This window comes from Rhipicephalus microplus, chromosome 3 (genome assembly GCF_043290135.1).
Source record: "Rhipicephalus microplus isolate Deutch F79 chromosome 3, USDA_Rmic, whole genome shotgun sequence".
In the NCBI taxonomy this organism is placed as follows: domain Eukaryota; kingdom Metazoa; phylum Arthropoda; class Arachnida; order Ixodida; family Ixodidae; genus Rhipicephalus; species Rhipicephalus microplus.
This window is the reverse complement of record NC_134702.1, coordinates 165,078,960-165,151,048: the sequence shown is the minus strand read 5'-3', so window position 1 is coordinate 165,151,048 and position 72,089 is coordinate 165,078,960. Positions and strand designations below refer to the sequence as shown.

The window sequence follows — 72,089 nt, the reverse complement described above, 5'->3', positions numbered from 1 at the left end:
TGCTTTCATTTCGTAACCAGTGGGTGCAGCGATAAGTGACGATGTCATTTCAATTAAGTTATTATGCGAGGCCACGTTATGTGTATGTCAAGGTGACATCGCAAATTCCGTTGACCATGATTCCACAATGGCTTCATAAGGTGAATGCATCATGTTATGGTATTTTGCAGCTCTATTGTTGACGCCACTGGTGCTGAACTCTGACGCCAACTGTCAATTCTCATGTTTTTTGCCATACCAAATGAGCTTATTCTTAACAAGCAGCCTGGAGAACATGTGTAACAGCGACATGAATTTCGTAAAGGCAGGAAATCAACGTTGTGTCGCGTTTATTTAGTCTTTCAATAAAATATGTTTTGCAAATCAGGCGTTGTAGGTATCTCAGAGCCTTTTCACGATTTTTTTCTCCAGAAGAAATAGACAAGAAAGAGGCCATAGAAGTTCTTCATCAAGAATCAGGGCACAAAAATCCCGCAACAGCAACTCGATTAGATAAGTGCCGCCATCTACTGATCTCAACACTGAGCGGCGTTCGGAAAACTCGACTTTCTTTGTACAGGTAGCGCTCAATGTGCGGGAGGCGCTTGTTCGTTTCAACGTTTATAGATACTTCTATAAACGTTCCTTAGTTTATTATGTAATTACAGAGTGCAAGAGAAGGTGGACGATAACGAGAGTACCTTCGCAATTGAAAGGTTATCATTAAAATTTAGTTCACTTAGATCAACTGTGTGCAGTCACACGAACTGTGTGCATACACTCTATGCACTTAGACTGGCACGCTGACGCGCGGCCGTCACGCCAGACAGTCGTTTGGAGCCTGAGTAGAACTAAACGCCCTCCCAACGTCCGCTAGTGCGTAGTTTATCATAACAATGAATTGCCGCGCAGTCGATTGTACGAACAGATACACGTCGTGTCCTGCGAGAACGACGTTTTATTTTCTCGGCTTGATTGTTATGTGCAGTTTAATGTTCCAAAGCTACCGTTTGACTATGAGAGACGTCGTAGTGGAGGGCTCTGGACATTTCGCCAAATGGTGTTTTTTAACGTGCACCAAAATCTGAGCACTTGGACCTGCAGTATTTTCGCCTCCGTCAAAAATGCAGTTGCTGCAGCTAGGATTCGATGCCGCGACCTGTGGTTCAGCAGCCCAGTACCTTAGCCACTAGACCACAGCGTCGGGGCACAGTTTCTTGCATCGTTCCTGCTGTAATGGGCAGCATTGTAAGTAGATATCATGGCTGCGCGACGTAGCAAGTGTTTGGTTGCCACCACCTCGGCCGTCTCGAGTTCTGCCACTGCATGCTTGAATTGGTCTCAGACACCACCTGCGCATGTGCGCAGGTGGTGTCTGAGACCAATTCTCAACGCTCAATGATCTTGCGTGAGGTGCCAGCTTTCATAGAGCTCGTGAGAAAAGAAGTGTATGCAATGCGTTATAATTAAGCTTAAAGCTGAAGGAAAGTTTTAATTGACCCTATTACTTATTAACGCGCCGTCTGCCCTTCGCAATTTCGTGTAATGCAGTGCCAGGTCATCTAGCGCTTTCCTGGGCTGATAGGACCATCAGTTAAGGGCTGAACTGAGTTCCGTAGCATATTGCCGTAAACAAAACCAGCTGCCCAGCAGTGCTATGCGGACTCGGTAGGATCAAACTAAGACGTTGGTTAGTTGACCCTTATAAAAACCTGGTGCCACCCACTTTGGGCAATCCATATTAAAATTGGCGGTGCTTTATTATACAAATACATTTGTTAATAATATCAAAATGTTTAGGAGTAGATCGTTACCGCAATAACTAATTAGCTTAATTCACAAAAATACTAATGTTGTGGGAGAATAGGCTTTATTTAAATAACGTCAAAACCTCAGCATTAAATTCCCTTCGTCTCGCTTAGTAAATCGCATACGACATCGCAAACGCTCCTGCGCCTATAACCCATTGATGTAACCTCAAAGAAAGGACCACCGGGAGGGATGAATTGAATCTCATTCTTGGAAGTGGTTCATTCAGAAGTATTTTTTCTATTCATTAGTAAATAATCTCCACGTTAGGACGAAATCAAGAAGGGCGTAGGGTAGCCAAACTAATGGGCGAAAATTGAATCTTTGCGAATTCTGTACCAACGGATGTGCATGCCACTGTTTGTTTTGGCAAGCGACATAATGAACGCAAGAGACTGTAGTGAATGAGTGCGACGTGACTGCGGTCAAAGTGACCGTGCATTCATCGTCGCTGCTTTACAAGGTGGAGGGAAAGACGAAACGGGGCTGTGGCGTCCTTTCTGGCCGAAATCTTAGCGCGTTCTTGCCTCAAGCTTGTAGCATGAGTGCGAACGGCGAGGTAAAGACCGGTATCATGATAAGCGATGATGATGATGCCACGACAATTTCACTCGATCTTCAGGAAACAGGTGTTGCGACTTCTTTTGATTTTTTTAATGCTACAGACCTCATATGTGACTGGTGATAAGTGACAATTATGTTTGGGCTACGGTGCAGCGAGATAGAGTACCGGCACAATACTGCATGTTGAATAGCACAGGGGCCACCAGCTTATGGAGGCTTACGTCGCGCTTTGCGCGACTTTTTTTGAAGAGTTCTCGTGCTTAGCTAAAAAAAAACGAAAGGACATTAGGTACAATTAGCAAAAAGGAAACTGGGCGGGGCGAATGCCTGCATAGTAATCTAGACTAGATCTGCCAGCTTCTTAAAACATTCTAGTTTTAATAAAGCGAGCCACTTCGCGAGACTCAGTGACTGAAAATTGTCGTTCCACGAAGCCGCAGTAAAGGAGCACACCGCACGGCGACTCACTATAATTTCCACGGAAAGTCGCCATGGAGCCACCGATGTTTCTGGTTGATTGATTGATCGATTGATTGATTGATGTGTTGTTCTCGACGTTCCAAAACCACCATATTATTATGACAGACGCCGTAGTGGAAGACTACGGAAATTTCTACAACCAGCAGTTTTTTAACGTGCACCCAAATCTGAGCACATAGGCCTAAAGCCTTTTCGCCTTCATCAAAAATGTCACCGCCACAGCCGGGATTTGATACTGTGACCTGCGGGTCAGCAGTTGGGTACCTTAGCCACTAGGCCACTGCGGGGGGTCATTTATTTTTTCTCGGGTACCTTAGCCACTAGGCCACTGCGGGGGGCCATTTATTCTTTCTCAATGCTCTGAGTACTTTGACTGTACGCGGGTAGTGGGCGCGCACCAACATTATTCTAAATGTGAAAGTATGACAGCTTACCGCGACAGTTACGAAGTAAGCATCTTGCTTTACGCACTTCTGACCCACGCACTTAGCTTTCAGTACTGATTACGGGCTGCAAAGCGTTCGTTAAAGAGGATAAGTTGGCCGCTTTTCTGTCGCTTTTTATACTTATTTAAGGTGGCATTGTAAAAAATATCTCCCAACAATTTCTTGAAATCCTGCTTGATGCATCAACGCGACACCTTGTGCCACCAAATGAATGAAGTGCTGTTGTCTGCTAAGACTATCAACGTTGTTCACCCGCTGCACCACAAGTGGCAAAGCGTGCTGCTTTCAAGTTGCCGCCTATAGGTTCCAAGCAGAATGTATACAGGTGACTACAACTCTGAAAACGCCAAAAAGGAAAAAAAATGACCTTATTCTTCCGTTCAGGAATGTGTTAGTAACCTGCAGCAGGCTGGAACAACAATGTGTTCATAGGCAAATTTTGCAATTTAGCAGCGTGTTCCTCGAACTTTTATCGCGGGGATAGAGAGTCCAACCCCTTTTTATTTGTAGTGTGTGTGTGGGTGTATCTGCTGGTCTACAACACAGTAGGATGTTTGGTTTCTGGTGACTGATAGGGTCATTACCAATTTAGATGGAGGGCAAAGAAGAGTGGTAAGATTCATATTCAATAAATATCAACTCACAGACTTGCCTGGCTCTCGCATCAAATCAGCCACCCTGCTCCTAACAGATAAACGCCCTACGCTCACCCGGCAGGAACTGATAAATCGATTGATTCGTAACAAGTTACTCGTGAACATGTCTATGTAAATCTGTACCGCAGACACCAAAATAACGCTTTGTCTGTCAGCGGGACACACACGCACCAATGTTTCTCTTTCAAAACTATTATTTTCTATTTCACCTGCCGCAATCACCACAACGTTAAGTGGCTGCTGTCTCATCGAAGTCTATGTTCCTGTCAATTTGCAAAGTGCTAGTAGGCTCACTGTTCCATTAAAATGTGTTCTATTGTTCTGTGGAAGCTTCTGAAGTTTCCTCTCGTTCTGATAAGAAAACATGTCTTTCTCTTTCTGGGTCAATTTTATATTTCTCTGATTTTCTTGGGAGGTGATTGCAGCTCCCAGTCATGTGCTTAATTTATATTTGTGCTATAATTCGAACGATATATGTAGCAAAGGGCTATATTCTCGCGAAATTGCTGGAGTCTTCATTGATCATAATGGGCTATAATGCTGCTTGTTTTAAAAAAAAAACTATGTCCTCTATATTGCCACGTTCCATTTCCCAAGTTTTGTTATTGTCCCAAAACACTACACGACTCTAAGCGCAAACCGCGCCTGCAGTTTTTGAGAAGCTTCCAGACTGTAGTATATCATTTCGTTAAGATCACGCCCACTCTGCGAACAGTACAGATTATTCTGGAACCTACGCCACCGCCAGCGATAACGCTAGAACATTCGACGGCAATAGTATAAATGCCGACGCGCTTCGCCGCTTGTCAGTTGTTGATCGAAGGCCGACGCTCCGTTCGCCGCTATCAGTCCAAGACTGCTATCTGTGCAAGACTGCTGCTGTAATTGCACTTTCCGTTTACCGGGCACATGTTCACCCAAATAAACAGTTGAATCCCAACACGAAGTCTCCTGTCTTCGGCCACGTCACGACCCCGTGACATCTGGTGGAGGTGCTGGGTAGAACCGGCGTTGACATGGTCGCCGTGGTCGACGTCAACGTCTTGGTTTTCTGGGCCTTGTCCAGTAAAAGCCCGTACTTCGGTGGCAGACCTTGTTGCCTGCGGCTAACTCGCAGCTCGTTGTGGCGTCGGTGTCTTCACGGCGTGGGCTGGGTTCATGGCTTGACGGAGGCGTCCGGTACATGGAAGAAACAGCACCTCCAGCCTGTCGACCAACCACTACCCGACGACCCGGATGACGACTACTTCTTGGGAACGATAACTACCGATGACTTCGCTGAACTACAGCGGGCCGACCCGGAACTTAAGGCCCTAATAAAATACCTCGAAGGCAGGACCGCCGAAGTCCCGAAGGTATTCAAGCGCGCACTTGCGTCGTTCTTTCTACGAAGCGGTCTTCGACAAAAGAAAAACTTTTCACCACTTCGAGCTAAGTACCTTCTTGTGGTGCCTTCAGCTCCGCGACCAGAACTCCTACAGGCCCTGCACGATGATCCGACGGCAGGGCACCTCGGTGTTTCTCGCACGCTCGCGAGGATACAAGAAAGGTACTACTGGCCGCGTCTTACCACCGACGTCACTCGTTATGTGAGGTCATGCCGGGACTGTCAGCGACGCAAGACACCGCCGACAAGGCCAGCGAGACTTCTGCAGTCACTTAAACCACCTTGCCAACCTTTCCAGCAGATTGGTACGGACCTACTGGGGCCGTTCCCGACGTCGGCTTTCCGAAACAAGTGGATCGTGGTAGCTACCGACTACCTCACCCGCTACGCCGAGACAAAAGCCCTGCTAAAAGGCAGTGCATCCGAGGTAGCTAAGTTCTTCGTCGAAAATATTGTCCCCACGTCACGGCGCCCCGGAGGTCCTTATCACCGGCAGAGGAACGGCATTGACTGCCGCCTTGACTCAAGCGATCTTGGCATACACACAGACAAACCACCACCGGACGACAGCGTACCACCCACAGACCAACGGCTTCATCGAGCGGCTTAACAAGACGATCGCCGACATGCTGTCAATGTACGTCGATGTCGAACACAAGCCGTGGGATGCCATTCTTCCGTACGTGACCTTCGCATACAACACGGTGGTGCAGGAGACGACGCAGATGTCTCCATACAAATCGGTCTACGGAAGGAGCCTGGCAACGACGCTTGATGCCATGTTACCCAACGTCACCGACGAAGAAAACCTCGATGTGAGTACCTTCAACGCGCGCTAGCCCGATAACTCGCGCGTCTCCGTATTAAGAATCAACAGACGACCGGCAGCCGCCGTGACAATCTTCGACGACGCTTCGTGGAATACCAGCCCGGTGAACGCGTTTGGGTGTGGACGCCGATACGCCGACGTGGACTAAGTGAAAAGCTTCTGCGACGGTACTTCGGACCATACAGGGTGGTTCGAACCACCCTGTACGGTCCTGCTGCTGTAATTGGACTTTCCGCTGCTGCTGCTGTAATTGCTGCTGTAATTGGACTTTCCGTTTACCGGGCACAGGTTCGCCCAAATAAAACAATTAAATCCCAACACGAAGTATCCTGTCTTCGGCCACGTCACGACCCCGTGACAATATTAAACCTCTTGTTTTGGTTGTCGTACGATGTGTCGGGAAGGAATAGACTTGAAGCGTTACAGAGCAGTGTGAAATATCCAGTAATTAACCAAGAATAAATTTTAGCGATTTTAGCGTATTATTTTGTAGTTCTATTTACAGTAACTTCACTTGCAATCCTAACAAGTGAGATGATGAACAATCGCAAACACGTGATGTATGGCTTTCGAGTTCGTAGTATAGCATTCATGATCTCAAATCTTTCATGCCGCATGTATGGTCATTACAGCCATTCCTGCTACGCCTGCTGATGAACTTGAGCATGCTTTTCGGAAACTCTGCGGAAGAATCACTGGGGATTTTCTGTCAATACTTCTCACGAAAATTGTAAGTTAAAGCAATTGTTAAGGTTGGTGCACACCGGCGACTAGCAGTGGTCGCGCGACCATTTGCGACTTGTCGCAAAACAGTCGCGAAAGGTCACATACGGTCGCAAAGCGACTGCTTTGGTTTCTCGCTTCTTGACCGATTTTTAAGTCGCACGACAGCAGTCGCAAAGCTGCTAGAACCAATTGGGGATGCCCAGATTTTTTTTTTCATTGCGTGCCTCCTGACGCCAGATGCAAACGAGTGCGTTCGTCTGAGTCTGTTGCCCCATGGCGACCACGGAGTACTTGGCTTGGAGATAGCGGGGCGCAGCTGCTTGGGCAATTCACGTGGCGGCGATTCCAAGAAGCTAAACACCGTCAAAATAAAGATAAAATGAATAGTGCATTATCTTTCCCCCTTATTCAGAATCGTTTTTTTTTTGTCTTGAACTTGACTTGTCACGGCCTTCAATGGAGCGCGCTTGGAACGCGTTTGTGCTTATTGCCTTGGCACCGACTAAATACACCGTGTTCGAGGTGCGTTTGTGCTGCATTGTAGGCTGTGGCAAGTCAAGTACAAGGACCGTTTCTGAATGCGTACCACTCTCGGAAATACTCCTCGTCGTGTCAGCGCAGCTTGGGAGGTAGGCGACTTGCATGGCCGGCCTACTCTCGCGAGCGAAAGGATAGTCACACCTACCACCGGCTTTTTTTTCTTTTTTTTTGGAGGCTTCTGTGCCGCCAACGCTTACGCCATGGCCTAGCACACCAGCGCCATGACAATCTCTTGTTCTTCGCTTGAATCGAACTCCTTAACGGTGCTGGGAACGCTGTGCGAGAATGGATAAAAACAACAAATGCGGCGCATTCGGTTCACTCCGCTCACTCAGCTAGCGGCGATCAGCTGATCGGCGCCTGTCTCCATAGTTCTTGTTGATAATGAGATGCCGATAGAACTTTCCGGGTTTGGGACTTCCGGTCGCTCGCATGCACTTTCTGCCGGTGTGAAAATCAGTCACTTCTTGGTCGCCAGTCGCATATGGTCGCGCAACCGCTGCTAGTCACCGGTGTGCACCAGCCTTTAGTTGGGCGCATGTGCGTCACGCAGTGCATGGTGACTACTTCACAAATCCGAAACAGCCGACTGGAATTTCGGTAGTAGCGACGACATCATTACGTATAGGCGAATCCGCTAACCATTGAGCACTGATTGGTTCTCAATCCTTCTAAGTGCTTCTTGCGTTGACGCTCCTAATGTTTGGGACCTCATGAGGTGGTTTGATTTTAAATGAACCAGTAGCTTATATAGTAGCAAATGTGAAAATCAAGTTCAAAGATATTAGCAAAACATTGAGTGCAAGCAATGAAATAGCGCTTCACGAGTACAAACCGAATGGGCATGTGCATTTTTCGGGATGATGAGGGTGCGTGCGCGCCTACTGTGTGTACGTGTCGTAAATTTCAAACACCGCTATAGGGCACACAGGCTATTGTGCTGAGTGAGAGTCTTACTCGATAGGTGCAGGTGATCCGACACACCCAAGACAACCTGATAAACACGAAGACGTTCTTCATATCAGAGGAGGACAGACCGACATCATGATGATTCAGTTCAAGAAATAAAAAGACTAGAGCCAAGTTTATTCCACACGAGACAGAAGCCCAAGTCTTAATACTCAACGCCGTATCATGCGTCGGATGCAACGCACGGAGAACACGAGGCGTGGCGCCCGAAGCGTGGGTGAGGAAAGATGAAGATACAACACTCAATTCGCGCTAAACCGAGTTTTCGGTGATATATTCCTCGCAGGCAGTCGTTGTGAGGACCATAGCACCAGACAGCGTGGCGTAGAGTCCGTCGAGATCGCTTCCATGGTATGAACAAGCCTTGCCATGTACCTTGCTGGGTCAAGCTCAGTGTTGATTTGCTTACTGGCATCCTGGTAATGTTCAACCTGGGTAACGCTTGAATGAGCGCCCAAGGCTCAGAGAACTCAGCCCCGATGGCAATAGGGGCCCGCAGCTCACTACTTTATTCATGATGATAATGATGATGATACCTCAACTATGGCTCACACCCACTCTGGGAGATCACTAATAAGCATTTCTCCTCTTCTCCAAGTCGCTCAATCCGGGTTTTTAAGGGCGAAGCTCATAGAGCCGAAGGGTCTGTTTCTCCTATAGCTCGTACTTGACCACCTAGTTTGATGACTCCCTCAGCAGGTGCGGATGGACGGGTGGACAGACATACGGACAGATAGACGGAAAGTCAGGTGGACAGATTTACAGATGGTCGATGGCGCTATCATCACATTGGGCACACTATTAAACGTGTGTTCTACTTCATCTATTACACACGGATGCGAACGCACAGAGCACATTCCCATGGAAGCTGTGCGCATATACTTCTGGGTAGCACTCAGAATCACGTACAGGTGAGGGACACCCAGCCTGGAGACAATACTCCAGAAACTCCACCGCAGCAACTTTCGTAGCCTATCCATTGCTTCGATGCGCCACTTCGCAAGGCATTCAAGGCCCCCCAGTGTTCTCTGCTGTGGATATTTGTATCTCGACGTTTTTGATTGTGTGACGCCGTCTTCACGCATGCACAAATGTTTTTTTTTCTTTCTTTTAACTTTGTCTCGCTCATGTTTTCTCATTATAGTCTTTTAGTACAAGACAGCTATTTAGACACTCTTTTCAGGTTACCATTCCTGCGTTCTGTTATTTATTTGCTGCCCGACTTCCGTACCACCATAATTTGAACAGGTTTTGAAAGCCTATGTGATCGGATAATCACTACAGCCATCAAATAAAATCAGTTCGAGGACACGTTGTCTCTCAACGCTAATGGAGGTAGTGATATGCAAAGGGAGCAAACAGCTCCGCCGACAGGGCAATGACAGGTGAAGCGTGGTCTCACCGGTCGTATACCGCAGTTTCACGTCGGCCCCTCTTTGACGGTGCGTGGCATAAAATGCGGCGGCGACCAAGCAGAAATGAAGAAGTGGGAGAGCAGGCCCCGTCATCACGGCATCACGTTTCTGTCCTCCTCCCATTTGTTGCCGCTTGCACAACAAGGAAGGTCCTTGTTCAAATGCCTTCATCGTCCATCTGTCTGTCTCCGGAACAGCCGTGCCACACTTTGACGGGGACATCTTAGTGCCCGTCAATTCAGTGTGTCCCTGCATTTCACTCTGTACTGGCATGCGCTGTGAAAGTGGCGCTTAGAGGAAGCCAAGCGTGCACGAAAACTGCGTGCGATTGAAACTAGTTGGCATTAGGGGCTACTGTGTACGCCAGGCAAATAAACGCAGCAATAGTATTCATAAGATATTATAAAAAAGCAGTACAGAAACGGCGAATGTCTGCATGGATAATGCGCTCGGTCTCCAAGAACATGGGAGCTATTTTTTACTGTGTGTGAAAACTTTACGTGAGGAATACAGAAAAGGTTTTTGTAAGGTGGGGCAAAATGCGACAAAATGAAAAAATAGTTATGACACTATTATTTCACTTGTTCCCTATAAACGCAAATGCTAAAACTTTCGTTTGGGCACAATTTATGTGCTATGAAAATTTATTTATTTATTTATTTTCAAATACCGCAGCCCAATACAGGGCTATTGCAGGAGTGGGGTACATTTACAAGAACAAAATGCACTGATTACAAGGTTGACATAAAAAATGATTTATTATAACAGTGCGTCTACAAACTCCGACAACGATGATTCACGAATACTACCGGGTAAGTCATTCCACATTTCAATAACTCTAGGAAAAAAACTGTTCTTGAAAATGTTCGTGAGTGTAAAGAAAGGCTTTAAGTTGAGGCTGTGGTAACGTCTAGTTGTAAGAGTATCAGCATATGAGATGTAATCATCTGAAGATAGTCGACAAGATGAGTGAAGAAATGAATGCAATAACTTCAAAGAATCGGTATCACGTCTGGTGGATAGGAGAGGGAGTTTCAAGGAAGTCATTGCTAATGAAGGTGACAAGTTATGATCGTAGCGATGTCAAATGAAACGAACCGGCTTCCTTTGAACAGATTCAATTTTGTTGACGTCGCATGTTATATATGGGTTCCAGGCACACAAAGCATATTCTAGCATAGGGCGTATGAGCGTTTTATACAAAAGTAACTTGGTGCATTTCGGAGATTTAGATGACTTACGACGCAGGCAACCTAATTTTTTGAATGCTTTGGATGTGATGTAATCCATATGCCGCGACCAATGTAAGTAGAGTGGTGAGATAACCCCAAGGTATTTATACTCTTGTGCCCGAAGAATTATTGTGTTCTCGGAAGTGTAATCATGCAGCAACGGAGAACGGCTGTTAGTGAATGATACCACTACAGTTTTCTGAAAGTTAATGCGCATCTGCCAAAGCCTGCACCACGTGCAAAAGCTGGTGAAGGAATCCTGAAGTAAGGCATGATCGCTAGGAAAAGCAATTACCTGATATAAGACGCAGTCGTCGGCATAAAGACGGACCTGAGACTTCAAATTGTTCGGAAGGTCATTTATAAATATTAAAAAAAATAAAGGTGCTAGAACAGATCCCTGTGGAACACCCGAAGTTACATCGACAGTTGAGGACGAAGTGGAGTGGAATGACACATATTGAGATCGAGATTTAAGAAAGCTAGCTATCCAGTTGGTTAATCGTGGGTTGTTTAAAATAGCATCAATTTTACTTAGCAGCTTGTTGTGTATAACGGTGTCGAAGGCCTTGGAAAAGTCTATGAATAACGCGTCAATCTTATTGCCAATATCAATATTGCTGGATATGTCATGCGAAAATTCGACCAGTTGTGTTAGTGTGCTGAAACCATGACGAAAGCTATGTTGAATGTTCAAGAGTAGGTTATTTGACTCAAGATATTCCGTTATATGATTGTCAATGACATGCTCAAGCAGTTTACCGGAATTCGAAGTAAGTCATATCGGTCTGTAGTTGGACACGAGTTGCTTGTTACTAGACTTATGCATGGGCACGACTTTTTGGTTAGTTTCCAGGACTGGGGGACAGTGCTTGAAAATACGGATTTTCGAAAAATGATTGACAAATAACGTGAACACCACAGAGATTATCGTACGAGAAAGCTGTTTAGAATGTCGTCGCGACCAGTGCACTTTTTATGTCTAACTTAAGTAACATTTAAGGATACCGTTCTCGTTAATCAACACATCATCAATAGCGAGCTCAGGATTAGGGCTTCTGAATACTGGGAGAGAACTGTTGTCATGCGTTAATACAGATTGAAAGTAGACATTGAAAGCGTTAACTATTTCAAGTGGGTCTGACATAGCCTTATCGTCTAGCATAAACGATATGGTATCAGTTTTAGTTGGTGATATGGAAGTCTAAAATTTGCGTGGGTTGGATTCAAGTAATCTTGGAAGCTCAACTTGAAAATAAAAGTCTCTAGCTTTTTGGGATTTGGTACGTCGTAGCAGCACGGTATTATTAAATCGAACGTTACTGTCAGGATTTTGCGTCTTTTTTTTTTCGCGCCGCAAACGACGAACGCAACGTGATGTATGCAGTAGAGTGCGATTCATCCAAGGAACTTTTGGATTTATTTTTTTAGACTTAAGGGGGACAAAGTTATTAATGCACAGTTCAACAATTCGCTCAAGTTCTTCAACCAGTTTATCAACGTTTTCGTCTTCGCAAACACCATGCGCTTGAAAAGAATCAAAATTAAATGCAAGGGTGTCCGTTATTGACGCGTCATCAGCACGAGAAAAGTCAAGGAAATGAGTAATATTGGCCTGTACTTTAGTCATTGGAGAGGGGATTGATACGAACACAGCTTTGTGGTCAGAAATGCCATCGATTACTTCGTACTGAAAACCAGTTTCAATTTCAACTAGATGAGAACTTAACAAGACCAGATGAAGGACAGATGTGTTTCGGGTACGTCTTTGCACGATTTGAGTAAAACCAAGGGATAATGAAAGAGATAAAAGTTCCCTACAAATGGCCAGATCATGGCCAGTGCAACACAGAGTTCGCCAATAAATACCAATCAATCAATAAATATGGCCGCATTGCCACAGTTCGAAAGCTTACAAGCTGATTACAAAAGTAATAAATACTTTACTTGGTGTCTGATTACGCCCCCATCTCTGAGCCAGAACAAGATAGCATGAAAAAAATTATTACTTTTCGGTTGTTACAGCGGAACCTGTTGCGTTTATTCTAGTAAGCACTCAGGCAGTCTTCATGAGCCCTGTTGCTGCCCTCCACGCTTTAAATACAGAGAGAGCCCGGCGATCTTTTGTGCCAGAAGTCCTTCCAGGTCAAACACCGTCAGCATGTTGTCTTTTGTTGAAACTTGCACTTTAATGCAATGTTTAAAGATCAGAAGCTAGATATGTTTTGACGTGTCTTCGCCTCTTTTCACCATTTTGATGTATAACTGCAGAGGCTTTTCGTGGCTTTCAGCTTCATCAGCCACACCTTGGGAACTAATGAATTTCGGATTTTCTAGCACTTTTTCTGAAACCCTGGTCAGCAAAAAAATTATTGTAACTCGAATCAAGGACATGTTTATGATCGATTTGGCTTGGAAATTCTTCAATTCTTCATACATCTCTTGAGAGCATCCCTTTTCGGGAACGCGAAACCACTTCAATGTAGCGCGAATGGAGTGAGTCCTGTCTCAAGAGCAACCAGAGTAACTTAGAAGCATGGTGGTTTGGGCTAAGAAGACGACGAAGACGACGAAGTTGAGAGTGCAGCTAACCTTACCCTTGATCTTCTATTTTCCTTTGTTTCGTGTTATTTTCCGTCGTTTTCGCGAAGACATCTGCGGCATCAAGAAGATTTTACCCTTACCGGGCCCATTCTGAGAAGACGCGACCGAATGAAGGGTCCGATTCCGGGACTTCGGCCATGGCCCAGCCATGCAAGCGACCAGGACAGACGCCTGATCCATCTCACACGCCATCAAAACGATCGGACCAACGAGCAGGCGAATGTAACTGCGGTGACACCAATGAACCTACAACCGACGACGACGCATCCACAATAGTGGGACTCGACGAGAAGGTAGACGATTGGTCGGACATAGGGGATGACAACTTCAAGATGGTAAGCTACCGCAAAAGCAGAACTGTGGGTATTCCGGGGATTATATCACGTCAGTTCAGATTTGGGTGCACGTTAAAGAACCCCAGATGGTCGAAATTTCCGGAGCCCTCCACTACGGCGTCTCTCATAATCATATGGTGGTTTTGGGACGTTAAACCCCACAAATCAATCAATCAATCATTATATCACGTCAGAAAGCAAAAAAGACTTAAGACATGAGAACCCTATTGCTTTATATTCTGCGCTGACAACAGTCAATGACGCTGAGCCAATTTGGAGTTATTACACTGCTCAAGGTTCGCTACTGCTTGACGTGACCCCTGAATATCAAGTAAACGCGCTTTTCAAATGTGGCAAGCTTTGTGGTGTAGAAGCTAGTGCTCGTCTTCTTAATGCCTACCTGCGAAACACCAGCTTGATCAGAGGTGTCCCGAAGTGGTACACAGCGGATCTTCGCGGATACATGAAACCCCAAGGCGTGATTCACGTCAGGAGTATTGTTAGAAGTTTCTTTTACGAATGAGTTGAAAGTTAGACCCACGGACGTTGTGGTACTTGCGTTTACTCCAAACACCAAGCGACCTCTGACTATTACCCTTGGCTTCACTCGACATGAAACCGCTGAATACACGAAGCCACCACCGAGGTGCTTTAAATGCCAACGCTTTGGTGACGTGGTGACATTCTGCAAAGAATAGCTGCGAGGTAAATGCTGTGGGGGTCCACATGACTTCAAAACTTGCAAGGCGGACTTTAACTGCACAAACTGCAATAGTGACCATCCCGCCAGTTATAGTGGGTACCCATTCCGAGTGAGTGCGCTGCATAGACGAAAAGCCTTTCTTACCGGGCCTAAACCAACTGAACCTACTGCCCGGCCAGTTGCTCAATCACCTGAGGATTTTCCTCCATTGGTAAAAGAAAGAATATCAACTAGTACAAAGAATGTACGTGAGGTGCAATCAGAAAAATGCTTCCTGAAAACACCGGGCAATGCGAGTCAAGCAAAAAAAGGAGCCATGCCAAGTGAATCTACTCAGAACGTTTCTTCGCAAGCTACCTATGCCAAAGTACTGAGACAAGAATTTGAGCAGAAGACAAAGGGACATGAGGAAAATATCCACGACACTGTGGAGATTGTTCGAGTTCTGTTTGACGCTCTACGTTCACACCTAGCGACAATGTCACCAGCTACTGCGAAGACCATGCTGCAGGCTGTGCTGGCTCTAGAATCAATGCTGCTTGGTTGTTTCTTGCAAAACCAGCAGTAGGATGCCGAAGGTCAAGCCTTTGTGTACGTTAAATCACCGAAAGTGCCTTTCATGTAGCAGTGAAATTGTGCTAGTACTAATTCTCGCATGAATTAACTAAACCTGTCTTGAGAGAATATCAAATTCCGATCTTGGCTCTGTCGGAGGCCGGATTAACAAAACAACGATCGATCACTGGATACGTCACTCACAAGAACCCCACCATAACGACTTTCCCAAATGGAAGCGCCGCTGTGTAAATAGGAAGAGAGATACCACACGTAGCACTCAATGTGGCGGACTTGTGCACAGATGTCATAGAAGTTAGTGCGATCAGGGCACAGATATGATGCCGAAAATTCAGCATTGCAACGCTGTCTGCGTCTCCTTGCAAAAAAAATTCGATCGAAAAGTTTTTTGAAGACTTGTGCCATCGCTGCCTAGCTCCGCGCATCATTTGTGGTGATTTCAATGCGCATCACACGTCATGAGGGGACAAGAGTTCGGATGAACGTGGACGTTGTCTGGAAAAGGCTACTGATAGGCTAGACTTCTGCATTGCGAATGATGGCAATGTAGCATCCTTTAGGCCCTCAGCTTGTACAAGTATCATTGACTTGACGTTGCATTCAAGTGACGTTCAACTCACGTGTTGCGCAGCTCCGGACAGAATGGGCAGTGATCATTTCCCTATATTAATCAATATTGCTAGCTACCATTTGACGGTAGCTAAACCCTGCAAAGTAACTGATTGGGATCGCTACCGAGAGCATCTAGATCCCCGATCGGGGGATATGTTTCAGGATATTCTGGCGATCAAAGCGGCTGCAACCACTATGCTTAAGCTACCTGCAAATTTTCCAGCCCCGGACCTAAAGCTCCGTAATTTGTGTGTGGCCATAAGAAGGACTGGCAAAAGACTTATGCGAAGAGGTGGTAGACATGCTAGCAAAACTCACTTCAACAGACTCAATGCAGCAATACGGCGATACAGCAACAAACTTCGGAAGAAACAATGGGCAACGTTTTGTGAGAGTTTAAGTGTATTTACTCCACTGTCAAGGATATGGGGCTTAGCAAATAGGGTCGAAATCACGCCCGAGCCTTTGAGGCCGTTTATTGCCCTCGCGTTATTCAGAGATACATCGATGCTGTCTCTATCCGAAGAGCGGACGTGCATGTAATTGGAATAGAAAGTGAACCCCCTTACCAACTTCCGCCTCTTTCTACATCTGCCATCAACGCACCTTTCACGTTGCGGGAACTTACGTCGGCCATAGGTTGTCTCCGTCGACGCTGTGCTCCTGGAATTTACCGAATGACAAACCAAGTGGTCTCAAATCTGCCTGCAGAAGGGAAGAGGAGGCTTCTAAATAATTTTAACTATGTTTGGGAGTCGCGAAACATTCCTCAAGTCTGGAAAATGGCCTGGGTCGTGCCATTGCTGAAGCCAGTTAAAAACAGAACAGAACTGGCATCATACAGACCAGTATTACTAACTTCGTGCGTAGCAAAGCTGATGGAGAAGCTGGCCTGTGTTCGGCTGACATGGTGGATGGAAAATCAGAAGGCCCTTCCAGCATGTATGACTGGGTTTCGGCAATGGTTGAGTGGACCGGACAACATCTTGGACTTGGTGAGTCACATAGAACACCAGCGAGCATACGGCTTTTCAACTCTGGCAATATTCCGGACGCTTCAAAAGCATACGACTACGTGCTCCAAGGTGCGGTAATTAGTGGTCTTTCTTTTATGGGAATAACGGGGCACGTTTTACGCTTTGTTCAGGCGTTTCTTAGTGATCCCTCAATGCAGGTGAAGTTAGAGACAGTGCTCAGTAGCTCAAGGAAAATCACCAGAGGAGTGCCACAGGGTAGTGTCCTGTCTCTAATGTTGTTCATAGTGGCCATGGTTGGTTTACCTGATGCTCTCAATACTGTGAGCAAGGCAGTGCAAATATCAATTTACGCCGACGACATATGCATCTGGGTGTCTGGATATCAGCATAAGCGATTGGAAATGATCGGCCAAAGAGTTCTACTCTGCGCACAAACCTATCTTGAATGTATTGGACTAACAATATCAGCTGAGAAGTCTCAATTCATGCTATTCACAGGTATGCGAAGACGAGAAACGAGGATGAAAATATTACTGATGCATCAATTAAGCAGGTAAATACATGAGATTCCTTGGAATTACGCTAGACACCAGGATGAATTGGTGACGGGCAGTAGACAAGACAATGCCAGCGCTGTCACCTCGTGTAAACATTCTTCGCAGGATAGCAGGAACAAGCTAGGGGAGCCACACAACATCAATAATAAAGTTACACGAAGCATTATTTGTCAATCGTGTGCTTTTCCAATTGCCTCTGATCTCTCCGAGTGAGGCACAGTACGAACGGCTAAAAAAACTTCATCGTAAAGGCCTCAGAGTTGCTTTGGGAGTGCCAAAGTTTGCAGCGAGCATAAAGGTGCTTCATGAAGCTCGTCTTCCGCCGTTACGTTTTTTTGTCTCTCAACGACTGCTGACACAGCTTTGCCAACTAGGCGAATCGAGCCCAGGACGAGCACTACTCAGTCGCCTTTAATGACGCACGGACTCGCGAGCTTTCGTGACCCTCAACACCCTTCGCTGTCTTATCATCGATTTTCCCAAACAAAGACAACTTCGACAATACCCACCTTGGTCACATGAGGATGTCGACTGTCAGGTGACAGTTCCAAGGATGCACAACAAGCGTTCCACACCCACAGAAGAAGTACGTTCTTTGGCAGTTGAATATATTCAAGAAAAGTACGCCGATCATTTGAAAGTTTTCACCGAAGAATCAGACGACATAGTGCGCGGAGCAAGCGCTGCAGCGTTTGTGATCCCGGCTCTAAAGACGTCCTGTGCAGCGTGACTCGAGTGCGTTGTTTCATCGACAGAATGTAAAAACGTGGCAATTCAGGCAGCCCTGAAGAAACTGAAGCTTTGTAGGCAGCAACAAGTCATACTATTTCCGGACAGTAAGCCCACTTTGCAGCGGCTAAAACATGAATTGATTTTGAATCAATGCACTCAAAGATCACCGCGCAACGTTAAAGACCTGCATGGCCTTGGCATAAACATTAAGTTTCAATGGATTCCATCACATGTAGGTAGAGCGGGTAATGAGGCGACTGACGGACTTGCCCGGAGTGCTCTGGAGCTTACACCAACGAAGAAGGCTCCCAAAGACAACCAGCGTATCTTACGAGAGGCTGTCAATAAGCATTTTCACTCATTATGGCTGACGCCTCACCAGCCATGTGTGACAAAAGGGCTATCAAGGGAAGAGGCCTGCTTGCTTCATCGCATCTGAACGGGATCAGCGCGTACACTAGCATGGCTCCACAAGATCAGACTCTCCGCGACGCCCTGGTGCTCGAAGTGCAAGGAAAACGGCGATATAGAACACTATTTGCATAAATGTCGTGATCTTAAGAAGGAACGGCAAAGTTTATTTGAGGGACTGCAACAGTTAGGCTCGCCATGTGACAGTGTGACTGATATTGTGTTTCCGCGTGGTTCCTCGATCTTCAGGAAACAGGTGTCGCCACTTCTCTTGAGGTTTTTGAATGCCACAGACCTCGCATGTGACTGGTGATCAGTGACAATTATGTTTGAGCTATAGTGCAGCGAAATAGAGTACCGGTACAATACTGCAAGTGGAATAGCACAAAGGCTGCCGTCTTATGCAGGATTACGTCACACTATGCACGATTTTAATTTTTAAAGCCGGCTCGTGTTCAGTTAAAAAACAAAGGAAATTAGCTACAACTAGCAAAAAGAAAACTGGGTGGGGCGATCGCCTGCAAATTATGCAAGGCTAGATCCACCGGCTATTTGCAACATCCTCACCTGGTTTGGCCTTGTAGGTGTGAGATGAAAATTGGTATATCACGAGCAATCAGTGCTTTTAAATTCGGAGAATCATCTAGTAGCGCGATGTCGTGCTTCGGCGTTGGCAGTGCTGTCCATAACGCCACTGCGCATGCTCGCGTCTAGCCCCTCGTGCCGCATGCCGCAACGCACGCGTCTGCTTGTTTCAAGCGTATTTTACTGCCTTCGGGGCATCTCTACTAAGCAGATCGTAAAGCTTGAAACTGTTCCTGGCACTATAACCAGGAATGCTTTTTTGGTCTTTTTAGCTTGGTACCTACGAAGCCACATACGTAACCAGATCTCTCGTAAACACCACCGTATATCTGGCGGCGACCAACCATGCTGTTCTAGTTGCTAAGTCAGTGGGCTGCTGACCTGCGGATCGCGGGATTGAATCGCGGCCACGGTGACCGCATATTCAATAGAGGCGAAATTGCTCGAGGTCGGTGTGCTTCGGTTTACGTGCTCATTAAAGAACCCCCGTAAAGTCCAAATTTTCGGAGTCCTCCACTACGGCATCTTTCGTAATCCTATGGTGCTTTTCAGATGTTAAAGCCTAATAATAATAATTAGTAGTAGTATATCTTGCAGTAATCGTGGCACTCTCAACAATAATGCTGAAAATCGTGATTTTGTTGTTTCTTTGGAATAAAAATATCGCACTAATTCATGACACACTTATATAGAAACACAGACGATGGTGTGTACAAAACGTTCAGTATTTTTTTTTAATTCTATGGCTCCTAGCCAGTATACAGTGAGCTATTGCGAAGTAGGAGCATATAAAGCCTTCAAACGGCTGCTTCAGCATACGACATCGGCAACGTCTTGATATTCAGTGAGCGCGTTCGCGTGTATGTCCTCTTCGGTGAATTTTTCACGCATCTACGTATTTTGGTGCCATGCGTACTTGCCACGATATTCACATGAAGTAATTAGTAGTCACTAATTAAACTTTGTGAACAATCGTACTACGCTTATTATTCTATATATATACTTCTCGAATGGAATTATCTTGATGCGGGAAGGCGAATGTACATACAAATGCTAGTTAACTAAAAATTTTGTATTGTAATAATAATTCGAGTTGGTACTATTTACGAACTAATTTGCAGACTAGCATGTTTCACTAATCAGTATTTTACTGCTTTAATGTACTAGAAGATTAGTTCTTTTTGTGCGAAGCAAACGGTTCGTGTTTAGTCGCTGAATAGTCAAGTCTTCCTTTTTCTAAGAGTGCGTGTTATAACGAATTAGCTTTTAATATTGTTTAAGCTTAACCGAGTCAATGCTAAAATTACGACTTAGTGAGTCGTCCAATAGGGATTCAGCGATGCACCACCTTGGTTACGTGGGATCCCCTGCTTTGGCTGGCTACCCGAACCAATGCATTCAAAAGTTTATTCTATATCTCTCTCTGTATGATTCATTTTGTACAGCAGTTTATCACACACACAGTTCACACAGGACACAGCTCATCATGTACAAATGTGCTCTGCGCTGGCCTACACACCCTTGCAATAAAATTTCGGGCAAAGGCACCCTGTGCGCAAGCTGGTATACGAAAGCTTGCAGTAAACACAAGCATCGTACTGGCGTCAATATTCATCACAGCTTGGAGAAGCACTTTTTTTAAATACGAGCCCAACTCACCGAAGGCGGTAGAAGCAAAAGCGAAGTGAAAGATAAGGTGGCTCGCCGCGGTGGTCTAGTGGCTAAGGTACTCGGCTGCTGACCCGCAGGTCGCGCGTTCTTATCCCGGCTGCAGCGGCTGCATTTTCGATGGAGGCGAGAATGTTGTAGGCTCGTGTGCTCAGGTTTGGGTGTTCGTTAAAGAACTCCAGGTTGTCGAAATTTCCGGAGGCCTCCACTACGGTTCTCTCATAATCATATGGTGGTTTTGGGACGTTATAACCCACATATCAATAAATCGAAGATAGGGCGACAGCAGGCGGCTGAGGTACCACCGAGAAGGAAAAAGTCACGAGGTGTCAGCTGGGTGTGCCGCCACCATTTAGTTCCGCAAGACGGATACCAGGGCATAGAACAACGGTTACGTGACGAATATAGAACAAAAGCTTCAGAGCAACACAGTCTATACAAGCACAAAATCATAGAAGGTGTGTTGGTTATATTGGTGCTTGTAATCACACAAGTCTTTTCAAATTACTGTTTTATTATAAAATTCTGGTTCTACTTTAATAATGTTTGCAGTTTCAAAGCAGCACGTCAACAAAAATGTGCTCTTTTTTTTTTGGGGGGGGGGGGGGGAGTCGTGATTACATTCCCATACCATTCATTTCATTCCACGGAAAATGCATTGGATTCTGTTCCCATTTCATTCCTCGAAGCTTTGTCACCATTGCATTCCTATTTCATTCCGAGGTCGCGAAAATAAGAATTATTCCAGATTCAATCTAGTTCCGGAGTGATGGCTCTGCAACATTGGCAAGTAAGTTTTTCACTTCAGAAAACACTCTCTAACGCCACTTGATGTAAAAAAACGACAGATCCCACGCACAGTGGGAGTCGATAATATGCCAAGTACGAATAAGAAAGTTGAGATGTCACTATAAATTCAACAAAATAATAGAAGGCAGAGGTAAACTATGCCGTATATCACTTTCGTGTGATGATTATCATGTTTGGACGTGCCATTCACCCTCGTCATCTCTGCACGTCACCTGTTACCAAACTTAATACATATGAAGCTAGAGAAACGGCCACGAGCGTGCTATGGTCGTAGCATGTAGTGATGTTTTACATGACACGCATATCATGATTATCACGTCTGGACGGGTCATTTATATTGCTCGTTGATACACGCCAGGTAATACCAAATTTGGTAATAAACAGCTAGTGAAATGGCCACGAGCACGCTATGAGCGTGGCATGTATTCATGCTTTACATGACATGCATATCATGACTATCAAATTTGGACGTGTCATCTACCTGCATCGTCTATTCATGTAACATGATACCACGTTTGGTATATGTGGAGCTAGCGAATCGGCCGCGAGTGCATCACGAGCGTGGCATGTAGTAATGTTACATGACACGCATCTCATAATTATCATGTTTGCACCGGTCACATACCTTCGTCATCAATTCACATCCCGTAATACCAAATTTGGCATATGCAAAGCTAGCGAATTGGGCTCAAATGCATCATGAGTGTGGCGTGTAGTCAGGTTGTGACAGGACACGCATGTCATGATTTTCATGTTAAGGTCTGTCGCTTGTGTTGGCCATGCAGTCGTGTTATACCATACCAGTTTTTCAAGATGTCTTGTGAACGAAACCACCGCAAGAGCAGCAAGACCATTAAATGCAATTCATGACATTCATGACATACATGTCATAATTTTTATGTAACAACTAGTGATTTATTCTTGTCATAAATTCATGTTATGCCACACCAATTTCGGTATTGATACCATTATTTAAACGGCCAGGAGAGCTAAAAGTCGTAGGCGGCGACAAAGAAAGAAAGAAATAAAGATAGATAGATAGATAGATAGATAGATAGATAGATAGATAGATAGATAGATAGATAGATAGATAGATAGATAGATAGATAGATAGATAGATAGACGGACAGACAGACGGACGGACGGACAGATAGACACACAGAGAGACAGACAGACAAATAGACAGACAGACAGACAGACAGACAGACAGACAGATAGATAGACAGACAGACGGATAGACAGACAGACAGACGGATAGATAGACAGACAGACGGATAGATAGACAGACAGACGGATAGATGGATAGATAGACGGATAGATAGATAGATAGATAGATAGATAGATAGATAGATAGATAGATAGATAGATAGATAGATAGATAGATAGATAGATAGATAGATAGATAGATAGATAGATAGATAGATAGATAGATAGATAGATAGATAGATAGATAGATAGATAGATAGATAGATAGATAGATAGATAGATGCGCTCAAACTTGCCTAAGTTCGCTAAGAAACACTTCGCATTTAAAAATAGCAACTTCAATCACTGGAATATGAAAACGAAAAAAAAAAAACTTTTGGCTAACCTACAGAGGCCGGCAAAGTGACAATCCCGTGCATTGGCCTGCGTCTCATTTTGCCCAACCTATGCAGCTGAATAATAAAAAATTGAAATTACTTTTGTTATGGAAGCCTTTCTTTTTCCACACTTTTATTTTCTGAAGCTTGCTCTTTAAAGAAGCAAACAGCGTTCCGATTCCGCTTTCAAAAGCAGATGCGGCGAGGCAGATTCGTCAACTGGCCCGCAGTCTCACACTGACTGAGTGGAACACACCAAACATACGACGTACAAGATTGCACGAGCTCGACCCTTCACTACAACTCCGGCCTCCACCCGGCCTACATCGACGTGCTCTATCGCCTTTGGCTGGGAGTTGCTTTCACTAAAGCTTATAACACGTTAATCGGAATTACTGGCAGTGCGGCGTGCGATGTTTGCGGCACCGACAAAAATATCGAACACCTGCTGTACCATTGTCCTCGATTTGCCTCAGATAGACAAGTACTTGCCAACGCAACGCGGCGTCTGGATGATCAGCCTCTTTCTGTGCAGGTGCTATTACAGCAACGTCCATATGCCTCGACAGCCCACAAGGCAGTGGAAGCCCTGCTGTGTTGCCTGAGAAAGACAGGCTTGTGTGAACGCCTCTGACATGTGGTAGAGTTCTACACTACTAGGCTTCTGCGTTGCCGCAAATGCCTAGTCGTGATTTTTTACCCATGTATCCTGTTACCGTTGATGCCGTTGGAGTGCAAAATTTAATTCACAAGCTTAAGTTATCCTCTTCTTGTGGCGTAGATGAAATCAACTCAAAGTTTCTAAAAAACACTGCATTGTATTCATCAATTTACTTGTCCTTAATCTTTTCGCAATCTATTCAGACCTCCACTTTGCCGCTTGACTGGAAGGTGGGGAAGGTGGTCCCTCTGCACAAATCTGGTAACACACAGTCTCCTCTCAATTACAGACCAATTTCCCTAACCAGTGTTCCTTGTAAAATGTTAGAACATATAATTTACTCCAACCTTGTCTCATTCCTAGAATCAAATTCTTTTTTTACTCCCTACCAGCACGGATTCCGAAAAAGTTACTCATGTGAAACTCAACTTCTTTATTTTACTAATGACATAGGATCGGCTTTAGATCGCGGCTCACTTGTGCATTGCATTTTTCTTGACTTTCAAAAAGCTTTCGATAAAGTACCTCACCAATTACTCCTCCTGAAAATTAGTGCCTTAAACATTGACCCGAACATTCTTAAATGGATTGAATGCTTTCTGACTAATCGCACTCAGTTTGTAACAACTAATGGCTATAACTCACCTCTTTCTAAAGTAACATCCGGCGTACCCCAAGGTTCCGTATTAGGCCCTTTGCTCTTTCTTATATATATTAATGATCTCCCAGACAGCATTAACTCCGCTATAAGGTTATTTGCAGATGATTGTGTAATTTACCGCGAAATAAACAATGAATATGATAACCAATTTCTACAGTCAGACCTTGACACTGTCTCAACCTGGTGCAATAAATGGCTTATGACACTCAACTCTAACAAATCTAAATGCATGTCAATAACCCGGCGATCTACTTCTCCCCCCTGTACCTACAGAATTAACGCCGTTCCCCTCCAGCATGTCTCTTCATATAAGTACCTCGGCGTTTACATTACCAACAATCTATCTTGGCACACGCATGTTACCTACATCTGTAATAACGCTAACCGAACGCTAGGATACTTACGCCGCAACTTTTCTCGCGCTCCGCTGTCCCTCAAAATTCTATTATACCGATCACTAATTCGCCCAAAGCTTGAGTACGCGTCCGCTATATGGGATCCCGTGCAGCAAAATTTAATTAACGCGTTAGAATCTGTTCAGAACCGCTCAGTTCGGTTCATTTGTTCTAATTATTCCCGTACTGCTAGCATATCAGAAATGAAATCTAACATTGACCTACCCAATTTAACTGTCCGGAGGAAACTGGCGCGACTGCATTTTTTTCATAAGATATTTTTTCACAATCCATCAATGAAGCGAGACCTCATTTCACAACCGTCATACCACTCGTCGCGCATTGATCATCAGCATAAAGTTGCCATTCCGTTTTGCCGCACCAAATTCTTTTCAGGAGCCTTCTTACCGAAAACAGCCGCCGATTGGAACCACCTTCCCTCTTCCGTTGTATCAATAACAGACCCTTTGTTATTCAAGACTGCAATTTCTCAGCAATGCTTGTAACTATACGCAGTTTCCACTATCTATCTTTGTCTTGTATGTGCTTGAATTCTTATACATTTTTAGTTGACTTATGTTGCCTTCCTGATTTGCGCATCTGATACTTGTTTCTTTATTTTGTCTTTTTTTCTTGTGTGTTATATATGTTGTACCCACCCCCTCTGTAATGCCCTACGGGCCCTGAGGGTATTCTAATAAATAAATAAATAAATAAATAAATACACGCTGCAGTGAAATGACTGTCAGTCTCTCCCCCTCCTTTTTTTTTCCCTCTCTTCCCCTTTTCTCGTCTTTCTTGTCCCCTTCCCTAATCCCCCAGTGTAGGGTAGCCAACCAGATGTCTTTGTGGTTGACCTCCCTGCCATCTACCTTTTGTTGCTTCCTCCTCCTTGCTCTTTCATGCAGAAAAAAAGTGGTTCTGAAGTTTATTGCACTAAGGAAGTTAAACGTAAAACCTCTGAATAAACCTATTGCCATACTTTTTTTTCAGCGGGGGAACACTTGCTGAAGTCAGTGACTTTTTAAACCACACGCCCATTTTCCCTAATTTTATTTAGTCGAAGATCACACCATCAGAATTACAAAAGCAGATGGGTGGGAGGAGGAGGGCTAGCTTTTTTCCCCTTGATTAAAGGCTTGTACCACAAGTTTCCATAGGCTTTCAGCGCCACCTGTTTTGGTTCAATGCGACAAGGCGGGCATTGTTTTAGGAAGTCGCAGTGTCTATGGCGCATTACATACCTAACAAAAGTAATAAGTAAATTTTTAGTCGGCTCTGACATTACGCCGTATATCTAAAACAAATGCTCCCTCGAAGCTATTCCATGCTTTCTTCGGTTCTTTTGTAGAATTTTCATCACTGATATAAACGACATAACCTCGTCACCTGGCGAGTTTCAAGTCGGGTTCATTGCACATGCTGTTATCGGCAGATATGGCACAGCTTCACCACTAATATTTGGTAAAGTTTTGTATTGTAGCCTGGCAGAAGAATTAAATGTAACTAATCGAATGTATACATTTGCTTCGTGGAACATATGCTCCTTTAACATGAGATGCATCAACAACTACCTAGTTTTCTTGTATATATTGTCATGCGGTGGCGCATCTGAAAGCTTTGAGGCTGTTGATGAGCAGTGGAGGATGGTTGCCTGCTTCTTTTCTCGACCTTATTTCAACTTGGAAGTTTGAAAAGTAGGTTAGGCCGCATCTATATGAGTATGTGTTGTATTCACTTTGCAGTTCTCTAAAAACAAAAACGCACTAGGACAACAATGCCTAAACACCTATCAACGCATGCTTTAAGGGACGTCATTCGATCAGAAAATGCCAAACGTGTGCGAAAAACGATCTGATTCTGGCTTACGTTGACAGTAATAATTTACAATAACGGCACTCCTGATACTTGCATTGCTCTCTCTACCGTTTTTTGAGCGTCTACTCTACGCACTTTTAAACGGTGTACATTTCGCACCTTGTGGAGGGTTACTCTAAGTGTCACATCTTTCTATAAAATACAGACGGTAATAAAACGTACGTATCATACCTGGGTAAATATTCGCCTGAAATTTGGTCTGCAAAGCAAAGGCATGACTTATCTTCTCAGCCTAATTCACCTTCACACCAACGAGACAGAGCAGCCGGTAGTCGCATTGCAGCAGAGCGCAGCCTCTGGAACGAGATCCTTCCGACGAAACAGACCATGCAGCTCTACTTGATTTCAAACAGCAGACATGTGTGAGAATGCCCTTGCGATGTTGCTGAAATCGAGAGTAAATTGGCGAGAGCGTTCCTTCGAGTAGTTAAAGAGACTAGGCCTCCGCTGTTGCAGCTCAGTCGAAAAGTCTGTCAGTTACCATACTGTGAAAATAATGCGTTTGTATTTGATTCGTTCACTTGTGAGAAGAAACTTGTTTTTATGCCACTAATTTGTGACACTGACATTGTTTTATTTCCTGAAAGTTTGTTTGCGCTGTGAATTCAATTCTTTATTATTATTATAATTGTTCCAACCTGTACTTGTTATGCTGCGAATGGGGCGGCAAAATGCCTCGTAGAGATCCCACAAAGAAAAAATTTGTGAATGAAAAATTCGTGAACCTGAATTATTAGGCACATTTTTGCTCGGAATTGATGAAGCCCCGCCTAATAGTCCCAGGAGGAACATGAAACAAGCAGAGGTGATAGTAAAATCATAAAGCCCACGTAGTAATTAATGTCGAATTTTGTTGTAATTATTGGCAATCGTTGCTACATAGTAGTTTATGAATGAAAGCATAGATTTTTGAGAGCTTGTTTTTTGTTTGACACAACCTTAGCAAAAATCCTCACATTACAAAGCCAGGAAGGCCAGCGCAACACGCTGTTTTAGGCAACCATGTAAGACTCAGAAACACAACAAAACTCACTATGTCATAAGCATCTTTTCAACCATTCAACGTTCTTTCGGGATCGAAAGCTGTATTCTCTAGTAAAACAAGTATATCAAGCAGTTTCATAATGGCCAGCTGAGATAGAGAATGCACAAAACTAACTGCGTATATAGAAACGGCGTCTCTAAGTTTGCTAGTGTAAAGATGCGTATCTCGTAGGATGCATACTTCACAATCCTTCTACTCGTGAAAGCATTGGTTTGAATGCTTAGATACCTGAAATGGCACCTCGATGTTGAAAGCTATCAAGGTTTTATCACTAAGCATGTTGAGTACAAAAATTTCAGAACTTATAGTGCAGTAATCCCGAAACTCTCACTGCAGCTTTCTTGATCTTTACGACGATTCCTTTGTGGCAAATTTGAAGCACCATTGTGGACACGAAACCGAACTTTGCTTTAAATGACATGACGCGAGTAGGTTGTGCCGCGCCACAGAATAGGGCACGCCAAATGAGACCTGTCCTTGGAGAGTGGTTATGGTGAAACGAATCGAAACAATCTGTACAGGACACGCGTATCAGGTGCTAGAGCCGAGCATTGTTTATATTGCGTCAACTGACGGCGTCGGCCACATATTGGCTTCGAATACGTGAAATGGTTGCGTGCGTTCGGTAGTGCCGCCGCTTTGTAGCGCGTGCCCGTCGATACTTGGTGCACGCGTAACACACCTCTGATTGTGTTTCAGTCGTACGAGAAGCGACGCGGGAGAAACCAGATCCGTTCAGGGCGGTTTCCTCGTTACTTGCTTGAGTGACACTTCACGGCCATCGCACACGTCCGGCGCTGGTGCCTTTCTCAGATATGTTCAGCGTGACGGCGACGGAGGTATTTTGCTGCCTTGCGCCGGCATTCTAAAGAAACAAAGTGCGTGAACGAAATTCAGTAGACATATTCATGTAGTAACTATCGCTGCAGAACACGTATGGTAGAAGTTATGCTGTACAGATTCCTGCATCGTAAACTACGAACTCTGTACTTCTCTAAATCATGGCTAAAAATAAAAGTGGTTCTCCAAATGAGCTGCTCTGCTTACAGCGGAGGTAATGGCCCCTCGGTAGAACATCCGCTTGCATCTGCTCTGCTTACGCTGTCTAAATGAATGTACGTCGCGTTGAATCGTAAGGTTTGGAGTAGTTTTTTTTTCGTCGAGGCGTATTATGTGAAACGAACCTGGATGAATCAGTTCACTCTTCTAGATTCGAAACGGGCCTGTATTTGAAAAAAGACCGTATTGCCGGCACGCATCCACAGACCATTGAAACTAGCTATTTATGCTCTTACCTGCTTAACTGATGCGCGGAACGCAACCAACCCCTGTACATAGCTTTGATAGATAACGAGAAGGCGCTTTACTCAATCCGGACATCAGCAGTTATGCAGGCACTACGAAATAAGGGCATCGATGAACCCTACATAAACATACTTGAAAAAAATATAGAGCGGATACACAGCCACCATAGTTCTCCCTACAGAAAGCGACAAAATCCCAATAAAGAAGGGTGGAAGGCAGAGAGATACAATCTCTCGAAAGCTATTCACCGCGTGTTCACTTCAGGTTTTCAAGGCCCTAGATTCGGAAGAGTAAGGGATGAGAGTTGCGGAGAGTATCTTGGTAACGGGAGATTGGCCCATGACATCGCCTTGATCATTAACTCAGGGGACGAATTACAGTGCATGATTGCAGAATTCGGCATGGAACGCAGAAAGGTAGGTCTGAAAATAAATATGCACAAACCTAAAATATAGTGCAAAAGTATCGGCAGAAAACAGCACTTTGCGATTGCTGGAGAGGTGCTGGAAGTTGTAAAAAAGTATGTTTACTTAGGACAGATAGTAACCACGGAACCAAACCATGTGAGTGAAACAATGAGAATAAGAATGGGGTGGATCACACTCGGCAAGCATTCACAAACCATGAATAGAAGTCAACCATTAAGCCTCAAGAGAAGGGCATATAACATCTGCATTTTGCCGGTGCTTACCTACGGAGCGGAGACCATGAGGCTTGCAAAGCGGGTTCAGGTTTACTTGAGCACAAGCAGCGAGTGATGGAAAGAAAATGATAGGTGTGATCTTAAGAGGGAAGAAGGAAGCAGAGCGGGTCAGGGAACAAACCGGGAAGAAAATAATCAAGAAGAAGAAATGGGCATGGGCCGAGCACGTAGCACGTAGGCAATATAGCCGCTGATAATTGAGGGTAAACATGATTGCCATAGAAGGCAAACGCACCGAGCAGAGAGAAAATTAGGTAGGCTGATAAGATTAAAAAGTTTACAGGTATAAGGTGGAAGAAAAGAGCACAGGACCGGGTTGATTCCTAGATCATGGGCGAGGCCATTGGCCTGCAGTGGGCGTAGTCAGGCTGCTGCTGTTGATGGTGATGCGTAACTGCTCAACAAGTGTCTCAACTTCTGCAATGGCATTTTAAGAGTCAACATGTATTCCATCCAAAAGATCAATCATCAGAGAAAAAGACTGCAATTGATGACTGTTCCTATTTGTTTGTTTTGGCGTCTGCGCTCCTTCGAAACCCGCTGGGTCTCTATGGCCACGCCAAGTTGCTCTAACAATGTCTATTGTCGAGTGCTGCTCTCGACAAAATCGGGAGCAACTTCAAGCATGGCACGCCTAGCGGTAACGGTTCGCCGTTTGAGTTAATCACAAAGAGCAACTGGGGCTCGTATCGAGGCCAAAGAAGTTTAATGCAACTAAAACTTGCACCGCACCCCCCTCAGAGTTCTTCACCTTGCATTGCGAAAATAAAAAAAAGAAAAGAAAGAGGCACACACAAAATCCCAATTTCGTCATTCTTGAGCAACGGCTTTCGCTCCAATTTACATCGCGTGGCGTAACGTGCAGCGGCCATTTTCCCGATGAGGTTTCAAGTTTGAGAGTGTAAGCCTTCGACACGATAAAAATATAAACAGTCTTGGATTTGGCGCCGGCTGAAGAAGAAAAAATTGCTTTGGTGTTATTGTGCAGCCGTGCGAGAAGTGTTGTGCAGTTGGCATGGTGCTCAGAAACAGGAGCAATACATATCGTTGTGTAGCCATCATAGCAAAGGAACTCTGCATACTTTCTAATCCACTGTCCGAATAAATAAATAAAATTTATTTAGAGCTTGGCAGTGTCCTTCCAGTGAGTCTGGGGGTAAAGGGGAATAACCCTTGCCCCTTGCCGCCCTCCGTCGATGATGATTACAGTGTCTCAGGTAGCCGCTTGAAGTCCTTGAACCCGGGCGAAAATTATTTAGCCAGTCATATAACTGAAACGCTTTCGTCTGGCGGCCCGTCTGGTACCACGCCTTACGTACACCTGGTGGCTGGGCTGGTACCACTATGACACAGAGTCTGGTGCCACCCCAAACTCCAGTACCACTCTTTACCTCTTACTTTGGCGGCGATTGTTTGGTGGCTACTCTGCAGTGACATTAGCTACTTTCATCAATACTGTGGTAGCCAACCTGCTTCCGAAAATACAAACATTCTATATACGTTTCTCGCTTCAGAGATTGCTTCGAAAATGCAAGTTCTTGCTCAAGCATAAGAAACTCTGGGTGCACGTGCTTCATGGTAATCAGAGCTAATGAATTAAGGCATTCAGCTTAACAGAGTGCTTGATTGGACTGGTTGGTGTCGCATAGTAGACGAAGAAAGTGCTTAACAGCGCAAACGACAATAGGAGATAGAAGAAACGAGAACAGAGCGCATATTCTTGTCTCTTCTATCCCCTCCTGTCGTTTGCGCTGTTAAGCACTTTCTTCGTCTATCAAGCATGCAGTTATAACGTTTAACACGAAATTGTTTTTTGCCGGGGTCCACCATGGCTCTGCTGATGTTTTTTCTGTCACGGATGTGCCGTCGGATGTGTCGTAGGAAAAAAAACGATATGCAAAAGCCCTACTGCGGGGCGTCCAACCACTGACCTCTCGAACAGCAGTGTGCGACGTTAACCACTATGCCACAGTGCGCATGCAGCCAGGAGTGCCAACAGCAAGCCATTTATATACACCATATGCCATTTGGGAGTTCTAGGGGCTCTGCAGACCCTGCAGATCGGCATCAGTAGCGAGATGGCAGAGAGAGCGTGTGTTGATAGCTGCTTGAAGTCACCTCTCGCGCTTCGGAGAGCTCCGCCTCCACGGACGTAGTCTCTCCTCCGCGCACGCTTATCAGACTCGTGTGTTTCGAGAGAGCATGAAGACCACTTCGCACACTGCCAAAATCGCATTAGCGAAAGGAGAACGCTGCTCACACAAGTAAAAACTGAGACGGTTGCTCTCGCTTGTCATGAGTATACTTGTGCGCTCGTTTTGGGCGCCTTCCCGGAATACAGCGCGCTTTAGGTGTAGAGCTCTGACAGTTGTAAGTTCGCGTTCGTCTTACGTATGCCCATTTTGTGCGTATTTTCCGCTTGACGCGCACGCTGCAAGTTCCAAACTGCTGCGGCCTGCCGTTCTTTGCGTGACTTAGCAATTTGCCGCTGTAGCATTCATTCCTTTGGCCTTTTGGCGAAACAATGCACAACAAACGCTCAACTATCTCCGTGAACGCATGTTCAACTTTCGTGTTTTACCAATTCTAAGGAAGAAGAATCAACCTACTTTTTAAAAATATTTTGACGAAAGTTTATCACTCGCGTGATATATTATGAGGTTAACAAGAAGATTCTTGATCTTCAGAGACACTCTGACGCTGTTCGTACTTGTTTGACCAAGGATGTCAGCCGATCTTTAAGCATGATACAGAAATACCGGTGGTATAGCAGTGCCAGTCAATATTTCTGAATGAAAGCTTTTTTTTTCTAGTCTGTCTCCTGGGGCCATTTCTTTTTAACTTGCTTGCGTTGATTCTTTGTTTCTTTCCTTGCCCTTCATATATAGCAGCCAAGAGATCAATACACGAAGTGTTTTGAGATGGCTGTCAGAAGAGAATAAAATGCTGCACACTCTAGGCACAGTTCGAAAGAGAAAGCCTGCATGCACTTGCCACGACATTATGTAGGCAGTAGGAAGGAGGACGGCGCCCACAGTGCAGCCTGCTGAGCAAAACGTTACGGTGCGTTCGTTCTGGCTACTGCCACTTTCCGAGTCCAGACGGTCGTGCGTCACTCGCACAGCCATAATTAGGAAGCTTAAAGAACCTGGAAACTAACGCATTTTTCTTCAGTACCGGGGTTCATTCGTAGCAAGCGGGAAATAACTTTGGTGAGTCTGAGAGGAAGAGAGAAAGTTGAAATTCTCTACTCGGTGCTACCAATATAGCAAATAGTGAAGCTGCTGATGTAATATAAATAGTTCTCGCGCATTTTCAAGGTTTTTTATAGACCTAGTTGGGTTGTAACGCACAGGCAAGGAACAGCTTTTATTTATTTTTGACGCGTGTAGAAGTGCCACAACGATCGGAGCCTCGCTTAGCTGTTGTCACTTATCTTTGAGGGATTCTGAAACACGAAGATTCAACAGACTTTCGTTACAGTGAGTCAACGCGATCCTGGCCAAAAGGTACCAATCTTAAACCCTCCAATTCGTTCAACATGACAAATTAGCCCCTGAGACTAGCCGCGTTAGTCCTTTGGACCCACTTCACCTTGGGCACAAATATACACAGAAACGGCAAGCAAAGGTATCATACGCAGTAATCATACCACGTTTCCGTTCAAACAGCTGACGCATTTTTACATTCTTTTTGACCACTTTGACATTAGAGCTCAGTGTCATCCATTTAGAATAAATTCTCACGTTATATTCTCAGCATTGAGTATATCTATATATCTTCATGGGTACCCTCAGCTTCACTTTCACACAGCAAGTCTTGTTGTTTTTCTCATGGCACGAGCCCCCTATCACTTTAGTGTTTGCATTTTCTACCACAGCAACATCGACAAGCCGCCAACAGTACTTGCGACTGGTATAAAGTACATTTGTGCTCAAGACGACATAATTGGGTTATTTTTTATGTGTTTGTTTGTGAAGAAGGCTTTAAAACGCAAGCATGCCTTCTAAATTACTCATCAGCTATAGTTCTGCAACATTGACACCTTTCTTTCCAGTTCAGATGAGAAACTTCGGTATCATGAGAGTGGCTTTTTAAAAGTGTCACACTGAGGTAATGCTTCCACTTGCTCGTTCTAGCAACCAATAGAAGCTTTGCATAATATATATTATTTTATTAGAGGATACTAGACGTCTCCCTACGCAGACTAGAAAACGTGCATCTTGAAGCGTAAATGGCACTGTACAGCAAAAATATACGTGGCCATTTGTTTTACTTTGTCGCAGAGAAAACATAAAGAGAGCCTGGGGCAAACTGTACTGCCATATGTATTATCTATTATTCTATGCTTTTAGCAACAACTTAAGCAGTTACTGTATGCATGTAAAACCAATAAACTCGTCTCCTAAGACAGGTCCTGACCATTCACAAAGGACAGCGGAATGATGAAAAGGATAACAAAAAATACAAATGACTATGTTAAATACTTGTAGAATACTTGAAGCTACCGTCGTTTATATCACCACCACCTCATCATTGTTTCTTATGTCAGCCGTTCCTCGTTCCTAATTAGGCAATAAGCGGAGCTTTAGTAATGACGCCGAATGAGATCACCCACTGTGACATTCGTGAAGTTCACTGAAGTACCTCAGGTTGTTTCTTTATAGGACTTATTCGCTGTAGAACAATAATTGGCCTGTTGTAATATCTGCTTCGCACATTAACACGTTAAGAAAAAAACTGCCATTATATTCTTGTTTAGACGTCTGGTTGATTGCTTGATTGATATGTGGGGTTTAACGTCCCAAAACTACCATATGATTATGAGAGACGCCATAGTGGAGGGCTCCAGAAATATTGACCACCAGGGGTTCTTTAACGTGCACCCAAATCTAAGCACACGGGCCTACAACATTTCCGCCTCTATCGAAAATGCAGCTGCCGCAGCCGGAATTTGATCCTGAGACCTGCGAGTCAGTAGCCGAGTACCTTAGCCACTAGACCACCGCGGCGGGGCAGACATCTGGTTGCCCCGTATATTACTCTAATCAAAGAAACGTGAATTTTTCAGTGGGTAAGGGGGGGGGGGGAATTACACTTTTTTCTCTGAATAGATTGAGCCACAAGAGGTGTACTACACATCTTTAAATAGAGTGATATATTTGACAAGTTAGGACCCCCATAAAAGAGTCAGACATATATTATTCTTTCTTTCATAGATTGTATAGTTTACAAATGATCCACAATAGGAACGCTGATCTCTTCTCCCAGGAAGCTCTGCTAGAATGAGAACTCGTCGAATAATCACCTCCAAAGAGACAGCGTCACAACATTTGTTTCACCGGATTTATTACACAATATATGCGCAACACAAACGCCTACGTTGTCTGTATGTACAACACACAAAAATCATTCGAACAACGCTCTTACAAAGAGCCCTGCAGGTAAAAGGTGATGCATCAATGTCAATGAAACCTCTCAACCGTTAATATCGTCAAAATGAAGACACTTGCAATGAATACCTGAAATGTGAAGAATTTGGGTTACTCAAAAAGCAGAAGTACATGCGTAGAACCGAACAATAACGTAAGTAGTACAAAGTGTCAAGTGTGACAAACTTCCCGCTCGAGAGGCATAAAAGATGCAGTACTGAGAACACGTGTAGCTTGTATTCAGTAAGAGAAGGCAACGCTTACAATAGTCCGTGAGCAGTCTACACAAGAAAGAGCGTATGCACCAACCATTTATAACACACGAACTCACGTGCGCGAAAAATGGCGCATGTCTTATTTGTAAATCGCAAAGTGATGGCTTACGAAATGTGAAGTAAAATAAACACATAATACATGACCAGAGAAGGCAAATTGGCATAGAGTATGGCTGTACAACGAGCAGGCTACACGTTGTTAGAACTGTTATTAATCGTTTAAGCTGTCAGAAAAAAAAACAAGCTTACAGAAACAATGCAGCGATGGTAACAGATGCAGTAAATATGATCGTGATAATGAGAACATTATGTACTGATAGAATGTTATTCAGTTTCTTGCACGGTTATGACTACTGAAGCTACAGAAAAATTCCCACTTTTACAGATTTTCTTCGAAAGAACGTGCCGACATCTACAAAAAGAAATATTATGCAAAGTTTTTGAAGCTTCTTGCCATGGTTCTTAACTTCAAAGCAGATGTTTTTTGCAAGGGTCTATGTAATGTTTTTGCTTACTTTTGGTAATGTCAGATGTTTTAGACATCATGATTTAAAATATCATATCAAGCTTCTGAGCACAAACTCGTAATAGATAGTCAACGATGCAAGATTCATCAAAAACAAAAAAACATAAACGAAGTTTTCTTCCTTGTCGGAAAGCTGAGTACTAAATTTTCGCGACAATAGCCACTGTGCTATAAACAAGGCATCTAGGTAAATACACAAACGTTTGAACAGCTTGCAACAGACATTTGGGCATCTGAACAAATAGGAATGTCGAAATGAACTGTACACTCTTAGATAAGATATTTTGACATAACATTAAATTCTTTTCAGCACTTGTATTGTACCAAGATATTTATTCTGTTGGCACGAAGGAAAGAGGACAACCAATCATTCAACACTGACTGTTGAGCAGAAAAAGAGCAAGCTAGGCAAGGGTACAGAAGGACATCACGAGTTTAGGTAACCACCATAACCTGAACGAAAGATGCTTCATGAGATAACCTCTACACAAGAGGACATGTAATCGCCAGCACTTTTTTGTTTGAAGTCCCATTCTCGTGGTGTTTACTCTTGAGGAATCCGTTGCTCGAATACTGTTTCTAAAGTAAGCCATACCCATGGAAAAGAATCAATATTTTACTCACTCTCTTCACTAAGGTTCACTGCTTTAGCAATACTTGTGCCATTCATTGTTTCTCCTGTACTTCCTCGTTGAAAGCACAAACAGTGCATACGTTGCGCATGATGAGAGTTCATGGACATTTCCGCGCAATGGACACGCATCAACTCATGGTTAAGTGAGCAATTGATATAACCTAGTATTCAAAGAATAAAAACAGGCTACTCTTGGATCATTTACACTCCTTTCTTCACATGTTATTTATTATGATGGTTGGGACTTGGAAAGTAAAAACAGCGCAAAAATATAGACAAGGACAGAGGAAGACTATAATATTAATATGATGGATGTCCCCAGCTGTGGAATGTAGGTGGCATTGGGGGTGGTGGTGGTGGTGGCATTGGTGGCGGCGGTAGTTTCTCAGGCCGTAATAAGCACCACACAGCAGGTGGCAGGAAGAGCAAAAGCAACAGCGGTGCCAGGAAAGGCCACAGAGGCATGGGACGCGAGAATTCGCGTCCAGTTGCCTCGTTGGTTGGGTCAGGCGCTGTGGGTCCTTCCACAGAAAGCTCGTCGTCAGACACGTCGGAATTGTAGCTAGAGTTTCCTGTCGCACCCATGGGAATGGCCGCCGCCGGCAGGGACACGTGTTGATCACGTGAGCCCGGGTCTTCATCGTGAAGGCTTTTCGTGGGTTTTTTTCGGGTGGTCGTTGCAGAGTCCTCGGCTTGCTCGAGTAAATGATTTCCAATGACGTCACTATGTGAGGAGCTCTCATTACGCGGGCGTAGCGGTGTATGATCGCCATCGAGGAGGTAAGCGTCTTCATCTTCGGCATATGCGTGATCAATGTTGCCGGAAAATGATTTTTCTAATGTTGCCTGTCTTGTCGCCGAGACGGATCTTGGCAGTGTCGTCGTTGTAGTCGGTGCCAGCCGCAACCGAACGTCAGAGGGGTGGCCGGGAGAGATGAGCTGCGTGTGCGACGGTGATGGTGACCTGGGGGTCATGAAAGAATCAGTGACAGAAAGAGGCTGAAGCTTGCGCGACTTATCGTTGTATTCCTGTGTAGGAAGTGCTCTTGTGGGAGTGGCGGCGACTTTGTCTTTAGGAACTCTGTCGGCACCTAGCGAAGGCCTCGGGGATGGTGACAGATAGGTGGCAGATGTAGAGACGCTAACAGTGCTCGTTGACAGCACGGCACGGTTAGGTTTTGATAGTTGCACAGTAGATGTCACGTACCTTGTACTGAGCGTTGTTGAATGAGAAGAAGAGGAAGACTTCGAGGATGTATTTGTTCTACCTAAACGTGACGAAGTTTTTGTGGATGACGTGCGTGAGGTCTTACTGCTTGATGTTGCGTTGGCAATGCTTTTTGTCTCCATCGACGCCCTTTGTCTTTCGCTTAAGTCAGACAGAGCCGTATTATCTGGTAAACGTGGTGTTTCTTTGAGTTCGTAAAGCTGCGTAGCGTACACCGACGTAACGGAAGTTTTGGTGGTCGAAGTACTCGTGCCGTTATTAGAGTTGTTCTTTTTTGAGGGAACCCTCTTGACGGTCCTCCATTCTGAGGTGTATCCGTTTTGAATAATTCGGCGGCTTTTGGTGGCACGAGAAGTCTCAATTCGAGAGAGTGAGAGCGACGGCAAGACTGCGGTTGTCGGGGAATTTTTCTGCAGAGTGCTTTGTTTATTGCCAGCCCTTGTCCAATTCGTTGCGCTGCTTACCGTAGAAGTGCGTTTTGACTTCGACAACACGAGGAGGCTTCCTCTACGCGTAACATTAGGTTTTTTTCCGGACCTAGACGTTAACAACTCGGGCGCAGATACGAAAGCAGAAAGGGATGGTGTTGGTGAAACCACGTCAGTATCTATTGGTTCGCGTGAAGGAGTGCCTTTCATAACACTCACAGAGCTCAACGAAGGTGAAAGTGAAGGAGTCGGTAGACCAAAAAGCGAGAAGTCAGTGCCTAGAATTTGCCTTACATCCGATGATAGACGCTCACTGCTGAGATTGGTGGATTCCTTCGAATGGCGCTTCTTGCCGTCGCGAGGTCTCGTACGCGAGCGTGGTAGTGAAGCAGTGCTGGAGATGTTCTTGGACTCCTCGGTACCTAGATCAGATGATTGGTCAGATTTCCCTAGACTTTCCAAAGATTGCTGCAATGTTGCGGTTTTGTTTGCAGAGTTGGAGGAGACAGAAGAAGAGCCATTCTGAGTCCGGCTACCAGCCGATCGACGACCTTCGCTTCCAGATTTCTCTCGTTTGCCTTTGGGTGCACGTGCACTAGCTTGATTTGCGAGCGTAGGACTCAGCAAGTCACCGGTGATAATCGTGCTACTCGGTACGCGCACGACAGGAGTTGAGCTGACATCTGTGCCTCTTGGTGACGTCGTGACGATGTTTACGATGGAAGACATCAATTTGCTGCGCTGCACGAGACTCCAAAAGCAGGTATTTCGGCAAGTCGGAAACTCGTCATTGTCGAAATTGTGGGTCGTAAACGTTTGCCCTGGCTTTAGTGTTAGAGTTGGTTTAAATGAGGTGTAAAGAGACGTTGCTTCAGGTCCCGACTTTGATTTGTCAATGCCATCGGTGACCGACCAAGTAGAATCTTGGCTAGGAGCACTACTAAAAGAGGATAATATATTGAAACTTTGCGATGTTGGAGGTGCCTTCATAGTGAGCGCGGTCAACTCGACCGGAGGCACTTCTTGTCTTGGTGATTGCGTTGGTGAAAGCGCTTCAAGATTGTGCGTTGTGAAGTCCGTCACAGAAAAACTTGCCTTTAGAGATGAGCAACAAGCAGACGCCAATACTGGAGACGCTGCCACTGATGAAGAGATGGTTTCTGTCTTTATGATGGGCGTCTTTTTGACCGTAATCAATCGCAGTGTCTTAGATGGCACTCGAGTCATAGATGGCAACAAAACCGTTTCCTTTTGAGTAGCTTCACCTTGTTCGTTTTCTGACTGATCCTTTTTCACACTTCTCACCGCAGGTGTTTTAGTGCTTTGCGTTGAGCCAGAGTAAACTAGGTTTCGGGATGTTTGATTAACTTTGTTTTGTTCTTTCTGGCTCCTCGTAAATGTGGCAAGCAAACTTTTAGCTTTTTCAACAGAAGAATTAAACTGCGGCCGCAAAACCAAATCAGATGGACCGAGAAGACTTTCTTTATTTAACAAATTATCATCTCGCACATTATCTGGCACTACTGTTGTGGTCGGAGCATCGTTCGTGTCGCGCAGCTGTACGCTTGGCTTCACTACAGAATTCAAGTATATGTTCAATACTCGCGCTGGTTTATCGGGACCTGATGACGTGACCGTTCCGTTTTTCTCAGAAATCAAGGAGGTCTTTTGAATTTTTTGTTCGTGATTGACACCTACAACAGTTGCTGGCTCACCTAATGCAATGCTGAGAACCCTAGATTTCTGCTTATCCGCTTCAGCTTCAATGTCCACCTCATGTTTTACGATTCCATCGGTTCCCGAATTGCCGATCTTTATTTCAGAGCTATTGTCAGCCTTCTTGCTCCAATCGTTTTTCTCTTTAGAGCTATTGGGAGCCGCAGTGATTAAGTCCTTTTCACTGGGCTTTTGGTAATTTGGCCTACTGGAAAAGGGCGATTTAGCTTCAATTTTCGGAATGAAGGAGCCAAGTAGTGACCTATCATTCGTGTGCTGCGTAAGCGATATATTTGATGCTCGCTGACCAGCTGCATGCTCGTAATCGTGGTCGTACTCCTCATCGAATGAATCAATGGGCGGCAAACGAACCTGCTTTTTACTCGCTTCATTTTGTTCACTCGACACGACTGTTCCGTTGAGTTCCTTAAATGCTGGACCTGTGTACGCCTTCGAATTTACTGATTGCCCCGGCGGCTGCACGTCAGATGGCGCACTCGTCGTAGCTGGTTCTCGAGAATGCTGGTCCCTGTCAACTTCGTAGCCCTTGTCAGTAGGCACTCCGCCTCGGGCAGGCCGGCGCGTTCTTGACAAAGTGATTCTCTTTGTAAGCGACGGTCGTCGCGATCCACGACGCGCCCCACTTCTTTGCGGCTGCGTTTGTTCGTCCGCAGACTCGCCGCTAGGATACCCGGAAGTTGTGTCGGTATTTTTTACTCGTACGCGAATCTTCCGGCGCCTCTGGGGTCTCCTCGGCGCCGGGTTGACCTTCGAACTGTTCGTAGCCACGAAAATCATACTGACCCCTGCCGTTGTTCAGAACGACGGGGGTCTTGATTTGATTCTTTACCACGGAAGACGTGTCTTGACTCTGAGATGTCTGTAAGCCAACGGACGCAACGGTGGATGACAATTGGTCGTGATTTCCACTGAGATGCTTAACGTTTTGTTCTTCTTCGTAGTTTACTCTAGAATCCTGGACGTTGCTTTCCGGTAATTTGCCACTGGATTTTATCTCACGTTCGTCTGATGAGACAAAACTTGGGATTTCCTGCTCAGCAGTCGGGAAAGGCGCACGCAACTGAGGTTGTGTCGGGCGTGCGTTGATCACCTCAGCCGCTTCCACTCCCTGAGTTGTCCCAAGTGCAGGCGAGGAGCCAGGTGTAACGACTAACGTGATGACAGCAGCTTTATTTCTGGTGAACTGAGGCTGATTCCGGTGTGGTGAATGCAGCGGGGAGCGCGACTGAACAACTGGTCCCAACGGTTGGGACAGCACGGGTCGCGATCTCACAATGGCTGAGAACGGTGGCTGATGCGGCGGTCTATCCTCTGCACCCTGTGCAACGAGTGGGACTGAGGGCAGGGCACGAGCACCAATCCGGGGTCCGAGACTAGAGATTGGGAGTGGCCGCTCAGAGTGGTCTACTTGGCCGATGAAACGCTGCGTCGGCACCGGTGGACCGTCCGGGCCGAACGACTGCACGTAGCCTTGTGGAAACGGCACAAGCGGTGGTACACCACCGGGATAGTTCGGGCTGAATAATCTCGCCGCCACATCAGCGGGAGGATTGTCGTTGTAGTATACAACGCTACCGTGAGGAGTTCCCAGTGCGACGTCCACTCGAGAAAGGGCACCACCATGAGCGATGGCACTAGTGTAGCGCGTGGTCCTGCTGTTCGGAGGCGCCACTTGGGCCACGTCGTCCACTCGTATGTCAGCAGCACCAGTCCGAACACTGTAGCCGTACCAGAGCACGCCAGGTGGCTTGGAGCCCGTAGGCGCCAGGCCAATTGGCGGCGGCACCGCGGAGAGCAGCGCCTGCAGATAAAAAAAAAACTACGTGTCAACAACATACAACGGAGAAAGATATTCGGTACCACGTCACCAAATATGCGGCATATATTGTCTTTTACGTTCATGACCCTTATCGCTTGATAGATTGATATGTGGGGTTTAACGTCCCAAAAACACCATATGATTATGATAGACGCCGTAGTAGAGCACCCCAAAAATTGCGACCCACAAGGGTCTCTAACGTGCTCCCAAGTCTGAGCCCATAGGCCTACATCATTTTTGTCTCCATCGAAAATGCAGCCTCCACAGCCGGAATTCAATCCCGCGAACTGCGATCAGCAGCAGCCTTTGGCACTAGACTACCATGGTGGGGCCTTATCGCGTTTCATGCTAAGCGATCGAAGGCACTGGTGCTATAAGGTTACGTTGTGCTTGCGCAGTTTCCGTAGAGACACAGTTTGTTTCTGTTGTGTAAGATATTTTCTCGTCAAGTAAACAGTCATAACGTATTTGCGGGAAGAGTTTTTGATCGTTTGTCAAGCCTGCCTGAGAATTTGTTCCTAGTACCCTGAGAAGAGCGTGTTCTTGGTGGCCGAACTTCATTGCATTGTAGTTTACTGCAATTCACAATTCTACCATAAACAGGCAGTGTCACCATATTTGTTGTTTGAGCGTTATTTTCCGCGAGCATTTCTTATAGTTCCAAGAAGCATGACACACGCATCAAGAATATTTATTTTAGTTTAACAGATAATATAGCTGTTTTTATGTGGAAGATTTCATGTTTTGGTTTCTGGGCACCGATTGGGCTGTGACGTGCAGTAGGTGGCTTAGTCACGTGGCCACTCGAAGCTGTGACGCACGCCGTTTTGTTTGTCTCTCTTGCTGGCTTTCTCGCACACACGTTCCGCGCAAATACACGTAGCAGCCGCATTGCTTTGCCACAGCCGCGTTTAAAAGGGCCCTGAAACACTCGTTCAAGCAGCCATAGAATGAATTCACTGGAAGAGCCAATAGCCTCACAGATTCAATACCGCAAAACCTTTAAGAATCCGTTCAGTGCGAGTGAAGTTACAAACATTTGTCGCATGCTGCGATTGCATTCTCAATTCTCTCGTCCCGATGAAAGCGCTCAAAGCTTAGCTAAGAGGAATGGCAGGGGCAAAAAAAAAAAAAACGTCACGCGAGCATCGTTACCTTGAACAATTTGTCTTTCTTCGAATGTACGTTTTTTTTTTCAGTGTGTTTGCGCGCGCACACGTGAACAAGTCGTGGCTTCCCACATCAATATTTGTAACGACCGATTGCGCCATGTTCAAATCAGCAAACGGCTGATAAATTGGCTCTTAACTAGTAATTTTTCAGCATCTTCTGTTGTTTGTCGAGAGAACAAAAAGCTTCTTTTAGCTGAATTTGTAAATTTATTGGGAACTCCAGGCCACGCGCTGCGCTATAATATATGGCTCGCCTGTTATCGGGGGCCTCTACTATCGATCAGCAGCGTTTTCTGACCATGCTAAAAAAACGTTGCAGCGCTCCATCGTGGGGAGCGGCAAGTGCGTGCGCGTGCCACTCCCCTCTAGGTGACACTTTAGGTTGGGCGTACATAACGAGTCCACGTAGGCAGCACTGCCAAGGGAGATAACTGCGTGTGTGCAGTACGTAACGTATTGATTTTTAGAGATGCGTGCGCAGGCCCCAAACAAGATGCTGCGTACGTAACACAACGCTTACTACAATACATTTGTGCGAGACCTAGAAGAAATCAGAACGAGAGTATATGGCGGCCGCAATAGCGTTTGACGAAGACAGAAACGGTGGACCTGATGCAAGAAATGTGGACTTCACAATAAAAGGTGATGTTTTCATGCCAGACACGGTAAATTCAAGTGGCGCGTTCTGGTATCTGATGATTCAGAATAAATTGCCTCACGTCTCATCAAAATCATCAAGAATCGCCTTCGATAGGTTACGTGTCGGAAGGCGTCTTTTTCTGACAGGCCTCTCGGTGAATGAACCCGCAAATAACACGGCATCTTGGTACGCATCTTTATTCGTGTAGCAACATAACACGCCTTGGAAGTTCTATGAGTTTTCACTCCTTGAATGCGCCAGTGGTAAATGGTAACGTCATGAATACTTGTAACGCGACCACTTGCTGTAGGGTGTCCGCAGCAGCGCTAGAAAAAACCCTGGCGTGGATCCAGTGCGGCCATGCCCATCAGATGCCGTTCTTGCATTGTGCAGCCGAGTTGAAAACACCAAAGGTTAACGTGCACATTCAGTGAACGTGCGCACCAAGGAACGATTTGAAAAATCTACAAAGCGACCACCACGTCCTGACGTGTACACTGGTGGCTCTTACGCTCGAAGTCAGGATGTTTTTCGTGCAGATCAGAGAGGCGACGTTTTTACTGGGGCCATGGTACTAGAATTTAGCCCACTGCTAACGTCGGTGGCGCTGATAATTTCAAATTCTTGAATCTCGCATACAACTTATCTGATTGAGTGAAACACATCAAGGTACGTTGAAATAATTTGTTGTCACACGCTCCGCTTGCAGCGTACGCAACGTAATTTTAACAGCTAGGCAACTTCTCTGTACGTCCAACTAAAAGTGTCTAGCTTGGCTGTGGTTTTGCCGGTAGGTACGTGGCGAAGGTCTCTTAGGTCATTCATCTCACTAAAATAGGCGTGCGCATGGGAAGGGGCTAAGGAGGTGGCCACTCGCATAGGCACCTACGAGGGAGGCAGCGCAAACGCAGACCGACACATTGACATAATAGCGAGAGGGCGCTGCGTTTTACGGAGGGGGCGCGCAGGCAGCGAATATTATAATACGGAGGGGCTACGCTACGACAAACCTTTGTTCCTCCTGAAATGATGTAATACCCCCTATGTAATACCCTCTCACGAGGGCCTTTAGGGGTATTATGAATAAATAAATAAATAAACTGTGCACGCTTACGCTCGCTACAGATCTGGTGTGATGTCTTTGCAACTTTCGTTGACCTTTCTACAGAGCTAAAACTGTTCCAGAGGCGTTTGCGAAGGGCTTAGGTTAGCAAAGTGAGCATTTAGGTACATTCTTGGTGGAGAATTAGAATATATTCCAAATGTTAGCTGTGTCCGACCATTCGTATGAAGCTTCCTGGCTTATAGAGGAAACCCACGAGAGGCCTTAAAGTTTGATGACACCACCCCTATAGCTGCGACGTGAATCATACTCATTATTTAGTGGCGACACGAAAGCACCGCACTCCACCAAATTTTCAAGCATACGGAATTATTTGTGAAAGATCAATATGGGCTACAATACTCCCTTTTTAATTCAATGACAATTGTGCTCTTCGATTCATCCATAACAGCCCTTTATCACATCAATAACAGGCTTTGAGCAGAGGACTACTTTTCTAGATCAGTTTTCGCAGTGACATACCCTACGAGCTGCAACAATCGATGTAAAACATGAAGTGCTGGCCTGACATGACATATAATTTCCGGTGATTCTTCTCTTGGGCATGCACGTTTAATAATCAATTTTAAGCGTCTCCCTACTGCAACCAATTGATGATGAAGGACGGGTAAATTTGATTATTGGGGACATCTTAAAATGTCAAAATTGTCACATTTACTTTCACCACCTCTCGTCGTATCAGGGTTTTGAACTTAAAATAAACTGTGCAATAGGAGCGCTGATGCCTTAAGATAATAACATAAAAGTCCTGTTAGCTTGACCACTACAAAGAGCACACATACAAGCCATGCAGCGGAGTATATGCGCACTCTTGCGTTCGTGATGGTCAGCGAACACATAGTTCTGGACAGGCCGAGTATTCCATCGACAAGTACTCTATTTTGCAATAGTTCAACCTTCGATGTTAGGGCATCATTTCAAATACGCGTTGTCGCTAGATGCCTTGCAGAAGTCTCCTCCACATCTAGTGAAAGAGATCAGCTATTGCTCAAGCGTTTCCTTACAGCAACTAGAATATATTATTAGTGGCGTTTATCATATTGTGTCTGTTCGATGTCTGCCCCTGCGTGCTGCACAGAGTGAAAAGCTTGTTAGACTATGATTGTTTACTCACTTATTTAAATGCGTGTTTGCCTTCCACAGATTGTGACACACAGGGCTGTAGTAGTTTGAAGAAAGCTGTCATGGCGCTCATTATTTAACTGTTAAAAAAGCTCAAAACGTGTCTTTTATTTTGGAAAAGTTTAATCGGTATGCAACAGGACAGAATAAGTAATGTTCTAGAATGAGACTTTGGTGTTACATCTGCCGCAACCAATAGTTATTAAGATACTGGTTTCACATTTCTAAATAAAAATGTACATATAACCCGTAGAATAGCAACGTCCCGGAGGTCTAGTGGCTAAGCTACTCGGCTTCTCACCCGAAGGTCGCGGGATCAAATGCCGGCGGCGGCGGCGGCTGCTTTTTCGATGGAGGCAAAAATGCTGTAGGCCCGTGTGCACAGAAGTGGGTGCAGGGTAAAGAACTCCGGGTGGTTGAATTTTTCGGAGTTCTCTACTATGGCATTCCTAATACTCAATTGGTGGTTTTAGGGTGTTAAACCCCACATGTTAATCAAGTCAGCCAGTTGAATAAATACTGTAAGAGAGACTTACGAAAGCATCTCCTTGCGCTTGTCTGTTTATGGCACACTAATTCTTCCAGCAACTATTCGTCTAATCCGAACAGTTTCATTAAAGGGTAAAAGTACAATCTGCCCATTTAATGAAATGATCAGAAAACGGAGTTGAAGAAGGTAAAGTGAACGTTACTTGTAGTAGTTTATATTTGTTTTGTTAATAATGTTGTCAATATGGTGATATAACTGCCGATGAAAGGACAACTTTGCGCAGGCAGGGACCCAAACTCACAGCCTTCAAATTGTGCGTCCCGTGCCCTAACAGTTGAGCTAAGACAAAGGGTGCTCTCTACTTCAATTTTTGTTGATTATTTCATTTCACGCAGACCTGCGAGTGTTATTTAGTGCTACTCTTATTCACGATGACTAATGTTAAACTTTTCTTGTGCCAGCTGGCGTCACGGAGCACGTGAACTTTCTTTAGAGCGCTGACTAGCTTATATCCACTACTACGCGCTATGATTATTGTTTTAGAAGAGTGCTGCTCCTGCCACTCTCCCCGCTGTGCAGGGCTCAAGCGGTTACTCTCAGACTGGTCCTGACAAGCAGCTACCTGAGCCCAGCAGCATTGCACACAATATACTACGAACAGCCTTCCCAAGCTCGGACTTCCCTAAGGGTGGTGGTTATGCGGACTACGAGCATGTCTTAAGGGGCACCTTCTGTGCCAGTTCCCGTTTCCACAAAAAGGAAATCGCCAAGGATCTGACCTCTAAAATTATGGGCGTCCAGAGGAGGGCCTGCTCGAGAAAGGTGTGGTTGAATGTGACCGTCGCAGAGCGGACCACGCTAGGTGACGCCGTGTATACTTGCATCGATTGTGCACCGTTTAAAGTTGTTTCGCCCACTCATTATACGGTACACCATCTATCATCGCTTCCACAACTTTCCTTTTTAGCGCTTGTTTCATCATGAACCAACTTTCTTTTCTGCTCCTTTATTTGGTCATGCCTAACAAAGAAACAGGCCCTTGATCCTTTTTACTCTCACTCACTCATAGCAAAGGTGTACATATTCTGCTACATTTGATGCTTTCAGGTTGTACGTTCTGCTTTATTTATCTGCTCGTTAAAGCTACAATTCAGTAAAAACTACTTCCATTGATATTTGGCTGCATCATTATTCATTGTTTGAGGATACATAGAACGCACAAACTAACGTTATCCGATATATGAGCTGCTAACGTAACGGGCACTTCCCTGGTTATCAATAACTAATTTTCTTTTTTTTTCTTTTTTACAAACTTGTTTCTTCTTTACCTTACCTATCAATCCTTTTTTGCCCCACTCTACACGCAGGGTAGCTAACCTAGCTTGGCAAAGCTCCCTGTCTTTTCCCTTCATCTCTATCTCATTTTTATCTCTAAATCTAGAATGCATTAGAGTATGCGTGATGATTGTGCTGTGCGACCAACATGTGTTTGGCTTTGTGGTTTTAATGGCTCGTTGGTTAATATCTACGCTGTCAGTGAAACTAGATCTCCAAGGAGAATGGGCTGCACCCAAGGCTGTTAGGAATTTGCGTAAACAAACTACCAATCTTCAAAAAAACAAAGGTAAAAAATTAGCTATCGCACAGCACTCACTCCAGTCGTAGAATCGGAGCGGCGAAAATTATCGTCTTTGTTTTTTTTAATAGCTGACGTCGAGAACAAACTACTGCTGACGTTCCATTTCCTGTTTTCAAATCGGCTGCAGCGACTTAATCACGAATCGCATCTGTATTCGACGGAACTCAGCGGGCGTACAGAGTTGTCCTGTTTCTGGAAATGCCTCCTCGCGGCACAAGGCGACATAACCGGTGAATTGAGTGCGCTCGTTTACGGCACCGTGGTGTTCGTATTTAGAGTCATAATGGTGCAGTTATCGGCCGATCAGTATACGGTGCGTGACAGAAAGACGAAAGGAGAAATGAAAACAACAGTGTCGAACACGTTTAGCGTTTCGTGCAGCAATAGCCTAATTGTTATTTGCCTATTTATGTCGCTTTCAGAGCCCAAGCAATGTACTATCTCGTTTCGCTATCACTCTAATTATAAAGCTGCAACAACGAACCAGAGACTTCGTTCACTTAAACTCTGTTAGTTGCGAGATACGTCTGGTTAGCGGAACCAAGCCTTCTAAGCCGCAGGCTTTCCTTACTGTAGTGTCATGCGAGGCAAGAATGAAGCAGGCATAGTCACGTGATCGTAAAGGTCGCAATTCTTCTCAAATGTGCCATTTTATCTTCGAAGAAAGCAATCTAATACCGCACGAGCAACCTTGGAGCATAGAACTGCAAACACACACACACACACAAAAGGGGAACATCATATGTGCCTATCTGCATACCGTGCTGTCAGTTGTTTCACTCATTATGAGTAAATGGTGCCAATTACAAATGCTATTGTTTTGTCTAGGTCGCAATGCGTTGTGTGCTACAGACAAGCCCTCGGCATGCACCTTAGTTTACACCTTGAAGGGACAGACGTCCTTGGCCGAAGGGGATGTGCTCCTTTGTGGCCTGCAGCCTTTGTTAGGCCATTGCTCAAGAAAAAAATTGCGTCCCTGTTTGCTAGTATGTGTTTATGCTTGCGTCCCCATTACGTGCGCTGAATTCTGTGCGTTGTGACGCAGTAGTACCTGGCATCTTAGCCCTTACGAGAACAGCCCACTGTGGCTCTGAGGCAGAAGACAAAACAGCTGACTGGCAAGTCGGTGCAGATTCATCACTACTGGAGAGAGCGCACTAAAGAGGGAGACACAGGGAAGCACACAACAAGAATGCTCTGGGCGCTGTTTGAGCGCCTGTGTTCTGTTTTTCTCTGTTTCTCAGTCTTGTGTGTCCACTTTACAGGTATCATAAATACATATATGGTATCCATTCAGTGCCTTACGTGAAATCGAAGCGTTCACAGGAAGTTATTGGCAGCCAGGTATCTTGCTTGAGAATATGTATGCCGCAGGCATCATACTATAGATACCATACAGGATGATACACACGCAGGAATAATATGTTAAGTTGTGAATACTCCATAATCCATTAAAGCCACTATTGATAACTCAAGGCATTATCTTGCTCTGCCGAGTTCAGTAAAATACTTAAACATCACTAAACTGACATAGAACAAATGTGTCATGAACGCCGAATTCCTTTTGAAGGTATTTTGTTTTTGTTTACGCTTTGATGAAATTGCACCATCTTTATAATAAATCTATACAGAACGCCATGGTATATCGAAATTCTCTTTTAATACTCGAAAACCTGTACTGGCTACCCCCCCCCCCCCCCTGCGCTGCGATGAATTCAAAATATCGCGGTTATCTTTTGTGTCAACTTCCTCGTAACGAAACAGCAATGAGCCACGCTTTTCACGTCCCAGGCAGCAAGTGACAGACACGCGGCACTCAAGCCACACGAAGTAGGGGCAAACAAAGGTACTCATAAGCTCCTTTTGCGTGCAAACTCTCCACCGCTACAGGTAAGTGACGATATAAGAAGGAAGACAGCTATGCAGGTAGCGTGCCGCTTACAAAACGACAAAAACACTGGGTAAAGTAACTGGCGAGTCAGGAAACGAAAACGGACCGGCAGCAGACGTCAGGCACCGCTGGCTTGATCAGATCGCCTCTATTAGGTTTATTTTCTTTGTTCCCTCGTGTCAATGCAGATTAGCCCCATTTACTTGCGCGACGGCAGGACGAAATGTCCACTACTCGTCCTCTATTGCCGTCGTCCCATTCTCAAAACTGCGCTCACAGCTAGACACGGAGGAAAGCAGCAAAACGTTGCGCACATCACCATCACAATGCAGCGATGCGTTGCCCGCTACTATCGTCATGCATTTATTATGTATGCGCTGTCACCCCTCGAAGAGCAAGAGCACCTGTACTAACGGGAGCGCGTTAAGTACGCTCTAAATCGTGTCCCAGATAAGAATTGACTTCGACTACATAGGCAGTGCGAGTTGCACGTTGATTGACCGAAAGAAATCGTGAAAGGTTGGCGCGTGGGCACAGGCTCCACGAGTAATGAAACACAAGCATATATGCAAATGATGCTGCACCACGCTCAAAGCAAATATTTTAGTCTGACTCTCAAAATAAGTGTTAATAGGGCAAGATGCGTCCCAGGAAATTATTTAGCCAGTGCTCTTAATGATGCATAAACTAAGCAGTTCATTTCATAAAGTTATACGCGCACATTGACCGAGAGATGTGCATGTGGATGCTTCGCGTTAGCGCAACATTTCATCTTTCAAAGCTTGCATTCAGCCTCACTGAATCAAGTCTTACGCAAAATATATGACAAACAGGATAAAAAGCTCAAAGTGCCAAGACACACGGTGCTCTACACGCATATGTTGAGGCATTTCTATATAGCTGTTCTATATCTATTAAGGTTTCCATTGAAATTTGATCAACCACTTCCATTGATCTAACATTAGATAAAGCATTTGCTAATTGGTGACTCATGTCTTCATAGGTTCCGTGGAACAACGATAATGCTCATTTTTACCCCAGGATTCCACCAAGAACGCCGCGCGTATGCTAAGAATAATTGCCGCCTGGTTCATAAAATAAGAAAGAAATTCAGGTTTGCGGCACTCTCCGTGATTCAAAAAACAGGAGGGGGAGGGGCGAGGAGGCCAAGGTGCATAGAAAAGGCACGCACAGAGTGGACTTTCAAACAATTTTATGCTAAAGAACAGCGGATGCATATTTACACCATCTTAAGACACCACATTCAGGGACAACGTACCGACTATAACGTAAGAGGTGGCAGCTAAGAACAATTCGTAATGATATCGCCGGCCATCAGTGTGTCCGTCTGTATTACCTGTCATTTGTTCATCCCTACTACCAACAAGTGTAATTATCAATAGTGCAGAAAACATTGCCAGAAAGCCCCGTCTCTTGAACATGTGCAGAACAGAGAAACAAGCCTGTTTCGCCTGACGTTAGACCAAGTTTATAGTAAGAAATAGTAATCTTCATCACCAAAATGTCGCTCGTTATGGCTTACACAGCGAAAAGCAACCATTTCAAGGGGATGCTGCTCCACCATTCCCGAAAACAATTGCTGCCTGCACCCCTTATGTAGGCGTATACTTGATAAATATTTATGCCTAGTAAACTCTATCGTGGGCCTTCTGATAGAAACTTAACGTTCTAAAGGCACGTTCCTAAGAAAAGATTGAAAAAAATGAAAACTCATTCAGAACCAGTACATAGTTATGCAAACGAATCACATGTAACTGGATGTGGTCTGAAAACGCACAAACATAACGAGTGTTACCGTACGGCACGTTTCACTTGCAAAAAGTTGCGCAAGTGCGTAATTGCAGCACAGATGTTGCCTGTAATTGTCATTGTAGCCAGCCTTACGAAGCCTACTGGATCAAAATAACCTTTGCGGCGTCTGTCCATGTAACCTATTTTCGTACTTTCTGCGCTCACGTTAACTTGAAACTTCTTTATCTCATATGACAATCTATATTCCTGCTTTTCCCTTCTACTGGTGCCCTTGCCTTCTCCCGGAATCTTGTAATACATTGTTTGTTCCAACACTCATCGTAGATGGCTAAATAGACAGCTAAATGGACAACGGCCATCTTAAGTCCCATTGAAATTCTCACGTAGCAAAAAAAAAAAAGGCAGCTCCGAGATGACCCCGTCGTAGACAAATACGATGCAGACCACTTTGCTGTCCAAGCAAGATGGCGGCTCAGTGAATTACTCAGACAAGTCGGATCTCGCCAGAATTGTCGTCTGCTCACAGGCAGATGCTTGTCCGGACGCTCATTGTAAGTAACGTTTAATTTTCTTTTCAGATTTCAACACTAATTAGGTAAAAAAATACAACAGTTACGTTTGTTTATTTTAGCTCTCTCTTCTTGATGCGAGGTGGCGCTTTGGCGCTTTGTCGCGTAGAACACAAAGGAAACACATTGAATAGTCATTACCAGCATTGATGCATGCAGATGATATAGTATTGATAGCCGAAAACAAAGAAGACATGCAGGGATTTATTGACATCTGTGGTAATGAGGGAGATAGGTTAAATTTGAAGTTCAGCAGGGAAAAATCGGCAATCATGATTTTTAATAGTAACAAAGACCGTGTGCATAAAATACAGGAAGTCACGCTAGAAATATTGGATAAATATAAATACTTGAGCGCATGGAGAAATTACGGGACTGATTATCTAAAGGAGCACGAAAGATACGTAATGACTAAGGGCACCATGAATGCAACTGTATTGAAAAATAGGTCATTGTGGAACTACAATAGGTATGACGTTGTGAGAAGGCTTTGAAAAGGTGTCATTGTCCCAGGTTTTACGTTCGGCAATGCGGTCTTGTGCATGAAATAGGAAGTTCAAGCAAGATTGGAAATTAAACAACGTGGCATAGATAGATTTGTTTTGGGAGCTCACGGGAATACCCCAAATCAAGGGGTACAGGGAGGCATGGGATGGACATTGTTTAAGTCCAGGGAAGCTAGCAGCAAGATAGAATTTCAGGAGCGATTGAAAAAAATGGGAGAGGAGCGTTGGGCAAGGAAAGTTCTCAGTTGTTTGTACATGAAGAATGTCGATACTAAATGGAGGAAACGAACTCGAAAATTGCCAAGCAAGTATATAGACAACAGCAGAATACCAAGCCAAAAGGAAACATCGGTTAATAAGATGGTGAAGGAATCAGAGAGGGACATGTGGAAGATCGGAATGCTTACGAAATTATCACTGGAGACCTACCGAACTTTCAAGCAGAAAATTGCTAGGGAAAAGATCTACGATAATTTTTGGGGTAGTTGTCTGCTCTTCGAGGCTAGAACGGGAGTATTGCGGACCAAGGCATGCCGAACAAAATACGAAGGCACAGACACGGTATGTAGGGCGTGTGGAGAGAGAGAACAAACGGCTGAACATCTGATAATGTTCTGTAAAAGCTCCACCTTATTGTCAAAGATAATGGTGCCGAATTTTTCAAAGCATTGGGGTTTAGGGACAGTTAAAGCAAAATAGAGTTTAAACGGGTAGAAATAACCCGGAGGAATCTAACTGATTGGTGGCTACAATCGAGGCGCGAGTGCAATTTAATCCTTAAACACTCAGTGATAGTACTTAACGTTATGGCTAGGTGGCGTGAGCCACCACCCGACATAAAGGGCGCAGCCGGATACATCCATCCATCCATCGTCCAGACTAGTTCCATTTTTCGGACAGCATGGACTCGCGGCTGACTTCTAAAACATCTGTGTAGACTGTCTACGCGCTGCATAAGAATGGGAGCACAGCTACAGACTCTTACACTTAATGAACAGTCATTACGTAGACTTCTCACCACATGTTCTGCGCACACCCGTTCGTACTCATTCGGACGGTAGGTCTGAAATTAACACTCAATAAACGAGAGTAGAGAAATTTTAGAGAAAACAACAGTTCGCGATAGGTAGAGCAAGGAACTGGAAGCTGCAACGGAATACATCTACTCAGAGCAGGTATTTATCGATGCTTCGAACCAGCATACAGGAACACTAAGTAAATGAATGAGTGTGGAGTGCATAGCATTGGTCATCTATAGTGAGGTGATGAAGAATATTTTAACGGCGTCCCTATTAATAGATCAAAGTATAAAACACCGTCACATTAGTGGGCTTGTCTACAAAGCAGAAACCTACAGCCTTACGAAAAAAGTTCCATTTAAAGGCATGATGGTGCAACAAGCTATGAAAAGAAAAATGTTTGCCCTAACGTTAAGAACTAAGAAAACAGCACTATGTGTCAGAAAACAGACACATGTAAATGTCATCTTGGGTGAAGGAAAGGAACTTGCTGCAATATGATACGACAATTACGATAGCTATGGCACTGCCACCTTATCGGTAGCTCACGTTGTTTCGTAAACAAATAGTTTTGCGTTACTATAGAGGACGATGAGTGCCTGCGGCCCTCTTCATGGTGATTCCGTAAGAATAAATAAAAAGAGGCACTTATGGACTGTGCTCAGGAAGTATCCGCAATCACCATAATACAGCGAAATAAACAACCGCTCTGCAGACAGGAGGTGATGAAAGAACTGGGACGTGCCCTGCAGCGGCAGTGCTGATGAATGAAAAGAAAGAAAGCAAAAAAAAAGATAGACGCGACAATTATTATGTCTTTCCTCAGGCCTGGGCATCTGGCATCGTGATTGGAGCGGTATTGCATAACAGTGTCCGATCAATGAGCCCCGATAATTGAAAATTTCCTTCCAGAAACCACTCACATGCTGACGGGAGATAACTAGAACGCAGCTATCACCCAATGACAGTTTGCTCGCCGTCACTGGGTGCTTTCGCGATCAAAACAAGTCGACTGGGTAAGGTACTCGTTTTGCTATCTGCAGTGAAGTGAGCAATATTTGGGTAGCTAATCGTGTGGTCTGGAACTTGACGACACGATGTGTTTGAGCATGAATATTCGCTTTCACAACAAGCTGAACAAAATTACTACGTTGTAGATTTGTGTTAATATCGGTCCACAACTACGAGTAAATAATTATTAATACGCATACTTATTCTTTCGTACATGGGTTCGACTGCTTTAAAACACCGTTATTGGGGGATTCAGTTCACCTTTGTCACGATGTGTGTGTGATTGTGTGTGTTTCTGTGTATGTGTTTGTGCAAGTAGTTGTTTTTATCTGTGTTTGTGTGTGCGTGCGTGCGCGTGTGTGTTTGTGTGTGAATGAGAGATTCAGTGAGTGAGTGAGCAAGTGACTGAGATATATGTGGGGTTTAACGTCTCAAAAACGCCATGTGTATGAGTACATGTGTGTGTGCGTATGTGTGTGTACGTGTGCGTGTATAGTAACACGTGTGTGTGTGTACTCGTGATGAGCATTTTGCGTACATACTAAATCCTACTGTAATAATATGAAAGGCCACTTCGCGTTCAAATTTGATGGCTAGAAATAAAAGAAATTACCCTGTTTCATTTGTCTGTATCTTCCTGGGGGAACTATCCTGCTGTCTTACATACAATGTTTTGTTGGAGAAAAAGAAAAGAATAATTTTATAATGTACATTGAACGCATAGACCATAGATTCCTGTACATTGGTGGTTGACTCAATACACAAGGGAAGACGAGCAAACACAAAGAACTGTTTTTTGTTTCTGTTCTAGAGCGCAGCCATGAACTGCCCGTTCGTTAAGTTAGCGTCCTACTCTCGAGTAACCGAAAAAACGCTGACAATAACAGAGGCTCAAAGTCAAATAACACTTCCTATGAAGGTTCTGTTGAAGTATTTCAATATAATTTATTTATTTCGATTTAATATAATTTATTGAGTCGGCTCTCGAAAAGAAAATATTAGGCTGACACACACTTTAGACAAAAGTGTGCCTTCGGGAAAGCTTCCGTTACACATTATAATGTCTTTGCCGTAAATGCGTGAAATCTGCATGGCATAATTCGAAGGCACTCAGTATTACATTCCACGAGATAAAATGAAGGAATGTGTCTTTTTGTGCGAGTTTCACTAATAAGTGCTATTAAGTGTGCAACTAAGATTCCTGTTATTCTGCTACCAGGCAGCTTTCTTTTCCGTAAAAAGAAAGAACTGTGAAGGCCAAAATGCATGCACAGTGTGTTTTCCGGTTTTATTCTATTTGAGTGAGGAAAAATACTTTTAACCTTGGTTTTAGACCACGGCACGTCGAACAATCGTAAAACATTGCAGTGTCTCCAGCAAAGTGATCCTCTGGAGCAACGCAGATCTTAATCAAATAAATGACTGGTAGTTGTACACTCAGAAAGCCTTCAGGAAAGCTCACACCGAGTTTCAAGCCATTTGAAGTAACAGGCGGTGTGTGACGCCCCTTGGAACTTCGTGTCCTCAAATGTGGGCTCCGTGAGTGGAAGGGTTGATGCCAAAGAAACAAGCCACATCACGGATGCATATCCGTAATCGCGACATTTGGCTCTCAACGTGGTTTCCCGTCATTAACGAAAATGCCAAGTGTCCCATCTATGCATTGTCGTCTTTCAACAATAGCCAATGAAACCCCCTCATAATAACGCCTTCACAAGACCCATGTTTTATGTAGTTATTTTCGATGTAACAATCTTGCAAGCTAAGCGTAGTGCATTTGTCTATCTGCACTTAGGGGTCAAGGATTAGGACAAAACTGTTAGGGGAGGTCACAGCGACATCTAGGTGCTTGGTACTTCAGTTTGCCATGTCAATACACAAAAACAAATTGAGGATGATATATTTGCATAAATTTACATACTGCCCTTTGGAGTCACCTTGACTGTACTTTTCCGACTGCTTGCCTTTCGCTAGATTTTGTTACGAAGCACGTAATAAATGTGCCGACATGTCACTACTGCTAAATTATATCGTTCAGTAAGGGCTGTTTCTTGTAAACCCTTCAATGATGCAGACAGAGGGTGAGAAAAGCAAGGAAAGACATTTGAAAAAACAGGAGGTGAACGACCCGACTCTGTTCACCATACGAGGCCTCGTTAGTGCACCGGCCTGCAGCCTGTGACACAATCACCATCCCGATTCGTGCGCAGGCACTGAAACAGCGATATCATATTCAGTCTCTAACTTTGCTCTTGCTCTCGAGCGTGTCTGCAGGATTGTCACCGTCGTGCCCTCAGTTACGCGAGACCTAGTTTGTTTATATACTTGTGCGCACTTGACCCCGACTCACCAGAAAGATTTTTTTCGTCGATAGCCACGTGTGATCGTGGTGGTAGGAGCAATATTGAAGCTTCCCGCGTAACAGCATAGTCAAAAACGCGGCCGCAATTCCTGTGTGGGAGCCGATACGACCATCGCATAGGATTTATACACCTGCCGGGCTTCTCTTGTGGGCAGCGATCGGTGTCGAACCCTTTGGGCATTCCACTCACGAAACTTCCCGCATAACAACCCGCTGTTACGTGCTTAACTCTATGTACGTGACTGCGCCATATCGTATAGGCACAATGGGTGCAACGGGAGGCAGGCGTAGTGATGTCACACGGAGCTCCTTGCACACAAACGCTCTTAGACCTCAACTAGGTCGCGAGGAAGACGCCAAAAAAGAGATTTCGAGAACAAACCCCGCATTATCTCCTTTCTTTTCCTCGTTTGAATATTGATACCGGAGTCTGTAGAGGTTAGTAGGTTACAGCCTTACGGCATGACCTTACCAGAAGTAGAAGAAAAAAAAGTATCCCTACAAACTCGCTCGGTTAAATAATATAGGTGCATGCATTTTGGATTATTGTATGCATTCCATGGCCTTATCTCCCATTAGCACAGAATATGATGCAATATGCAAGATGACAGTCATTCAGGTCAATACTTTGGATACTCCTCTTTAGACAATCTAGTTTTTTTTTTCATAACGACATTCGCTGTTACACTTCATGTTTCTGAAGTACGGTCTTCATTGGTTCTTTTCGATGGTATTCCATAAATGAATTCTGCTCACTTCCACACTAGAACTCCCAAGATATACCCAACTGGTACGACTATATGAATCAGTTGTCGATAGCGTATGTCATTCGATATCTTTTTTACTGTGTAATAATTAACAGAGTTACGAATTGTTCGAGATAAGTTTGGTTCACATAGTTAAACCATTAAAGATAAATCAACTAACTATATATAGTTTAACTCGTAAGATATTCGGAAAAAATGTTGCGCTACAATCGCTCTTATGCATGAAAAATTTTAGCCATTTTTCAATGCTCTACATATCATTAGGGAAGGTTAGCGGACGATGTTAAAGAGGCATTCGTTAGAGGAAAATATTTGTGACCATGCCAATCGAATCTATATGGATGATGAAATGCTTTCGCTAATATTTTGCTAATCATAAACACTCGTATGAGTTAGGTTGCTGATTTTGGCTGTCAGATTCATTTGCGTTTATTCTAATTGCGCCTTATATATTCCCTGAATGGCACAGCAACGCGAAACTGAGTCTGTCCGTTTAGTTTTCAGATAACACTTATGCTCCTCATACGATAGCCTCGAGAGTCAATAGGTTCATTGTTTGTAAGGGCTCAAATGCGTTGTGCAGTTGGCTACGCTTATTGGCTAAGACAAGTTCCGACGTGAAACGTTCTCGCGAGCTGCTGGATGCATAATACACTTGATGTATTGCCGACCCTCGGAAAAATTCTTCAGCGTGTATGCGTACCGTGAAATCGAAACTGAAGCTGCGGACCTGTGGCCTGAATGGATGTGCCAGGCTACTGCATCCTTCCACGATCACGCTTCATGAGAAACCTGATGTAAGGAAGGTGAGAATGACTGCTAGCGCAGCACACTGCCATTGACTCTTGCTTTGGGTGTCACATGAATGTCATCCAAACACAAAAGCGAGTAGCGAATGCATACGGCGGTTGTTGGTGTATACGCCCCATAAGTCACTGTTACCCGCCTATCGTTTCACGGCCTTGTCTATCACTATATGTAACCAAAAGAAAACTGGCCCTAATGGATTTGCAAAGGTGCAGTGCACGCGTGTACAACTGAAATGGATCAGCAATCAGAGCATGTACGCGTGGGAAAGACCAATGACTGCTCCACAACTCCCACCGTCACTCTGTTCGCGCCAAACTTACGTTCGAAGTCCGCCTATATTCCAAATGATGCGATCGCGTTCCCCGAAGTGTGAAGCGCTACTATTCGGCGCCATTCTACTTCGCGTTCGTTCTTCTTCTTTCCTTTTTCTCGTCTCATTTCTTTTTGATGCAGTTTGTAGCCCGCGGCGAACAATGCACCCTCAGCCGACGGTGACAAGGACGTAGGCCGCCTGCCGGTTGTGTTTGTGCTTGTCCTCAATTTCATAACGCCATTCTTCTGAAGCGCGCTCACTGCTGTGGCCGCATTTCTCGGACGAACGAAGGTGGCGTCGCCTTAATCGGACGCGCTGGCTGCGCGCTCCATAAGCGTGGCTACCGCCCGCCGCGAGAACAGAGGAGTCGACAAAACACTTGCTTCACGTATTGCCGGCGACAGTATGCACGAGTGAGAGTGTAATGCACACATTGTGGTACACAACGAATCGGCGAAGTGAACAACGCGGGAGCATCCTTATTACGCTTGTGCTGGAAGGACTCGGCCGGTGACCTTTAATTTACGGCGCTATGGTTCCGCACGACCACGCCGTCCTGTCCAGTCACTTCTTTTTTTTTTTGTCTTTCTCGTGAGCTAGCGGTTGCTGGACACGGTGTGTTATTAAACAATCTCTTTCTCTCTCTCTAAGAAAGGATCTTTCGGGTGCGTCACAATGGGCTTTCGAGGTGACCTCTTCAGGTGTGCTATAAAATGTAAGTTGTACGGCTGTACACAGTCTGCTTCAAGTACGTACTTTCTATTCTGGTGCCCACACATGCATGGGAATACTACAGCAGCCTATATACGTACCACCTGTTGGAAAAAAGGTTAAGTGTTCATTATTGAGAGTATGCATCACAATGTACATCACGTAGGACTTCCTTATGAGCTCGTCCAAGCTTAAAAAAAAAAGGTATTGATTGTTGTCGGAATAAGCCGTTTTTAGTTGTCCTCGGTATAATACGAACTACGGGGGTGGCACTCTCTTGATTGGGTGGTATGGCCTGCGACTGTCACTTCATTATGATCTCGCACCCTACACAATCACCAAAACGAAAGAATTGAAATAACGTGCTTCCGGCTAGTTCATTTTATAAAAACCGTTTCTCTCAGAAATCTGAGAGAATTAGTTTTAGGTGTAAGGTAAGAAGATAAATGTTTCAGAAAGGGCAACATTTATGCCCGACAATGTATATTGCCACATTCCTTCCTCAAGTTTTGTTATCGCCCCGTTTCATTGTCAGTCTCAGCGCAAAAACCACGCCTACAGTGTTCGAGAAGCTTCACGACCGCAGTAGATAATTTTCTTAGGATAACACTCACTTCGTGAAGATTACAGATTATTCTGGAACTTACGTCGCCGCTAGCGATAACGCTAGAATATTCGTTGAAAAGTGTATGAATGCCGACACGCTTCGCCGCTTGTCAGTTGATCAACGACCGATGCTCTGCTCGCCGCTTTCAGTGCCAGTGTCTTAACGTAATCTGATTTTCTTTTTTGTGGCCACAAGTTCGGCTCAAGAAAAACAGTTTAATATGGGGCCTGCAGTTTGCTCCCTTTCATGATGATACGGGGCGCGAAAATCAACGTCCCTTTGTCCACGTCACGACCTCGTGACAATATAATACCTTACTACAAGAACCAAGCCCTTGGGGCAAATGCTGTGGGCTGTGAATAAGCACATAAATAGTGGTCTCTAGTCAGTGTTCTCCCGCAATTCAGCGTGTTACCGCATCGTTATTAACATCAACCGGCAACTAAGGTAGTATAATTCTATAGCTTAAACTTACATTCGTAGCCCTGGCAATGGAAACATCGGCTACGCATTCGGATTTGAATGTGCAAGTCATCAGCGTTAATTCCTTGACTGCACACACGTTCAGCGAGACTTGTTAGCAAATTCGCTCAAGAATTGTTGTGTTTCACCACCCTCCACAAAAGCAAATGTTTATGTTTATTTTTTCCTGTTGCGTTGTTTGATTAATATAGCTGGAGGCAGTCATACCCGGGCGCTATAGATGCCTGATTGTAACAGCTATTCTGCCAGGAATAACACAAATAAAGGAGAACTACATATACGTACGAAGCCAATAATGCCCCACCCTTAAAGCCTTCGACGGCCTCTATCAAGGCACGCTCCCGTGGCCTGTCCCGAACGGCCTTACATACCAATGGCCCACATAATTACTGGTTATGCACTCTTTGCGTGTAGCCCATCACATTGCTCACAGTTATAGCAATTATTGTTTCTGAGCAAACCTGTACAAAATAAAAAACTAATATATTACGTTAGTGGTAGATTGGCCACAACGATATTACCAACGATGCACCGACATATTAACGGTGCAATGAATAAAAACGTGGCAAGCTTGTATTCTGTGTATACTGTTTCTTCCTTCACGAAATGCGCTGATAAAAATTAGGGAAGATCCAGCGTCGCAGTAATTGTACACAAGAGTATTCGACTATCGTGTATAGCGGTCAATAGAAACACATACACAATCATACGGAGCCATCATATGCCCCCGGGGCTACATCGTTCATGTGGTCTTTAAGATAGTCTATCTCAAACAGGAGTCAAGGGAGCAGGCTGGCAACTTCAGTCGCTCCGCGAACGTGCCGGAGGTGCGGTGTATGCCGCCGTCACTTATTACGGTGGCACAAACGCTGCCACGCGGCCAACCCCGCCCTTCCAAACCTCGTAATTTACATCTCATAAGACCACGTGCGCCTTCTGGTTCACGCTGCATATCGTCTAGGCGCGCGTGTGCTCGAACCTACTGCACGTGCCAATTTAAATTTCTCTTACGAAATGAGTCTCCTCCACCACATGTATATATGTAAATAGCCAGAAAAGCAGTAAAGGTTTTACGATATGAACAGGCTAATGAACGAAATGAACTGCTCGTGTTTATAGTTAAGGTAACAGTGTAGTATATATCGTCGGAAACGGAGCTTTGCAAAAAAACCTACTAACGGCGGTACAGAACATACTTGGCATGGCCTTCTTAGCGTTTTGTGCGTGTATTTCTCACTTTTGTGTTCCCCCCTCGTGAAGCCAATTGCGTTCGTTGGTGCAAGGACTCGTTGTTACGAAGGTGCGGTCCTAATTGGCAGGCAAATCGCGTGCCGTCCGTCTAGCTGGTATATCGTCACATTATCGGTTTGTTGTGCGCCTGGCATGCCGAACGAGAATAGTGTGCGCAAATGAGTTACGCATGCTTCGCGGAAAGCAAGTTTCCTGCGTGTGTCACGGACGGTGTGATCGGGAATGCCATTACTCCCGAGGGTCACCGACATTGATATACGATACTCCGCGGGCGGTTGCGTGGAATGCAGTATCATGACATTTGTTTCATCTTGCTCACTTTATTGTGCAGCAAATTTATGCCGTCTTTTGGTACCAGTTGCTTTATTGTTCTCAAGGTATTAGTGTTTACGTGCCAATCAGATTATGAGTAATATGCTGGCTATATCTAGTAAACGGGAAGGTTTGGTTTTTTTTTTTCGGTCATGCCTAAACAATGGAATAAAACACTTTAAGAGTGTTGTGAGGTTGTTGTTTTATAGGAGCACAAGGTAGACATTACTCTGCATGCGTTGAATCTTGAATGCCCCAAGCTATCGATCTACCGGAGAATCTACCACAGAACACTTCCTGACAACTATCTGAGAATACGAAGATTGAGGAACAGTAAAATGATCGCGAGAATAAATATATTGATAACTTTTTGACAAGTTTAGATGAATCCCACTTTATAATATCATACCGCACCATTAAAAAAATGCCCTGGTTCAAAAATGTTGGAGCACTTGATTGTGAAATAACTCCACTTTATATTATGCGTACTGCCGTAAAAAAGACGTTATATGCATAAACATCAGCGGTACGCACTCAACACTGCATTAAAAGCAGAAAGATTTTAGTACTAAGCCACTGACTAACCTAATCACTTCTGTGAACAGTGCTAAATAAATGCATGTTGCTACCAAAGTATAATTACCATGGTTCATGCTCGCGGCATATTTTTACAGTATTTTTTTATCTTATGGCACTTTCGGGCATGCAACATTGTATCTTTAACGTGAGTTGTTTGGGATTGCTTCGGGCAGGGCATGTGAAGTGCGTGTGCTAAATCATCTTGAGCCAATATGGTGAAAAATAAGGTAATAAATTCAGACACGCAGAATCAGGCAGAGGTAAGGCTTTATGAGGTGTACAACACAAAAAAGAAAAGAGGGGGCAGGGGGTGTTTTCTATACATTATGCTTCTGACATTACTCTAAACGTAACATCAGAAGCGTAATTGGATTTCAGGAACAAGCCCAACAAATTGTATTCACTTGCAGAAAACTTTTTCCCCGAATAGAAGTCAGCAAGCAAGGTGGGTATCAGCTGACGGTGATACCCGGCGCGAAAAGCGTGCTTTCACGAGAAACTAGGCTTCGATTTCCGACACACACACATAGATAGCGACGACGAAGCCAGGAAAGACCACAAAACGAGATCACAACCGACTTCTATAAATGTCCCCTGCGCGCAAGAAAGGCAGTTTTCCTTGTGAATTTGAGCGTCCTTGTATTTTCGACAGCCACGTTGTAAGAATTTAAATGCCTAGTTCCTATAGAAGCCGTTTCCTTATTGCCTCGTATGGACTGCGTGTCAATAATGAGCGACCAGATTTCCATAGCCCCTACATTTGAAAACACATTGGACTTTTCTCGTGGGAGCTGTAAAATATGACTTTATTTTTGTACTTTAGAAACATGGCTGTCAAACTACGGTTCAATGATCGGCGTCATCAGAAATTTGTTTCTGGGTGGGAGGAGGGGGGACGGGCTGAGTGTGGCACCCTCTATCTGCGCCACTGTCACGAATAGCGACTGATGCAGGAGACGGAAATGGTCAGAGTGAAACAAAACAATTGAATATACAATTGAATTAGCGCATCCGCAGGGCATAATACGTGTGGTTCTTCTCACTCAACTATCAGTGCTGCTTTCTGTAGTTAGAAGAAAATTATTTCTATTGAAAAAAATGTTAAAAATTAGAACACATTGTATAATGCTCGTTTTCTAAGCGCTTATCAGGTAAGAGTAATAATATCTTTTGTTTCAAAACATATTTTCATAAAAAAATATTACCTATTTATGCTATTTCATCCTGAATCAATAATTGTACAGTGAAACATCGCTAAACCGACTTATTAGGTATATACATCCTCATTGATCTCTCAAATGCAACTTGAAGAAGCTTTCCTTACATCCAGACACTCATTCTACATTTCAAAGATCTGACATTTGATGAGCAGTTATTGGTGAATACACGTGATGAAGTTAGGAGGTACGACTCCGTTCAATTGTATAGAACACAGTGAGCTTGAATCTCTGAGTAAGCAGCTCCAGCGAATGACCAGACCAACATATCCAGCATTTGATTAAAGCCTTTCTTTCATTTTTCACTTTCTCAAATTACAGTGAGAGACAAAAAATCCTACAGCAACGTTTGGCAACAACGATATCTAGGGTTCAACGTCTCAGAATTGCCATATGAAAATGACAAATGCCGTAGTGAAGGTCCCAGAAAATTTCGACCACCAGGGGTTCTTTAATGTACACACAAATCTTAGCACAAGGGCCTACAGCTTTTCATTTGTTTTCATCAAAAATGCAGCCATCGCAGCCGAGATTCGGTCCCGCAACCTGCGGGTCAGCTGCTCAGTGCCTTATATATCCACTATGGCGGGGCAACGTTTGGCAAGTTTTTATAACACTCAGTATCTGCTTATGCGTCAAATGAACGCTTTATGCATCGAAGCGCTCTATTTGTCAAATGAACGTTTTTAAAACCTACCTAACCTACCAACACCGCGAGAGATTCGTCTTTCATACAGGCGCTCTTTTGCCAAGCGTGGCCTTTAAGCCAGTAATGCCCACATAGTGTAATTCCACTTGCAAATGCAACTTTCAGTCGCTTTGCTATAAGAGGAAAATATATAGCTCTGCAGGGATCTTGCTTGTCACTTCATGCAATGAAGTTTATTGTTCCTCTTTTTTTTCTTACGGTACAAATTTCACATGCCAGAAGATTCACTGACCGCACGCGCGATCACCGTCATATCAATAAAAACAGAAGCGCTAAATTTATATGCGGAGCGCGAACAGTGCATGCCACGGTGCCAATATGCTGCGCAGGGTCCCGGGGTAAACATACTGGTTTCTGTTGTATGACAGCTTTTTTTATTATTTGAACTAAGGTCCACGACAGCGCAGGTGTGATAACCTTGAGATTCATTGCCGAGGCATGACTGAGTCGTAGAAAAGCGTTGAGTTCATTTCACGCCACGTGCAATGTTTTGCAATTACATCAGTTAAGTGGCGCAATGATCTACTTTTTCCTTCAGAGTGGCGTAATATTGTCGCCAAGTAATCCACCTACTGTGGTCGTCTTCAGAGCCTTTTCGAAGTAGAGCAGTTCTTCACACATGCACGCAGTTTTCAGCCGTGATCTTGACCATTATTCAAGTCATTCTAAGCGCTCAATGTTAACAATAGTTAAAACAATGCTTTCAATATGCAAACTACAAAAATTTTTGCTTTTTAACGTATGCACCATGCCGTAGTGAACAGCTCCAGAAATGTTTAGCATTATTAGTGATCGTTAACGTGCACCTAATTTAAACTACACGAACCTCGGCATTTTCGCCTGCATCAAAACGCCTCCTCCCGGCTAGGAGTCGATCCCGCGTCCTTCGGGCCAGCAATTGGAGTACCATAACCACCACACCACCATGGCGAGCTCTTGTGTAAAGAATATTTGATTGCAAAGTGCGGGGCATATCCGCTAGATATAATTTTCATGTGCACTTAGTAGCAAACCGGTGCACTTAAGAGCAAACGAACAGAACATTTCGTTGTTCATCTACCTTTTGATGTAGCTTTCTCACTGGGACTGATCACATTGCGAAGAAAAATAATTGAAATCAAATACTTCTTCACGCCAGATGGCAATGGAATTTCAGACGTTTATGCCATGTCAGCGCGTAAAACCGCTGACGTTTGATCAAATTTGTGCTCAAGAAGACACCCGCAGTCGAGATAATTTTGTTTTTACTACGAAACACTCCAATAACAACACTGTTTTATTACCCGAATTTTCTTGGAAATCTTGAAGCTGTGTTCGATTTATATCGTATAAAACAGGGGGTTATAGCATAACCTCATAAATGCACATTAACAATATATTTTAGTGTAGTAAAGATATTTCAAGGAGTTTATATCTATATTAACATTTCGACATATTATCATTACTTTGATAAAGTGGGCAATGTAATATATAGTACTAACTTTTGAAGGAATATGTCACGTACACAAACATGGGCACTACGCAAAAAAATTAATCAGTTCTAATATCCTAAAGAAATTTAGTCAGTGGACTATTAGGTAAAATGTTTTGTTTTAGTAACGCCTTTTTCTAAGAGCTTTGTAACTAAAATATGGAACCATTCTATTTACACTAGGTCATTCTTATATAATATACACAATTAAGAGGTAATAGACATTTTCATAAAACCAAAAAACAACAAAAACACCCGTTACATTTCCACAAGGGACGGCGAGTACGTGCGAAGCTTGAAGCTGTGAGCTGCTATGTGAGCGAGAGAAAAACACCCCGTGTCCTTATTTCACCAGGTGGCGCTATTCACGGTTGAAGGGCTGTCGAAAGGCTGCCGTAATTTGTTTCGCTTCACCTCTGACACAGTAAGAATTTTCTTTGTATACCTGGCAATGATAGATAGAGCAGCCAAAAGAAAAACAAAATGAAAGGCTACTCTTTTTTGTTTTGTTTTTTTACGATAAATGTGCTGACGCTTGGCCTACAGGTCACTTCAAGGCCGAGTATTCAGCGTACCATTTTTCGTGTCACAGAAAGTGAGGCGATCAATTATCGAAACCGCGCCGCTGTTTTGTCGGCCGTGGACACCGGTGCTGCCTTTTTGGTGCTGCCTTTTTGGAGTGAAGCGTCGACGACGTTTTTCGGATCAAGAGAGCCTGTAGTTTTGAAAGCCCCCCGCTCCCTTCTCAATATTCGTTGTATACTCCTTCCGCGATGAACGCACAGTTTGGCAAGGCTTCACCGTAACTCCTATCCTCCGTCCTCTATAAGGTCATGATCGTGAGAGTGATGTTTTATAACCGAGCATCGGACAATGTTACAGCATTTGTCTTTACTGAATGCCAACTAAAGAACCCATCGATGTGGACGTGCGTGTGTTAGAACTTTAGCCGAAACTTCATGCGAATGTGATTTTTTGGAATATTGATGCGAAGTATCATGCGTGGTGTTTCACCGTTCTTAATGCTCAATTCAAAGAACTCCGGGTGAATAAAAATTCATTTAACATGTTTCGTCTTTAAGGTGAAGGTTCGCACGGAGAAAGTCTATGTCACGCTGTTGTGGACAATATTGTTAGATATGATTCAAGATAACATTGCTGTATTTATTTGAGAGCATACTAAACCCTCTTAACAGTTTTGCGTGATGATAGCCCTCAATGCATTCATAATTTTATGACAGAAACTGTTTAGATAAAAACATGCACAAATTTGTTTTCCGTTCATGTAGCTCTCGAATACACCCATTGCGTTGGTAAAAACTATTTGTCATTCTCACAAAAAATAAGTACGAGACTTATAAGGAAAGCCTTATAAATATACCTGGTGTTCAAAGTTAAGCGTTATGGTTTTCTTAAAATTTAAATATGGTCATAACGCCAATACCAGCTTCACAAATAAATTAAGCTACTAAGGACAAACAATATGAGACTATAATTATCGCTGTTGGACACACAAAACTAAAATCTTACGTTAGCTTTTAGTGGCCTCATAAACCTGACTTGTTTGTATTCAAACACTGGAGGCAGTTGGGTTTCTATACGCAGCTACTTCGAAGAAATCTTTTAGCAAGTCTGCGCACTGAGATATCCTGCTGCAAAGTCATTTGTAGCTTGCGCGATTACTCATTCAATGCGGATATGATCGGCGCAGCGTCCCTCCCTGCTTGATGTGACGAACAGTCATTGCTTGCTATCTCCAGCTGTAAGAAAAAGGCTAATCGTTTTCATGATTGCCTATGCCTTTGACCAGTTGTCTGATCAAACTGCGCAGGCCACCAACATGACACATCAGGGAGGAGCTTTGTGCCAGTACCCGCTGTCTTGCATGCTGCGAATCTCGAATAAACTTTGGAGCAAAATATCTAGTAGTACAGGCACGCTGCTATGATTCTATATAAAGTTCAATTTTGTAGAAACATGACTGCTTCTAACTTTTCAATACAAACATGCGCGCTTTCTGCGCTCACAGAAAAGTTCATTCCCAATCTTAGTTATAATCAGCGGCGGAGAGCGATGATTGGTTTCTCATCTTGCCCCCCCCCCCCACCCTCCCTGATTAAACTAATCTATCTGCAAAGGTGATCTACGTGCCTTCGAGCGCTGAATTTTTGGACACTCCCGAAGCCTCATTTTGAACATACTGTATATTAACCCAAATGTCGTAAGGCGCAGCTATTTATTATGGGTGACTACCAAGTTAACGCGCCATTTAATGAAGCTCAAAAACCGTAACAACCTTTTTTGATAAAGCGCCAAAATTTTAAGGAATTCGCATCGCTTGTTCAGGCAGACGCGTTTAAGAGAACACAGGTGATATCTATGGCGCTTTCTTGAGGTGGTAGCCCCGCCGTGGTGGTCTTGTGGCTAAGGTACTCGGCTGCTGACCCACAGGGCACGGGTTTTAATCCCGGCAGCGGCGGCTGCATTTTCGATGGAGGCGAAAATGCTGTAGGCTTGTGTGTCAGATTTGAGTGCACGTTAAAGAACCCCAGGTGGTCGAAATATCCGGAGCCCTCCACCACGTCGTCTCTCATATTCATATGGTGGTTTGGAACGTTAAACCACCAATATGCATCAATCAAAGTTCTTGAGTTGGTTTGTCAGCCGCTCTGTAGAAATCAGTGTCGAAAACGCCGGCATTTACACGCGATGATCTCGAAAATCGAACCCGGGCTCCTTCTCAGTTATTTATTGACAACGACGAGGTTAAAAGCACGATGTAGTTACATATAAACAAATTGCTCTTTCTTTCTGCGTGACCACTTTTTCTTCAAATTTTATAGTCTATGGCAACTTTCCAAGGCTACTTTTCATTTTTTATTATTCTCCATTCAGATTTTTGCCAAAAGGCAGAATAAGTTAAACATATTTTTGCCTAATTATAGGGCAGCAAAGAGATCAAGCAGGCTTTTCTCAGAGTAAAGTAATTGCTTTCATGATGGGGCTGCTCACTGACAACAACTTCAATGACTTTTGAAGCACCAATTGAAGCACACAGACCTAAAAGGGTACATACTCGGATCCAACATCAAAACTAGAGTAAACGTGATAGCTAGGCGACATGGTATGAATGCATGTTCATTTTCGTGTTTTTGTGCCAGTACATAAATACATTAACATGTACATCTTCATTTTTTCAACGTATTTGCAGTGCCATTATAAATGTTTAAACAAATTCGTTTAAAACTAGACCGCCAGATATACTGTTGCAATTCCGGTCCTCTAGGAAGACATTATAGCGCACACAAAATGATTGAAGTCAGCAACTTGCTCACGTTGCGTTGAGTTCAATGACAGGGCAGCTTCGTAAATAAGCAAGCTTATGGGACTCACCGCGAATAACAGAATCATCGCAGACCAACTGTGGTCAGTGCCACACTGCAGGAGCGTCGAAGCAGCGCGACGTCATCACCAAAGACTCGCAGAGTCGCCTGTGTCCTAGTGAGTGTAAGCTTGGCACCGCACGCATCTTGTCACGAGCGGGCCGCGTCTGTCAGACGTCTTCGTCGTCCACTTTCGCGCGGACAGCCCAGGCTCGCGCCACTCTCGGGCGTTCACTGGCTTCAGCACAGCAACGATCCTTAGACCGTGGGGACGAAACCACAGCACGGCTACGTATCACAGCAGTGTTGGAACGGGCAACGCTGCGACCACACTAGAGACGACGACCGCGCAGCCGCGCACACAGGGCGGTAGTGACGCTGCCGAGACAACCACGTTTCTGTGCGGCGGGCGACAACAGGAGTCACACCAGATGCTGCCGCTTTCGAACGGTCCTGCGCCAATTACCGGTACTGGCGTCTTGCCTTCGGGGCTTTCGAAAGCTGGGACGTTCCGGGGAAAGCACGTCTTCTTCGACATGCGCGGCACGCTCGCCCGGCCTTCTCTTCTCGCCGCGTCTTCTCTCTCGGTCGCTTTTCTTCTGCGCTCCAGACTCGGCGGAACGCGAGGTCCTCAGCGGTGAGACAGAAACACACACCACCACAGACGCTGCCAAATCCTTACCCTTTCACTCTTCTCAGAAACCGTTCCGCGCACCCAGTGAGCGCACGAAATGAGCGTGCCGCGAGAGTGGGCAAGGAGAACAGCGAGATCAAGAAAGAAATATCGCTGGAAAAAGAACCAGTTCTCTAGCTCACCTTCTTCTGGCTAACTCCTCTCTCTCTCCCGATTCGTATACCACAAGAGGGGGATTTACACGGCCGACTCGGCGGTGATGATCTGTACGCCGGCATCGGAGAGGACCGTTACCGGCGGCAACGTACGAGCACTCACGCGATGTGGGCCAGCGATAGATTCCACCCAGCGCCACCTCCGAGAGTCGGATCTGTCTCGCGCTCTCAGTCTTCCACGGCTTTACGAGCGCCGCGCGTGCTTCCGAGCAGCCGGGACGGGTTGGGACACCGCGGGCGAGGGTGCCCGCGAGAAAGACCTCACGCTCGCCACCACCGGGCCGTCCTCCTTGCCCGCTTCTAACCGCTGCGTGTCCGCGTCACCGAATAACGGTGAAATTCGTCCGCTGCGTGTCCGAGTTGGAAGGGCCGCGGTAGTCACCCACCCTGCGCGCGCGTGCACTCTCGCTTCGTCTTCCGCTGCTGGGCTCATTCTTCCGGCCTGTTTGTTCGCCTCTGTGTCCCACGTCGTGCTTTGCTTATTAACCGATGCACGCATCTGTTCGAGGAGACCGGCAGTCGTGTACAGGTGGTTGACTCTCGGACGTGCCTATACCTTCCGCCTTATTTTTGCTCCCTGCCTGCCACCATTTTCGCAGGTCTCTCTACAACAGCCCGTAGCTCTTGGACATAAATGCCTCCATGCCTCGATGTTGCGTGGCACAGTTGGCGAGCCTTTCGGCCATCGCGAATCTACCCGTTGCGAGGCGACATTTGTGCCAGTGTAGTCGTTGAGAGACTCTCATCTTTAGTCCCTCTGTCAGCGACGCGAGTGTCGAATCGCCATGATTGTCGACTGTCGCATATTCGTCGTTCGGAGGGCATTGCCACTCGCACCGTTATGGTCTAGGTCACGCGATGGCCTACGGTGAGCGTGGGTGCAAGTCGACACGTGGCCACAGTTCATGCGGCACGATGGCATTGAAAACCCATTGTCGTTTGTTCGTCGTGGTGACCGGGCGGATCAGCATACGCAGGTAGAAACTTTCCGCATAGATGATCGTGAAACAGCCTGCATTCGTCGCATAGTGAATGCTTCGCGGTTTTCTTCCTAAATCATTTTGCCCCATACGGCAGCGCGAACCCTCTCGTCCCTGTGCCAGTCTCGATGTTTGTGGGATCTCAGTCTATCTATGACTTGAGAAACCATGAAATACATGAAAACATTAACAAACGCAACATTCCTGCACTGCCGTCAGCACTACATGTTGTGAGTTTTTCTGTGGACTTCTATGTGGACAGACTATCAACCATTGTCGCGATGAAAACTACAGATAACGGCGTAAAATGACACATTTGTTATTCATGACTATGTTCAGTGAAAAACGTTGGCGAAAAATTTCGTGTACGAATTTAATTATCCAGAATGTTGACATAAAAGTCAGGATTTAACTAATT

The 72,089-nt window shown here is 44.7% G+C and overlaps 1 protein-coding gene across 1 annotated transcript; it reads right to left on the bottom strand.

Annotated features, from left to right (window-relative positions):
* Positions 1 to 35,165: 35,165 nt before the first annotated feature.
* Positions 35,166 to 70,760, bottom strand: LOC142804004 (uncharacterized). Its single transcript, XM_075890457.1, has 2 exons — positions 69,853 to 70,760; positions 35,166 to 41,894 (listed from the first exon to the last, which is right to left on the bottom strand). Exons 1-2 carry the CDS (start codon positions 69,868 to 69,870, stop codon positions 40,755 to 40,757), a joined length of 1,158 nt encoding a protein of 385 aa, XP_075746572.1. The 5' UTR covers positions 69,871 to 70,760; the 3' UTR covers positions 35,166 to 40,754.
* Positions 70,761 to 72,089: the final 1,329 nt, after the last annotated feature.